Source organism: Hyalella azteca, unplaced genomic scaffold (genome assembly GCF_000764305.2).
Source record: "Hyalella azteca isolate HAZT.00-mixed unplaced genomic scaffold, Hazt_2.0.2 contig12949, whole genome shotgun sequence".
Classification (NCBI taxonomy): Eukaryota; Metazoa; Arthropoda; class Malacostraca; order Amphipoda; family Hyalellidae; genus Hyalella; species Hyalella azteca.
This window is the reverse complement of record NW_025942889.1, coordinates 88,268-160,356: the sequence shown is the minus strand read 5'-3', so window position 1 is coordinate 160,356 and position 72,089 is coordinate 88,268. Positions and strand designations below refer to the sequence as shown.

General features: G+C 39.6%; 2 protein-coding genes across 4 annotated transcripts; both read left to right on the top strand.

The window, feature by feature from the left end:
* The first annotated feature begins 13,808 nt into the window (after positions 1-13,808).
* On the top strand, positions 13,809-19,664 carry LOC108666379. 3 transcript variants are annotated; one of them, XM_018153242.2, is made up of 4 exons: positions 13,809-13,878; positions 15,154-17,527; positions 17,862-18,036; positions 18,281-19,664. In XM_018153242.2, the coding sequence occupies exons 2-4, from the start codon at positions 15,162-15,164 to the stop codon at positions 19,052-19,054; spliced, it is 3,315 nt and encodes a 1,104-aa protein (XP_018008731.1). In that variant the 5' UTR covers positions 13,809-13,878; positions 15,154-15,161; the 3' UTR covers positions 19,055-19,664. The 3 variants fall into 3 exon arrangements, with proteins under 3 accessions (XP_018008731.1, XP_018008732.1, XP_018008730.1); XM_018153243.2 differs by lacking the exon at positions 13,809-13,878 and adding an exon at positions 13,897-14,994; XM_018153241.2 differs by lacking the exon at positions 13,809-13,878 and having other exon boundaries at positions 15,003-17,527.
* Positions 19,665-28,470: 8,806 nt separating this feature from the next.
* On the top strand, positions 28,471-38,092 carry LOC108666361 (long-chain-fatty-acid--CoA ligase ACSBG2-like). Its single transcript, XM_018153218.2, has 7 exons — positions 28,471-28,550; positions 28,788-29,013; positions 32,390-32,549; positions 32,836-32,999; positions 33,457-33,610; positions 34,539-34,631; positions 37,887-38,092. The coding sequence occupies exons 1-7, from the start codon at positions 28,471-28,473 to the stop codon at positions 38,090-38,092; spliced, it is 1,083 nt and encodes a 360-aa protein (XP_018008707.2).
* The last annotated feature ends 33,997 nt before the right edge of the window (positions 38,093-72,089 follow it).

Genomic DNA, 72,089 nt, shown 5'->3' with positions numbered 1-72,089 from the left:
TACAAACAATATCAATAAACAAAACAGGTTTCATACAGAATACCTAAACATTGCTCATCTCGTATAATAAACATTACAATATGCATGATGGCTTTTAATTGCTTATAAATTTAAGAATACTAAAACTAAGAAAACTTTGTTCAAAATGTTAAACTTTCTCGTGAAGGTGACATTTCGTCCTGAAGTCAATCATAGTTACAAGAAGAATTTGGCGCGCGACACAATTAGCGTTAACTCGTACCGAGAACATTAGAACAAATCAATCACCAAAAACGCTAGACTAAACAAATGAATCCAGCCCCACCGAAAACCTTGTGCGTTAGCGGCTGCAATGGCCAATGAGAGATCCCGATTTTTGGTACTACCTATAGATTTGAAATATGTACGTACCAATGGCAACGATAAGAGTACCGTATTAGTTAGAATTTAGGTACCGTATATATTATACGGCTGATGAATCTGGAGAAAAGAATGACGTTCAGGTGCATGGGCACCAATGGTATGATTGGCAGCGGTCAGTAAAACATTCATGTGAAATAGAAGAGAAAAAAAAAACAGTTGTAACAGTTGAGCATATCAAAGAACATTGGTATAACTTGAATATAAAATGATGATTTTTCCCCATAAGCAAATGCAGCAATGCATTTTTATGGGTGTGGTCAAGATCCTAATGCTCAGCGACGACCACCTCCATAAAAATCCAGCAACAGACGAGCGTGCCATAAAAACTTGTTGCTAAGTCGCTAAATGCAGCCGTCGCCGACATCGTTCTCTAAAAAACCGGAGCGCGGAGACAGACACCACCAAAACGTTCTAGGTATCACAGTCGGATACTAATTGTTCCCTGAGGAAACTAAACATATTTTGTTAGAAGATCTTGCTCAAGTAAAATTTAGACATGCATTTTTGCTATGAACGATATACAAAGTATGCTGAACCTCGGAAACAATCCTTCAAAACTATTTCCGTATAAATGGTCTTCGCTTATGCCGTGTATTTTTAGCTTTCAGATGTGTGTATCTGAACGCGAAAACAGAATTGAAAATTGCTCAACAGTTTGCAATATACATTCTCGTAATTTTATAAAGGCCAACACTAAAAAACGTTTTTAAAAGGTGGTCGGTTGTAGTTCGACGTAATTCAAAAATTATTTTCAGTGACAGAGGTTCAAAAAACCTAAAAAAAACACGAAGAATTTTTTTAAGCTTCATAATTCGCATCACACATTTATAACCACTATGATGATGTAACGCGGACCATGCTAACAACTATGGCACTAGATATTGAACCGAGACAAATAAAAAAACATTTTAGAAAAACAGTAGGTATATGAATACAGAGTAAAAATGCTCATCGAACAGGAGAAGAAAAGCTCAGGCCTGTACACTGAGTGCACATCACGCTCTAACTCGTTTAAAATAGATGAAATGCGTACTGAATCATCAGTTTATCATCACAAAAATAATGCCTGGTCTTACGCATGCAAAGGCGGAAGTTTCGCAGGCATCCGTGCTTGGTTCATGTAAGGCAATTGGTGTTGAATTATAAATCTGAAGGTTTTCGCGACTAGGATGGATAAACACAGCCATCATTTTACGTACTTTGCTCACGTACTCCATACACAACTTCCACCTTTTCCACATTGGACGTTTTTGTAGTTTATTACACAATTATAATGATAAATTGCAATATATTCTATAAAAATATATACAATGTCAAACATGTGAATGATCACTTTAAGTAATACAAAACTATCAATTTTGATTAAAGTGCCTGTATCAGAACGAAAGCATACTTAAAGATACCAAAATAATAAATTTTTTCATCAACTGAGAAAGTTATAAAATTGAATTTGTCTCATAGCAGCTAGAGGTCGTGTAGTAAGCCAGTCCCTCGCATGTGTTGCAGCAACCTAAAGGGTCAGAGGCCGACGAACTGAACGCAAGATTGTTTTCTTTTATGAAGAAATGGTTTTATTTAATATGATATTCCAAACGTTCTGCAGCAGCTAAAAAACATCATGAGTATGAGATATTATGAATTAATTGAAGTATGAACAATAGTTCAATTGTTGAAATTATTAGATGTTGAATTTATCAATTATTTAGATGTTGGAAGAGTATGTCATTCATAGATCTCGACATCATGACCCACCCAGGAATGTTTTTTTTCTAATCTAAGCATATTTAATATCAATTTTTTCTCATTTTATTCCACATAATTGCTTTCTCATCACGAGCGAAAATCAAAATCATTCAACTCCAGACGGTGCAATGCCCTTATGAACCAAAATTGACAATTAAATACCTGTCACTATCCAATTAACTTGTGGCGAGGTTCATTCGACTCAATTAAGAACAGATTTATTAAATTTAGCCTGATATATCCAGGTTATTGTGAGGACGGTTTGGCTCAAATTTCAGAACAGTTTGAAGCTATTCAGTACGCGAAATTCACCTATAAGCTCACTTAAATAAACGTATAATCTTCTCAGCAACGCTTGCAATAAGGTAACTAAGGTAATGAGGTAACTAAGGTAATGAGGTAACTAAGGTAATGAGGTAACTAAGGTAATGAGGTAACTAAGGTAATGAGGTAACTAAGTTAATGAGGTAAGTCAGGTAACTGAGTTAATGAGGTAACTAAGGTACGGTAACGAGGTAACTAAGGTAACGAGGTAACTAAGGTAACGAGGTAACTAAGGTAACGAGGTAACTAAGGTAACGAGGTAGCTAAGGTAACGAGGTAGCTAAGGTAACGAGGTAGCTAAGGTAGTAACGAGGTAGCTAAGGTAACGAGGTAGCTAAGGTAACGAGGTAGCTAAGGTAACGAGGTAGCTAAGGAACTAAGGTATAATAGGGTAACAAGTTTAACTTCAAGATTGGAAAAATTTGTATTTTTAACAATTACAATCATCTTTGCTTGAACAGATCTGAAGAATCTATCTCTTTTTCCCACATTAATCCATAAGTGAACGTGTTATCAAATGATAACTGCTTATCGTTCCTCAGACACAAACCTTCTCGCGGAATATGTACGCTTATATATAATACATTACAAATTAAAATAAGCTACTAAATCATTTTACCCTCTCTTTGAAATAATGAAATTTCAAACAAATTTTACTAGCGAGATGAAGAACGTTTTATTAGCCTAAAGAACGTTTCTGCGTGCACATCTAGACGCTGAGCGGTAGGTTAACTACGAGTAGAAATGTGTAGATCGAGTCAGATTTCACCATTAATAATCTAATGGATGCAACAAAACGTTAACCGCAACATGAATCAGTCGTATCCCTCGGGTTCCATTTGGAATTATTACGTCATGTTCTGTAGCGCCACACATAGAGGAGTCGGATCAGATTATACCAGCTTAAAATTTCTTCCGGAGCGTCTACCTGACACGTGCACACGCGGTGCTCAAGTTACTTGCAGAACTAGAAGCTTCACTTCCTTACGGAGACAATGACGATAATTATACCGACAGCTTGGTGATGAACAGTTGCTAATAAAATAATCCTGAACAAAACACCCGCGTTCGCAATGAACTGACGACTCAACCGTCAGTATTATAAGCAATAGATGACAAGACTACCATGTTGCAGTGAATAATTGTAAACAAGAACAGAAAACGAGCACGATTCTGTTAAGTATTTTGCATTCTTCATCGTAATTAATTAAAAGAGACCATCCAACTTTTCTTTTCAAGTACCTAGGGCGAGAATATTTTCCAAATGACTTCGCACGAACCTAATAAGGACTTCTCACAGACTCACAGTCACGCGTATACTGTACAGATTCTTCGTTCCTGCTAGGTACCTAGGAACCACAACCGGTCCACAAGGACAAGGCTTAGTTATGATGAACAAAAGCAAATGTATAAAAAAATATACACTTTCTAAACTTCATTTATTACCAACAGCTTACTGGTTCCATCGAATGCGCATGAAAAGATATCGAACAAAAACACTCTGCTGTTTGTACCTATGTTTACGTGGCGTGTTGGTTTTACCGTGCACTGAAGAATTAGGGAACACAGTTGTGATTAATGTGATAAACATGACTAATTCGAGCAAGAAATTACCCATGAAACCAAAGCTTTTATAACAGTGCACAGTGGCCACAGTTATTTTCACTAAAGATAAGTCTAATTACTCACCTGTGAATTTGTGATTTGAAAATTATATATGAGAAGCTTGAACTATTTTTTCACGTTCAAATTTTGGGTTTCTAACAGGATATTTAGACGAAAAACTGGTTACGTTCTAAAATACTGAACTCAGACTGTCATTTCAAAGGAAGTGCAATTCACGTTTGTCCTTCACTGGTCAATGTCAGATGTAAGCCGACAGGTAAGCATGCACACCTCTCACCACGATGCCTAACGATACACTAACGGTCAGATGAAATAGCAACTTGGCAGGGTAGAAGGCTAGAAGCTACAGATGATCATCATGTTATGCTTGACGAACGCACGTTACTCAGTCATGCAGCCAAATATAATGTTACCGAGTCGTGATTCTGCTAGTGATTGACTGGACATCAAGGTCCTTTAAATCCCTCTAATCTAATCTAAATAGAAGCAATATTATTTGGAGTCTCCGATTGAAAGGGGCGACATAAGATGATTTACAAGCAACCGTTTTCGTCGCTAATTAATAAAAATGTCCATATATCAATTAATTGTTGTGCAGAGCGACATACTATAAATTAATAAAAACAATTTATCATTCTCAGGTGTCTACATCTATATAAATATTTACTATACTTATGATCGCTACGTATATAAATATTTTGCCCAAAGATGTGTATAGCTATTCTAGAGAGAGTGTCAAAAGTGCAAGAATTTTCTCCTGAGAATACTGTAATCATCACCCTTTATATTTTTACGGCTCCAATAGTGTAGTTAGGCATTCAATTTAATTTAAAAAACAATTGATCCTTATGAATTGATGATGCGTTTTGTCGTCAAAAATAGTCGTATCTACATCAAGAAATTGAATTATTAGATCACGGTTAGCTGACAGTGATGGCCGATCACAATCATTGTTAATTTTGTCCCGTATTTTTTCACGTTTTTAACAAAGTTAATTCCGCATCATCGGCTGTGGGCCCAGCTGTGACTGGGCTCTGTTTAAAATTTTCACCCAAGGCTTTTGACAGATGAGGTCACAAGACGAAGAAATGCATCGTCAAAGGTAACAAGAAAATGAACAGAATGGTACCAAGTTGTCTGGGCGTCAAAAGTCTACGGTCTATTTACAAGTTACGTATATTTAAGGTTGTTAGATCCTCACTCTCAACTACCGAAGTGGAACTTGAGCATGGATTGTTGTACCGTTGATAGATCTGTGGCCATCGAAACGTTCGACTGGATTGAGACAAGGACAGTCGGTTCAGGATTTTTATGGTATTATCTGTGCATGATATTTACCCATTTGCGGGTAACTGGGGTTAAAACTCGGCACTATAAGTGAAGGAACTCGAAATAAGTTCCTTTTTTTGGGAGTTTAACGGTTATTTTCTTCATCCTTCTTAGGCAGTAAACAGTCGATTTGTCCAATCTGTAATTGCGTGCGACAGACGAGCGTTTATGGCTTGCTACAAGCTTGTCCTACAGATCATGCGTTTGTTTGATGTCAACATTCATCATGCTAGCCACGTCAGGGACGTAGGTTTTGAATTCCGTAGGCATTGCCTGCCTCCTGCAAGTGTGCTGACAAATTTTGCGCCGTAATTCCTCACTTTCGAGTTTTTGATCTTTTTGCATATGAAAGTTAGGCGGTATACTGGGGACGTGTTGAATCCATTGATTACATTAATGTGGGAAATTACCCAGTGTTCAAACGTTAGTGTTTGAAGCAGTCTATTTTTCTAAGACATTATTGAAAAATTTCATCAGAAAAAAGGTTAACATAATGAGAATTGCAGAGTAAAATTATGGTCAAAGTTTTAAAAAATTTTCTCCATGCAAGGAAGTAAAAAAAATTTTTATTCAATGTCAATGGAAATTTTTGAACGAATATTTTGTGGAAGAGAAATGGCTTGGCACGAATGCAATATTCTCTATAAGATAAATACTGACGAGGTCATCAAATTTCTTTATGTGCAAAATGATTTTTGTCATAACACTTTATATGTAGTAGGATCCTTTAGTAGTTTTACGTGACAAGAACCTTAAACGTTTTGAATTATTTGTATCCTAAATCTAAATGATTTGAGGTTACTCGTACTCTGAATGATTTAAAGTGATGCACAGACATACTCTTGCATATAAATTATTTCGAAAGATCTTATCCTTGAGTGCTGGAAGTAATATTCTTTAAGGTTCGTATATGTAATTCTTAAGAGTATCTTTCTTCCTAATTCTTATTCATAAGGGTTTCACTTGCTATGGTTCCTATATGATTTTAAGTGATAATTATCATAAATGCTTCAAGTGATGTTATCTTTAATTGATTTTTAGCGATAGCTCTTCGAAATGTTTACTTGGTGATAGGATTCCTTAATGGTTTGAAGTTATGAATCCTCACAAAGTCTTTTTATTTTCGGGCCTGCAGAATTATTATGTAGAAACCGTAGAGCGGGTATAATATTTGAACGTGAATTATTGATGAAATAAACCTGAAGGAAGACGTCGAGAGTCTGCATGGCGCTAATGGCACATCAGTCAGGTAATTTTCCTCCCTGGACCTTACCTTTGTTGTTTCTGGGTCGAGCTTTGCTGGCCTGAATAGACCTAAGCGGCCTCGGATGACCGCAGTCAACTAGGTTAACCTCCTTATCTTCGGGTCTTAAAATCCTCGCTTGAGTTCAACTGTCCTTGATTCACTGCAATCTAATTGTGATGTGTTGATAGAGGAACTCAGCCAGTGCTTAAACACGAAACTATATTGCGTACAGTAGGTAGAGACCCGTTATTAGCGCATTTTCTCATTTATGGAAAAATGCCCTTTTGTGCTCGTCATGTCCTTCCGTCCGTCTGTCTGTCTGTCCGTGACTTCACGTTTTCGTCGAAAATGCGCTCTCTGTCACTCACTGAAGTGAGTACTGAGTTATATTTATATATTATATGCCCAAACGAACGAAAACAGCATGCATGCCTAACTGTTAAATTTCATTGCGCAGCTACTGGCTTTATTGAAATTTGGACACCAGCACGATTATGTCCAACACTTTTACTCAAATCGGCAATTTTGTGTACAACTAACTACGGATACCAGCAATTGAAATTTGGTTTTGAATTATGTGACAGAGATTTTAAATAATTCTTCAGATTATTTTTTAGAAAGTTCTTCATATTAGTTTCATGTGTTAACGTTGATATGCATGAGCATTCGTTTTAGCTCACGCATATTTCTAAAAAAAGTAAATAAAGATCTTTCATAACCATGTGAAATGAGCCTTGCATGCTACGTAATGCAACTAATATACGTGTTCATGAAACTAACGCAATAATCGAATATTTATCGCATTCATAACATCTTTCAATGAGGCGTAGAGTGGGCGTTTATGGTACGAACGGTGACTTAATTGAACGACTTATTCTTCTTATAATACTCAATGTGCGTGTGACTGTATGACCAGCGTGTGTCTGTATGACCAGCGTGTGACTGTATGACCAGCGTGTGTCTGCATGACCAGCGTGTGTCTGCATGACCAGCGTGTGTCTGCATGACCAGCGTGTGTCTGCATGACCAGCGTGTGTCTGCATGACCAGCGTGTGCCTGCATGACCAGCGTGTGCCAGCATGACCAGCGTGTGCCAGCATGACCAGCGTGTGTCTGCATGACCAGCGTGTGCCTGCATGACCAGCGTGTGTCTGCATGACCAGCGTGTGAAAGCATGAGCAGCGTTACCAGCGTTGAATAAAACGCAAGTAATTTTGACTTTAGTTTATTGTTCAATATTAAACATAGCTTTGGCAAAGTTTTCAGGAAAGGCCGAGCGATGTTAAGTAAAAATAATCAGGATGTTATTTGACCGCAAAGTTGGGCTATAAAACCGTGAGAGCGAGTTTGTTTATAGTTTGAAATTTCCGAGGATATTGTACCAGAAGCACGTTTATGCACCTCCAGACTTATTGTATTTTGTACCTGAACCTGAGGACGGGATTCGTTGACTAAGTGCGTGAGGGATAAGTAAGACACTGTTTGTCTAAAGAACTTATTTTGATACGGGGTGTTAATACATGTGAGTTATATTTGTGGTATAAGGCTAAGATGTCGATCGTGAGGTCGGAGTAACTCTAACGCGAGTTACATTGCGGCGTGCTTGTCAGCTACTGGGAGCCTTACTAAGGTTCCCAGCCCTTTTATAGAATCACGGTTTTCGCCCACTACTGATGGCTTGATCGCGTGATCCGTCGCGTGATGTTGTCCATGCTGACTCAGGTCTAGTACTTTTCCATCAATCTCTACCACGTCTAGCGAATATTACGTCTCAATGATAATGAATAAAATGAGGCGCCTGATTGACACCGGAAAGTATCAAAGAGCTGACCCTTGTGGAACTCAATACTGTCGCGGCATCTCTTGGTAGGCTTATGTGTGCGCGACGTCTGCCTATATCAGGGACCAAAAATTCGCGCCAAATGTTGTTGTTTTTTTGTGGTAACCGTCACACCAGTACGTTTTGCAGCCATCTCCGCAGACTTAGCTAACGGCCCCGGCCGTCGGGTCAGAAATAACGGCCGCGTGAAACTTCGAGACATTCATACCACAGCTCCGATATAATAACCTCAGAAATGTAAGAGCAACGGCCGTATAATTTCGCTTATTCATACGGTTAACATTTATTGCTTTGGTTGTGACTTCACCGTGAGATAACGTGAGAGACAACAAGACTTTTAACGATATTAATGCCAGCAAACAGAACATTCGAGATTGAGCACTGCGTAATAATTCTCATCGGTACGGTCACGGTCCAAGTCGCGGTACGGTTGCAATCATCAGCAGCAGTACGACCACGAGAGGACAGCAACGCAACTATAGTTAGAACCGTCGCCGCTTTTCAAAGTACGGCCGTTGTCAAATCTACGATCGACCAGGTGGAACTTGAGTTGTGTATCTGTCGAGACTACGGCTACAGAACTACAACAGCGGTACGGCTATTGGGAACATCATAACGGCAGGAGACCTTCGTGATCGATACGGTCACGGCATTGCAACCGTACCACTACAGTCCAACACGCTACGGACCAACTTTTCCCCGTAAAAAGAGAAGGATGAATGGCGGCTTAGAGGCTCGTAATTTAGGACCCATATTGATCCAATTCTTTCATTAAGAAGTACGAGTAAGGTTTCCTCAGGGATAAAATGTCAACCTCAGAATCTATTTACATGTCTTTTTCAACCGTGAATTTGCTATCATAGGACGTGAATTTCTCAGTTTAATATTAAATACACCAGTATTTCAGTGCATCCTTATCTCTGTACGATTTTTGCCATAACCTGTTTCATACGAGAACTTATATACGCGAATACTCCTAGTAAAGCGTAAGACGCTACGGACGCAACCTGACCAAATTAAAGTAATTGACGATCAATAATATTATTATAACAATGAAGCAAATCATCAATCTTTTAATTTTTAAAACTTAATCGGCATGATCAGCGTGTTTACTGAAGAAATCAGTAAGAATAATGAGCGCCTATAAAACTTTTAGAAGAGAATAAATGATAAACATATTGTTTTGTTTTGAATGAAGTACAAGTTTTAATTTGTAAATATACATCATTGCCCAAGAATCGTAGAACAATCTTGTTTACACATAAGTTAGTACATCACGACAAAACTATTCAGTACTATAAATTATTGTAACACAACAGTTGACCAAACTGCTCAATTTATAAAAGCCTATTTTCTACAGCCCCTCAAACTTATCATAATTTCAAAGCATGCAATTAATGTATTTGATGAGCTGCTCGAGAAATTGGCGATTAACCTTCCTTTTATTTATGTTACTAAGATTTGGACTTTTAATATATAAGCTGGTATAGCATAACACGTTTTTATTTGTAAACTGATGATTTCGTAATAAAATTGCAAGAAATTCTGTTACCGTATGGCACATGCGCCAAATATATTCTCACTATAGCGCAGTGGTTCCCTAATTCTGTTGGATTGTGTGGTGATTGATTGGAAAAAATTAATCGTACGGATAGAATTAATTACGATAAAACTAAGTTTATGACTTATTAATCCCTTTTTTTAGAACGGCATCCAAACGACATGTCTCCATATATATAGATGTCTAGTTTCGTACAACTTTGTTAGCTGTACCTGTAAATGCAAGGCTTCATTGTTTGTAAATGCAAGGCTTCATCTACTCAAATGCTTCATTGTTTTATGATCATAAGTAATCCAAGGAGAATTTATAATATATAGAGCACAGCGCATATTCAATAATATTGACGGTACACGCACGAGTGTACCTCATTCAAGCAAGTATAGGTGGGCAAGCTCAAACGATGAAGAATTTTCAGCGAGTACATTACGACAGCAACTCCGTTTATTTTAAATTTCAATGACACTGTTAGACAATACAAAGAGTACAACAATGTATTCGTTTTGCAATTAAAATTAGAGTAGTCACAATTTACTCCGTATACAGTATGCTAATAATTTAAGCCATGCCTTTAGAGGACAAACGTTTTAAGCAGACATCAGAGTCCAAGCTGAGGCTGTGGTTTACGGAACATGCATGCAGAAATTGGCGGAATTCTCGATTGTATGGATATTCACTGACAGGATATTCAGTTATTGGTTAAAGAATTTTGTACATGATGCCACTCATTGGTTAGAGAATTTTGTGCATGACACTTCCCTGTGCCACACGGTATCTCTGCATCTGAGCAGAGGCGTCTCAATCATAACAAAAGTCTCAGCTGGTATTGCGTATTATTTTATAATTGTGGTATTTTTCAAAGCAGGAAATAGGCTTTGAGAATATGTGTTGTAAAAAATAGACCAAATGGTAGAAAAATTTGTGTGTCTTTTTTGTTTGCCAGAGATTACGAAGGATATTGTTTCGGGCAACTAACAACAACAACAAGGATATTGTTTCGTTGTTGGTTTACTGTGGCTTACTTCTGTTTTTTTTAATCGATGATGGAGCGATAGCATTGTTATCTCCACTTCATGAACGTTTTTTGAGTGATGTTTAAATTGATAAAAGGTTTTTCATTGTCATAGATGGAGGTGAATCACAAATGGATTATTGATGGTAGCTAAAAGATTTTTTAAGAATTTCTCTTCTGCAAGGTTCTTGACAGCGTTTGCGCGGAGGCCGACTATCATTTGAATACAATGCGCAGCAGCTTGTGCTTGCAGATCAGGAGAGGTGAAGCATATCAAGGAAGTCTTTAATGTGACGAGGAAGTTGCGCCTAGAAATCAGTGACTCGGTTCCAAAACACGTGTACTTATTCTATCAACAAACTCTAAACGTAGAATACTGTGCAAACGGCATAATATGACATGTTGATTACATTTATTGATACAAATGACCTGTAGATTATAGTAACATGACGCATATAATGTGCCGGTTTTACTGACATGCTGCTCTTCTATCACACTATATAAACTCGAAATTATTCGCATATCGCTGTCCTACGTGACACCGCTTCAGTTTTCAAAGCACGTTATTGGTACAAAAAAATGTACTTAAAAAATAGACGTACTGCACATCTCGGTCAATTTTACGGCCGGACTTATAACTCACAAACGAAGGCAAAATCGAAAAAAATGGCCACGAGCTAAACCAGTGGTTCCCAACCTTTTTCAGGCTGGCGCCCCCTTTGGCTCCCTAGTGAATTTCTAGCTCCCCCCCACAGACATACGCCTCTTTCTTGAAATTTAGTACGCTGCAATTTTAAAAGATCAAGGTTAAACACAAATGTGTATTTTACTAATAGAACCCCATTTAGTGAACCAATATGTTTTTCAGCAGTTCTAACTGTTTCAGCACTAGAAACCTATAGGACGTCAGGGGGCGAATTTACGGCTTGACTCATGGCCGGTCTCAGGACCATGCAATCTCCAAATTCAAGTATCAAGTAATATCTCCCAAACTAATGAACGCAGCTCGATGAAACTTGGTACACGCATTCATTATAGGATCTAACGGTGATGTTTGGGTCGTAAAGAATTTTGAATTTTACCTTCATTTGTGATTTTTGTGGCGATACGGGCCGAAACTCGCAGTGATCAAGGAATTTCTTCTAAGCTGCTGAACAGATTTGAACGAAACTTTGAATATAAATACCTAACCTCCCAACGGTGATGTTTAGCTCGAGACAACTTATAGCGCATTTTCTCATTTATAGAAAAAATTCACTATTGTGCTCGCCATGTCCGTCTGTCCGTCCGTCTGCCCGTCTGTCTGTCCGTGACTTCACGTTTTCGTCGACGAGAAAATGCGCTCTCTGTCACTCACTGCAGTGAGTACTGAGTTATATTTTTTCTGATTTTTCCTTCGCTCGCGAGTTTTTTTCCATTTCACCTTCATTCGTGATTTAAACAGCAATACGTTACGTGCTAAAATCCTCTGTATTGAAGAAATTTCTCCTAAACTGCCGAACAGATTTGAACGAAACTTGATATCTAAATACCTAACCTCCCAACGGTGATGTTTAGCTCGTGACAATTTTTAGATTTTGCCTTCGTTCGCTAGTTATACGGATACACAGAGAAACGACCGACATTTATGAGGCCGATTTTTAAACTTGCATTGACCAAGAGCCGTNCTTTACAGTTAGGAGGTTAGGTATTTATACACAAAGTTTCGTTCAAATCTGTTCTGTAGCTTAGATGAAATTTCTTGATCACTGCGAATTTAAGAACGTATTGCTGTTTAAATCATGATTGAAGGTGAAATGGAAAAAAATCTCGCGAACGAAGGCATAAATCGGGAAAATTTTCACGAGCTAAATATCACAGTTTGGAAGTTAGGAATGTATTTTCAAAATTTTGTTCAAATATGTTCAGTAGTTTAGAAGAAATTCCTTGATCACTGTGAATTTTGGTTCGTATCCTCATATAACTCAGAAATTAAAGCGAAATTCAAAAAATTGTCACGAGCTAAACATGACCGTTAGTTTCTAATGGATACGTCTACCAAGTTTCATCGATCTGCGTTCATTAGTTTGGGAGATATTCCTTGATCAGCGAATTTGGAGATTGGCCGTGAGACCGGCCGCGAGTCCGGCTGTAAATTTGTCCTCCGAGACGTAGCAACTGCTGCAATCACTTCCTTTCCTGATTTTGATGAGAAGAAAAACATTTACTAATCTTAGCAATACAAACTATTTAGTTTTTTACGGAAAATAATGCATTTTGTTGCTATGAAAATAGAAAATGCTTTGTTGCTTGTTGGCAATTTTGCGCCAAGCAATGTGTCCTGCACGTTTCGTTTGTAAAATGTAAAGAACGAATTTCAAATTGGAAACCATTTTGGTAGATGTGTCGTATTGAGTTTACATCGGAAAGCGAATCTAGCTTCCGATTCAATAAAAGTGTCGACATAAAACATAATAGTCTTCGTTCATGACAAAGCATTCAATTAAGGATTTCTGAAAAATATTTGATTATATTTCGTGAGCCATATTTTGAGATTCGGGAAACTCCTCTCCATGACTTTACTAAAAAAGCACCAAATGATTGGCGAAAGAATTTTAGTTGAAAAATTATTTGGTTTTGGTATTGAATTAGGTGGCGTAAACCTCAGTAACTAAACGACGTGTTGTTCTTACGTGAAAAAGTCTTTTGACTCTCGACCTAATAACAAGAGCAATGATGAACGAACCGGCACATACCAGGCGCCCTGCTCAGTCTGTTGAGGATAGTGGATGACGTGTGGATCTTTTTTCTTGAGTGACGTAAGCCCCCTTCTAAATGTGCCTAATTACTCTCTTTTACGTGCTAGTTGTGGGTGCCGAAAAATTTCAATTGGAATGGTTGGCCCGTAAATAAAGTGCTTGACCGTGGTTATAACACATAAAGGGAGTAAAACGCTGAAATATGAGGACGGAAATGTATTTGGACCTTAGTAAGACCTTACAAAACTGTTTCATAATTGTAATGCTCTTAGTCTTGGTGCGTGAGATTGAATTATTACGGTTCTTCATCCGACTGCTTAGATTCACCGTGGAAGAAATATTCTGATGAACTTTCCTAACAGTGGCTACTGTTTTGTTTATTGCTTAGCAGCAAAATTGTAAATGGGTCTGGCAAATGATGAAGGAAGCATGAACGGAAAAAAATGAGTGGTTCAATGTAGGAATCTTTAGGGTATTGCCTAGTACTTGCCGCTGTTGCTTCACAATGGCATTAGATTAGCGAATCTTTGTGAACTTCTGCCAGCGTTACTGTTGCCCGCTGCCGTGTATTGGAAATAGCGGATGAATAAGCTTGTATTGTTCCTATCTCTAGGTTGTTACGCTTATAATGGTAATTCCACCATGAATGTTCAATTCAACTAATGTGCTTTCAGATCTCTGTTCATGCAAATCATGTGCAGCGATATCCGTGGAGCATCTTCATGATCTTGCGTAGCGCAAGAACTTTCATGGAAGTTTCATCAAGAGGAATGTTGTGCTTTTGAGTTGTTGAAACTTTATTTGAAGAAAATTTAGTTTACGTTCAGATTATTATGTTCAGATGCAATTTATGCTAGTTGCCTTGTATATCAGGTACAACCGCGGCCCCACGGCCCACGCCATTTTAGGCCGGCATGAGGCTACGTCTGTATGAGGATGGCATTCTGAAGTTTTCTATGATAGCTCATTGTATTTGAAGGAAAACTACTCTAATCCTGTTAATGTGCAATGATCTTAGTAATTACTGTATTCTGAATGAAAGGATAGCACGTAAATTAATCAGAATAAGAAAGATTGTGAAAAAGTAAATTTTGCTTGTGAAATCGGATAAAGATTGCTCTTGCAGCTTATTCCACTTATCGCCGAGCAAGTTATAATAGCTTCGTGAGACGTGAGGTAGGTTCGTAACTTCGTGATAGTCCAACGGCACTTGGTTCAAAATTGGTCTATTTGAAGGCTCCGTTGTACTTTTTACAATAGTTATTTTCATAGTTATTAAGTTCTTGCCTAATTATGCTAAATTTATTTATAGATACTATGAATCTACGTTTCCAGGAGAACCGATGTCTCTTGCGGTAGCAGCAGCAGCCCTAGACCGCGCTCTCAAAAATAGCCCCTCTTCTATCCACCCCCCTCAGTTGCCTGCCTACCCTCCGTACAGGAATAGTTTCTCTGTTAAATGTAGGCCTATTACGTATGTTCGTAGTAGGAACCACCGCTCGGTTTCTCCCACCATATCCTACAGAAAGTATGCTGAAGATGCCAGATTTTTTTCTTCGAAGTATGGACCTAGCCGTGGGCACCACTTGCACGAATGGAACAAAAACTCTGACGGTAGAACGGTCAGAAGAACGGCTGAACAGAACGCCAGCTCACAACGAATGGTAAGTCAGGTTGACTCTCTTAAAGACCAAATATTCTTCACCAGAGGCCTCACAAAGAATTGGCCTCGTTCATCGTGCCGAGGTAGACGTGGTGAATTTCACGGCAGTATAAGCGGATCTGAGATTTTTCACTCCATCCCTCGTTTCCCCTTTCACGGTATGATCGGAACAAGATTCCACGGTGGAAGAGCAGGGTTCACAGGCGCCAGGACATCATGCGAGCCACGTTTTGCTCAAAGGAACTCCCTGGGTAGTCGTGGCCTGAATCCGTGCCGCCCTTTGACCACGTATCAGAATTCGGGAAGTTACGGAAAGTTTGAACACCCAATAATCACGTCGAGAACAAACGGCAGATTTGCCAATGACACTGAGAAAGTTAGAACTACGGAGTCTTCTTATAAGAAGAGTCATAATGGCGACATCAGGGACGCACCCAACGAACTTTCGTGCACATCAGATTTGAATTTTGAGCCAACTCTAATGAAAGGGCCCGACTCTTCGCTTTCGGGCTCAACACACTCGTCAATGGGGTCTGGACCCACTGAATATGCAAGAACAAACAGTGTGCCCGAGTGTGAAGTCATATCTGAGCACGCTCCATTTCTCGGGATTACTGACCTTCAGCCCGAACATTCTCTGGAACGGACCAAACTATGCACTGATCATGTTGTAACTTCTAAGGTCTTCGTTAACCCTGCAACGCAAGACGTTCCTCTAAATAAGCAAGACGAGATGCTCAATCCGGACAAGAAATCTTGCTCGTTCAGGACATCCTTGAAGCATAGCCCCAATATAACCTGCAGGTTCTCGGAAAATTATGACGCTGAAATCTGTAGTAATGGCACAGGTTTATCAAGTCTAGCCAGTAATGAACTAACTATGGCTATACCCTCTAGATCATCAGTAGCTCCTCGTCCGGCAAATAATATAACTTGCATTTCGCACACAGCCTCGAATGCCTGGCCGTCAAGTTCCGCTGGTTCCGGTAATTCATCACACTCGGGTGATTCTAATTTGGCTGTAGCATGTAATGAGGCTGGGCACTGGCTCACGGCCGACTCTCTTCAGATACCTGTCGACGAGGTCAATTATTCGGGTCCGCAGTTCTTTAGTAAAGAAGAATCTGTTGCTGAAATATTGGAGTTCAGGTCCATTTGTGAAGAGCGAAACGGGAGCATAGTGGTAAAACCAGATATCGCTTCTCTCATTCTACAAGGCTGTTTATCTTCGGAAAAGGTCCAAACAAAGTGTTGGAATGCGAATGAAACTAGTTCTACATCGGGAGGCATTGAAGAATGTCAACGCTCAGAGCATGAAGAGTCTGGTTTCGAAAATGATGTTGCTGTAGCGAACGTAGATTCCTGTCCAGATTTATTGTTTGACTTCATCTATCATTCCGAAAATGCAAGTTTCATGTCTTCTTCACCCAAAAAGGACCGCCAATTTTCGGAAGAAAGTGCTGCCGATATAGAAGAGGAAAGTTCACGGATGCCATCGTCGACTCAGGCTGTGCCTGGTGTGCGTAGGCGGTCAACCAGCGTCATTTCGTCGATTAAATCTAGCAAGAAGAAACTCGTGAATTCCGGGCTGGCTAAAAGCCTGAATTTCTCTGAAGAAACGGAAGTTTCTGAGCATGATAAGGTGGAATTACAATCTGGTCTTGAAAACTCAGAGAATGGGACAATTGTTTCTGGGAGCACGGCTTCAACTCCAAATGCAGTTTCAAAGTCAACATATGCACCTGCTTTATATGGATCCTCGGTTGTGAGCGAGAGCGAACTAAATGTTTTTGAGCACATTGCATGGGGTTGCAACGTTAAACCTTATAACGAACCTTACGGTGTTGCAACCCCAACCTGGAATGAACCTGAGAGTATTTCTGACCGGAGATCAAAGAGCGCCAACTCTTCCAGCGAAGTTGACCGTGCTGAATCGGAGCTGCAAAACTTGTCTTATCTTGATCAGAAGCAACCTCAAGAGTCGAAGTACAAAACGGAGCTGTGTAGGGCGTTCCAAATAAGAGGCAATTGCAGATATGGGTCTCGGTAAGTGAAGGAGGCACAGTGCAATAACGTTTATTAATCACAAGCTTTCTGTCTCGACCTTATTTTGGTTTCTTGATCTCGGACTTCAACTAATTGGCATATAGAAATCTATTCTTGTAACGAAATTCTAATGAAAGTTCGCTTCTTCTGAACTAATAATCAAATTTTGGTTTAAAAACTTTCAACATTAGAAGTTCTACCCGATTTTATTCCGGCAACTTTTTGGGCGATGGGAGGAGCTTATTATCGTTTTTGAAATATTGCAAGGTTAATGGAAAATATTATTGTTGGTATACTTCGCGTTTTTTTTACTTGTTGACTACTCGTGTTTCAGGTGCAATTACGCTCATGGCCTCGATCAATTGAAGGTGTCTTTCCATCACGGCAAGTACAAAACGCGCAACTGCCAAGCCTACCACGAGTCGGGCTACTGTCGGTATGGAGCTCGCTGCTCTTTCATCCACGATCTGGAGGAAGGAATACTTAAGTGTTCCATTGCCAACAAAGAGGTAGCGTCATATGATCGACGTAAGGTTCTCGATAATCTATTTTGTGCCAGAAGCTGCCCACCTATTTCTAAGCAATTCAATTTGTGGATATGAATTTGTGGTAAAATATTGCTGGATATACCGATCCTGATAAAGGGTGGACTACTGCAGTATTTTCAAATGAGTAAACCATACCAATGTTAAAAATGTTGAGATATCAGATTGCAAATAGGTTTTCGCCTAATGAGCAAACGTTATTTTAAAGATACTTGAAGCCCTTCATCACTGGCCTGAAGAAAATACGACTGACAGATCTGCGACAGTCACTTGGCGAGTGTTCAGTGGTTGTCGTAATGCAGACTCTAATGATACGTTGCTGGAGTTTACTGCTATCCCTTCCTTGAGGCCTGCAGACGTGGATTCCATAGAGAGCGGCTCCCATGACAACGTCTCGCGCATCTACACGCTAGATGCTGGTCGGTATACAATGCAAGCAACAGTTCGCTCCAGAGATGAGACTTCAAGAGACTGCTCACAATCTATAACTAAAACCAAAGTGTATGGATCGGATGAAACGATTTTTTCAGAAAACCTCCAACCGAATTATGTTGGATTTAGAGACCAGTTTCGCCATAGTGATCGTTTCCCGTCAAGCAGACGTCCTTCGATGATTAGAAGCAGCGTAAATGATCTGATTACTCTTCTGCGCTCTGTAGAAACAAGTTTTTCCTTTAGGAGAACTGCACCTCAAGTTAACTTCAGAGTCAACAGGAGCCGCGAAAGTGGGGGATTCGCCAAATCGACACGGAGCTGTGAGGGCTATGGTAGAAATGAAAACTTCGGGGGAAATTGTGACCGGCGCAATTTCAACTCTGAAGCATATCAAAACGGGTGGGAGGAGGATGAGGGTTGCAGGTTAAACGAGGACGGAAGAGGACGAATTGCGTCGAGTTACAAAAAGAAGAAATGTTACAGCTTCCACCAGAACGGGTTTTGCTTGTACGGTCCTTATTGTCACTTTCTGCACGACGAGGATTGAACAGTTCATCGTGTGGAAATGGGCACCTCTCTGAAGGGTTTTCTGAAAGAAAGTTGTCGTGAACCCTAGTGTGTGATGGCAGGCAAGAACTGGTCTTGGTAAGTTTTAGCGATTGATTCTGGTTTTATGTAAATCTTTCAAGTCTTGAGACTTCCAGCACACGTGGAATCGCAGAAGGAAGCTATAAATTTTTTATATAAGCTAACCTCCTCGTTATGGTTTTTTGAGAGATCGTTCATAATTTAATCTGGAAGCTTTATTTATAATTTCCCATCAATACATGGAGGTCCAGGCTCTTCATATTTCATTCTGTTCAAGCATTCCATTAACGAATTTTTAGTAGCTTTTATGGGATGCCAAGTAGATGGTGCATTTTCATAGCTAGGAATGCAGAAATGTTAGCATTTTTATATAATGCTTTTAACTGCCGTTGGACTAATCTTAATGCAGAATGTGGAGCCTTCGATTTTTTTATCAGTTAGCTCTCGTCGGTGAAATTATATCGTGCAAAGTTTTCTTCCTAAAACTAATGAGAACAAAATCAGTTACTTGAATCTGATATGATTGCTTTTTATGCTGATTATTTAATAAAATTGTTCCTTCTGTTCCAGTGCTTGATTTGAATTTCCCACGAATGAAAAGAGTAGATAGGAAGCTTCTGGCTCCTTCAGCTATAGCTTGGTACGTTTGTCTTCAAGAAATCGCAGGGTATAAACCATTTTGCTCAATGTTCCTGGCAGGGCATGCACGTCGCATATCATACATTTGTTGGAGCTGCTGCGCTCAAGACGGTACTGAGGCGCTCCCCTGCCTTCTATTTAGTGACAGTTACGTGTGCGAATGAAATGTCTGGAAAACCTCTGTGAATGAAACCTCCGAAAGTTACGTGTGCGATGGAGTTGCCTCTGAACACGTCGTTTGCTTTTCTCCAGAAGTTGCATGCGGTTCATTTTCTTTTCGGCTTGCGGGCGCCGGCATTCCGAAATCGGCTGCAAAACATGGAACGATTCTTGTCCGGCATTTGTTCAAAGTAAATAGGGAGGGAGATCTGGTTCTCGCAGTAAATACTGCTCCCAATTTGATTTAGAGGTCCTGTCTGACATGGAAATATTCATTGACGCGTTAATTGATGATACTCTGAAGATGGCTTTCTTTGATCTGTCACAGCATCTGCAATTGATGGCACAGTATGGAGGACCGTAGGCAGTTTTAGTGGATTTGTGAAGGGGTTTTCTATCTTGTTTCTCGATTGAATATTTTATATTTTTCACAGATGCTGTGAAAATACACTAATGTGGAATCTACACGCATGATACTTTTTGAGCTGGTCCGTTGGTAATTGAGTTAATTAAAAACCTCGAATTTAAATGAATCTGTTGTGGCGTTGGCTTCAAGAGTTTGGCGCAAGAGCTGTTGCATTGTAGAGGGAAATATTTCTAACGGAACTTAATTGAATAAATAGCATGCAATAACTTTAGCCGAACGGCACCATAAGGCATCCATTTAGTGGAGATTCGTTACCCAAACTTGAGCCGTGGTCCCTCGGGCGCAAGTATACTTTAATTAGTTTTCTAGTTCTCGCATATCTTTGTGTCCGGTCCATGTAAGCCTGCTAGTCACCTTTTAACCAACTCGAGATATTTCTCTATTTCCCTCCTGTTTATTCGTCGACCATTCTGGTGTTGGATTTTCCAGGAGAGACCGCTGCGCCCAAACGCCCATTGCCCAGTGGCTTGAGTGATGTTCACTTACGATTGAAGATTGCCCAGTGGCAATTAAGTGATGCGAAATTTCTTGAATGTTCCCTTACGGTTGAAGAATTTTCTTATCGTAGACACCGATTTGATTGGTAAATGGAGGCGACATTAGGTTCATTAATAAGATGTAAAACCGTAATTATTAACTATTGGTTATTTTAAACGTGCTGCACGTTGCTGGGGAGTTGGCTATGCTTTTTCACCTCCCCCCATTTAGATCTTGACAACGTTTTAGTAATTAATCATGGGATGGGTATTGTCAACTCGTGAAACTTTTTGAGACGTTGTTAAAGTTTCACCTCGAACGAAATTTTATAAATAGACAGCGCGCATGCACTGAATTGACTAATTTTATTTACTCTCCGACGTAGCACACAATAGTTTCTTCAAGCCTGGCAAGATTTTCGAATCTTGCTAACTACCCCCCCCCCCCTCCTGAGCTAGATTATCTCTGCGGCATTTGGAGGCCGCAGCCTCACTCGTCCAGCCTGTCAGTTCCTCGCTTCTCTAATTAGATGCTATCAACGTTGCCACTATTGCCGTCAAGCTGAGAATGTCGCCCCCTCGCATAGGAATTTAGAACGCGTCGGCTTTTAGTACGCCCGACATCGCTCTGACGTCATTAATGTGAAGCCGATGATGTGCGCTGCTCAAGCTTATGTTATTTGGATAGAGCCTAGAGGAATCCAGTTTTTTTTCATGCGTCACGAATGTTTAGAAGCACTGATACTAAACAAAGTTAGGCGAAGTTGTTGTCCGTGCACGAGAATTAAGAAAAGAGATCAATCCTGCTTTTATTATTTACGTTTATAGATCTCGATCTCGCAGCGATGTGCACAATACTCGAATTTAATGTTTTATTCCCACTTCAATTATACGTGGGATGGTCAAATAATCATTTCAGGTCGCGACTTTACGAATAGTCAGAAAATTCATCGTTCGATCCTTTTCATTGCGGGAGCTGTTGACAACGAGGAATAATTATGAAAAACAATAATATACTAAGTTCCTCTTTCAAAGACCGCATATCTGTAATGCTGAGTATTTATTATTCTTTGTTTTTTGATGTTATATTCTGAGCTACAATTTCGGCAGTAATGTGAACTCTTTTCTTTGCGGTGGTAATGAGCACTCGGCGATTTTTTCTTTTTGTTAAGAAATTCTTCATTGGTCGTACAGAAATATGACTGAGAGCTCGGCGCTTATGGCTTGAAGGGTTTAAGGGGAAGAATAATTTCAATTTTATAGTAACATCTGTATTAATCTTAAAGTATATCTATGAGAAGATGCCTGGCTTTCTAATAGAAAGAATGCTGATTAAACTTGTAATATTTCTTATATGAAAAATAAGCTTAGCTACAGAACCAACGTATAACCATAATTTTGGGTACATAGGAAAACAATAAGTCATAGAGGTAATTTAACAAATTTCTTATCATATCAGACAATAAAACTGTGGTGAATTCAATTCAAGTGTTTTGGACTAGGCTGTAGGTTGGCAGGCAGCAGGGGCGACCAGGCAGGCAGTGGAGGCCATATTTTTATTTATTCATTAGTCTACCAGTACTATGAAACCCTCAAAACTTTTACCTACCAGAACTCCATCCCTCTGCCTGCCGAGCTTGAAACTTTTTGAAGCATCAGCTAATTTCTGACGCATTTCACTGCTCTGGCTCTCATTTTGTCCTTCATTCTCAATACATTTTTCATGTAAACTTACATGTGGTAAATCGTTAGTTCTTTCTATAATTCATTCACATAACTGGACTGAATTTATGATACAGTTTACGGTTCATTTTTTTTCTTCAAGTTCTGACATAAGAAGCTGAATATTCAGCTAATATTCCGCCATCCAAGTGATAACTTCTTACAAATATAATCGAATTCCTTAATATAGTCATTGCTCATATCATGTTATGTTGATCATGCATTGTATGATTTTCCTTAAGCTCTTAATAGGAGAACATGCTTGGGGCCTTATTCTAGATAACTTTCAGTTAAACTCTCACTGCCTTTGAAGCCACAGCTCCTTTCGTGACTGAATTTTTTTGCACTAATTAGGATCCATTCTTTTATAAGGCTAATTAAATTTTCTTCTTCAATAATTTTATGGTAATGGTTATCTGGATTTAAAATTATTATGTCTTCCAACATGTTCCTGTGACTGAATGAAAATTTTCTCACGTGTTCACAGTTAGCATTTTATTTATCTTTTGAATACTCGTTTTGTTTATGACTTAACAGAACCTACCGAATAGAATAGAAGTGTCGGCATTGAAGAAACAGGCCCATGGCCTGTGGCCGATTCTTGAACTTTTCGTGACTTGATTCACAAGGGATCCGGCCTTTGTAACCCGATCTTTCCATAACTGACGATTGATTGAGATAGCCGCTTGACTTATTGCTTGGTCCGTAATTTGCTAGGCATTTTAAGACTGAACATATGCTCCTTCATAGCTTCTTCTAGTCTGTTTTTGAAGGTGTTCATACTCGGAGCGTCAACGATGCTATCAGGGAGGCTGTTCCACATGTTGGTGACTCGAAGCGAGAAAAATGAAATTTCACGCCTGACGACCGCGTGTGTCAAGCTAAAACTGCGGCGGGATTTCCCGCGACAGTTTAGCTTGCAATATGGTATTCTAAGTAATCTTTCACACTGGGCGGTTTTTCACGCCGCTGCCGAGTGTGGTACAGACAGTGGGTCTAGCAGAGGTAAGGATAATCAAACTATTTCTTATTGTTGCATGCTGTTCTGGGATTTGCCTTGCACACAAGACAATAATTCATCAAAACTTTCGGTAGACATTCGGAAATAATTGAAGAATTTTGCTTCATCTTCTCTTAATTTTCCGAATAGTGTGGCAAATTCACCTTCTTTTGGCCTTAATTTTACTATATTGTGAATCCAGCACCTCCTCTTCTTTCTTTAATTGCTGTCTTATGCAGCAAATATAAAAGGAGAGCCTTCTTTTCTTTGCGATGAGCAGCCATTTATAGATATAATTCACAAAAACTGACGACCACTTACGAAGAACAGCACTGCAAATCTGATAGATTCCAGCGTGAAAAACCGCCTCGTGTAAATGATAGCGCGGGAAATCCCGCGGCGGTTTTTTTCACGCCGGCGATATTTCCCGCCCTGTGTGAAAGGGGCTTTGGTCGAACATCACGCCAGGAATGTTTTGCAGCGGGTGTAGGTACACACCAATGTTGTCTACTTCTTGCATCGTAGGCATGCTATTGCTATTTTATTTCAGCTTTTCTATATGGTAATAATGCTGTGTGGGTGTCGTCGGTCAATATATGCATAATTTATTTTTGCTTCTGTGTTATTTAATGCATTGCTAAGCATTTCTAGAATATTTATTGATTTATTATTTTGATTTTGTTTCATTTTCTTTTTATTAAGCACACTATGATTTGAATTATGAAGGGTAGGTAGCTCTCACTCAGCCCTATACATTATGACTAATATTCAGTAAATTAGTGAGGAACGGAGCAGTGCAGTTTACGAAGGGCGCTGGCGGAGTTAGTTTATGAATGGCATCTTGAGGCTACCGGTGGCAAACCACAACGTAGTTTCATGTGAATGGTTTGGAGATTTTGGATGACAGTTCAAGAGGCGACAGGATACCAGATGGGAACAACCGAGAAAAGCTCCGTCAATCTTGCCTCTGCCATGTCAAGGCTCGGGAAGGAGACGAAGATGGTAATGCTGTCGGCGTATGGGCGATGATGGAGCAGGGGGCCGCTCCAGAATTAACACGTTGGCAGAAGAGTGAAATTAGGAGGCAGACTGAGCCCCGGTCCTTGAATTCTACGGACTTGACGACGATGATTTAATAAGTTCTTTCAAATATTGGGACAAGTACTCAGGATTATTAAATAACTGAATTGTTTCGTTTCATAACGTTGAATATGCAGCTTATCACTAAAAAAAACTGCGGTGCAACTTATCCACGCGACAACATTTCTTCTCGCTTCGAGTCACCGACATGTGGAACAGCCTCCCTGAAGATATTGTTGACGCTCCGAGTATGAACGCGTTCAAGAACAGACTAGGCAAGGCCATGCAGGAGCATATGTTTAGTATTAAAATGCCTCGGACCCTACGGAGCAACTGAAATCTAGAAGCGATTTTAAATCTACCGTCCGTTGAAAAGATTTGATCAAAAGGCCAGTCTAGCCAAGAAAAGTACAAGAATCGGCGACAGGCCTATCCAGGCCTATTCTTCAATGCCGAAGATACTATACTATACTATCAGTTGTTTTTAGTTCTAGGGCTTGCGAATTTTCATTCGTAATTATAAACGAATTTCGCATCGTTTATTTCGATCTGAACACCAATTCCACAGTCTTCGTTTGCACCAACTTCCGACATCGCACGTTTTGTTATGCGAATCCGTGCAGTACTATATAGTCAGTTGGAATCACTTCAGTTAATTATTTGTGAATATTTTCTGCAGTTGATATACTGATCCCACTGAAATATTTTTCGCATCTGATCTACTTAATTGTTCCATCTTGGTGAAACCCAATTTTAACTTACATTTTCAAACTTACTGTTAAATGTAAGGTAAATTCAATTAATCTGTAGTGAACCAGTTGCGTTCGCACCAATCTTGCGTACGCCGCAGTTGTATTCGTGATACGCACTGCCACTTATGTTAGCGCTTGCTGGTAATTGCATAGATTTTTGAACAAAATTAGTTAATCGAGATTTAAGCGGTGTAAAAAAACAGTCGATATGAAATTTGCAGTTAGGATTTTAGTGAAGCTTGTTCTTTTTTTATTGATCGTGGAAGTGGAACGATAAGCGTGCGAGTGTAAATCCCAGAGAACGATGAACCTTCACCGAGAAGCCATGATGGAAATTTAACCTGTACGCAGGCCCGATCAAGATTTATTTCAAGAAATCGACTGGATTAAAACTTTGCCAGGACAAGTTAAGAACGTGACCGTTTGTGGGGACGTAATCCGCTTTGCTGTGATGACGCAGCGCGACGCCGCGTTGCATTTCGAGTATCCGCAGAGAATGCACGTCTTGTTAGACGAGGGCGATCACAGGTCTATGCTGACTGTTCAACACGCTCGCTTGTACTTCCCGAGTTACCCTTCTTTGCCTATCCAAGCTGTAGCACAGACTGATGACCTGCTCAACTTCAGTGAAATGCGTGTCCTGGAGATGAGGATGCAGGCTGGCTAGTATAAGATCGTCGATAACGCGTCAGGAACTGTCATTTTAGAGCTGCCAATCGCTCCAAGACTTAACTTCGATCCTCTATAGACACACGTTCTGAAGTTTACTGCTTTGCGAAAAGCGTTGTGGAAGTTCCAGAAAATGGAATGCTTGGGATTGGCAGAGCTTCAAAGGTACTACAACCAGTAACTGTGAATTGATACCAGTGACATGAATGTGGACAGAGGTTAAGACTGTGTGACGATATATCGTGACTTGTGTTGTTTGTGTGATGCCACACCGTGACTTGTGTTACTTGTGTTACCTCGGCTTCAAGGTCTGCTCTGTCATCGCTAATTACGTTAAGTCAACTCGGCTGCAACACCGTAGACCGTCGCTTAGAAAAGCGTTCTTTTTTGGCAACGAAAAAACCGATAGTCTATTAACATAAATTAGTAATTTGACAAATGAAACATCCGTGTTTTATGAAGTTTAGAAATACGTTTCCAGAGACCTAACACCAGAAAATATACCCGAGTTAACAATAGTGCGTTCGTTTATTTCGCTATTTCGTATCATCACGCAAAAGGTTCAATCTCAAGGAGGATGGACTAGTTTGCGGCGAACTTACCAACGAGTCAGTCTCAAAGAAGAGTTGGGGCTGCGCTTCCCACCCCAACTTGACTGCCTTTGGCCGCGCACTGTGCATGCGTGAACGGTCGCATACGTTAGCTGTTTCTCTCATTTTCTTCAAAGGGAATCTCCTTCGATATTTTTCTGCTAAAAACTTTAACAATTCACAAGAAGACTTCGTTTCGGCCAATAATGTGAATAATGATTTCAACATTGGCCTCTACCTTGACATCAGCAACACGAAGCTATAGGTGCCACTTGGACCAGGGTGGCTAGGTAACATGTGGTGCAAATTGTGGGGTTCCAGGAAAGGTTGTGCAATGGTTCAACAGCTGGACGTGTTAGGACGAGAATAATTGCGAAGGATCTTTCGGATATGATTTGATGTGAAGTGATTTTTTAGATCCTTTTTTAATTTGAAATGAAAAAAATCAAGAAGACAGACTGACTCCTCGACAGCTACAATCCTCAGACTTTATCTAGGCTCTCGTGGTGATCCAAATCTCTGCTCTGACAGTCTATAATCTATATAGCGTTATCTGACGAACTGCTTATGTTCAGTTCCACTTTATTATACAATAAGAATAAAATTGAGTTTTTAATGTCCCGTGTGCCTACGATTTAGATAAACGAGGCGGAAATTTTCAGATTAAATCAGTTTTAGGAGACGAAGTTGACAAGGCCTGAATCGAGATAATTTGTTGAGCTTCTGAAACTTGCGAGAGGTAACGGCCACAAAAAATGAAGTGCCGTAACTCAATCATAGAACTGTTAATTATATCTGGCTTATTAATATTTAGGCTTGTGGATTGTGTCAAGGTTGTTTCAATAAAAGCATAGTACTTGACTTGAAATATAAACAAAGGAATAAGGATATGTAAATAGAAAATTATTTCTGCTTTTTCCAAGCCGAACTTGTATTTATTGTTCAGTTGTATCCGAGCTCTGAAAATTTATTTATTTAATTCACTTGTATTGTTAATCCGAGCTCAGAAAATTTCTGGAAATGCATTAATTATCTGAAATCGAGAATATCTTGAAGATTATTTATTACCTAGTATGATGATGCATGCATAGCAGCAACTTGACCAACCTGAAACGCTGTCTGTATTCGAGGTGTAAGCCACCTTCAAGATTTGTCGTAATGTTACATCAATTTTCCAAGTAAAGTAGACCTGCAAATTGCAGAGTAAACAATTGAAAACTAATTCCAACAAATCTGGATTAAGAAATGCCTCCAGCACGACATGAGGCTCCGACGGTGTCGCATGACTCCGACCACTCGGCAGTAGCTGCTGTAGCCTGCCTGGTGGTCGGTCCCTAATCTCAATTCTCAATTTTTCTCAGTTCTCACTACTTCTCAGTGCGTTGCTGACCTCCGTGTAGTGAGGAGGCGCATAGGCGAGTCTGACAAGACTTTGTTATTTGATTTGTAAGTTATGGATAATATTCCATTTTTTGTAATCTTCTAAGAAAATTTATTCATCATTATCAAATATTGTACCTTTCACTCAAGTCTTAACTCGTAAAACACAACCTTAAAAATTGTTACGATTAAAAGTTAAATAAAGTCGTAATCCACGTTACCGACGAATATTCTTATTATTAATTGTTAATTATTGTTGGGTCATTCTTTTTCGTGCATTTCAAGCATTCGTTTATAGTGGAAAACCTCTTGATCAGCGAGTCGGCAGACGCGAACTACAGATCCGTTCATTGAGCTAGCGTAGGGTAAAATGATAATAAGTGACTTCGTTATCGTCGACTGATAATAAATATATCGGGCAGGAACTTGGACGAAAAAGTGGTAGTTTACGTGTAATCCTGTCAGCCATCGGACGACAAACATGAGCGTCGCGAGAAGTTTGTTGCTCGTCCAGGAACTTGACAGTCATCTCGTCAAGAGATTTCTTCACCATGTTACTAGGTGAGTCCAGATGTGAACTAAAATTTAGCTATCATATTTCTAGCTCAAGTTTCTCATTTCGATGCTAGCTTATTAAAGAAATAAGAATATCTATTGCATTTGGTTTAATTCACACTTAAGAAAATGATATTAAGCACCGTGCGTGGGCTTGATTGCAGGAATACCAGCTACTTATAAACTAGGTATGCAAATGTCCCCCATGTTACAGCTTCATTATTTATTTTCCGATGTTCCCAGAAATGCGGCCCCGAGAAGGCGCCTCGTGAGTTCCGTGCGGGGCGCTGGGCTGCGGTCGCTGCACTGCGGGGCCCCGGCGCTGCAGGGCCTCGGCGCGGGGTCGACGCCCCCCAACGCTGAGACCATAACCTCCTTCAGGTCCCCAGCCTCCTACAGGAGAGTGCACGCCGCTCGTGCTACTCCTCAGGAGGAGGAACTCTTTGAATCATCCCGCGGTCCGGACCAGGTCGGTTACAAATTATATTTGCATAATATAGTAACCTAGAGCTTCACCAGTGGAGAACATTTTATTGTTGCGGTTATAACAACATGCGGTGACATGATCAGTTTCAGTTTACATTTTCTTCCATTTTTGCCGCTACCAGGCGAACAGGTATGACATAATAGTCTTAATGGAGTGCCGCGATCTTCAATATCCGCCAAAGTTGACTACGCAAGCTCTGATATTACTGTTGAAAGCGCAAGGCCATCGATCATGCTTCATCAGTCACTGTTGACTATTGATAACAGGCGTGGATAACGAGCTTGCAGGCGCTGCGCGATAACGAGCTTAAGACGACTGTATCTGGGAATAGTTGCAAGGTTTCGGTCGTGGCTGCTTTTCCCTGCGCCTAAAATAAAGACATCGATGACTTAAATAATAACTGTGAAAAGCTTTTATTCGTATTAGATCGTAGTTTCATGCGATGGTTGAAGGCTTCGATCACATGTGAACGAGTCACACATATGGACGAATTATGTTATTTTTAGCAAGACCTACGTACGTCATCGTCACAGCATGTTGATATCCTATTATACTTTGAATTAAATCTATTTGGTATTCGAGTAATTGGATATTTATACTTGCTTGAACTTTTGCACCTGGATTTTCTGCCGTATTCTTAAATTTAGAGAGCAAAAAACACACTGCTGCGGGCGAAACCTTTGTCGTCTCTCTTGGAGGCAATAGCAACGATTCATCCAGGCCTTAGGGGCTTCGCAGTTAAATTCACCGCTCAGTGCGTTGTCTTTTTGATCAAATTTTTCTCGCCATAATTTCCTACCTTGTACAATTCCTTGACGATACAAACTAAAATGCACAGGACTAAGGCGCCGGTCGTTATTTTGGTCAGCCTCTTTGGGACCGATAATCTTATTATTGCCTCAGTATGTGTATTCTCTCAAGGATTCGTTTGATATCTTGGACCAATCAAAACCGTTATCTTTGTACGCTATTATGTTGTTACCGTGCCAGCGGCTGGGACAAACCCGTTGTCCACTTCAGAGTTAATTAAACAGTGGAAGCTATTAATTAATGTTGTTTAAATGAAAGAGTTTTCTATTAAAATTATATTTAGGGAAAGTACAGCAAAACAAATTGAGAAGAGTGTGGCATTGAATGATAAGTGGCTTTAGATGGCAGTCCCACTAATGAGGGTTAAGAATACTGTTGGCTGTTCTAGGTCAAAACCTTATAGTGTATGTCCTGTATAGGGAGCACAGGGTAGGACTAAAGTGACTTGAGTGACACTGCAAGAAAAATAAATGGGACATAAATGACCCTAGTGCTAAATAAAGAATTCACAAGTAAAATAATTCAATCTCTTAACCAATGCCAGAATTTAATCTAAAATATTTATTATGACTAAAAATGCATTAAAAACTGTGACTATTAAACAAGAAATAATCAATTAATTCAAACAAGAAAATTACTTCAATAATCAAGATAGGCTTGGATAGGCGTGGTCAGGGACTGAGTATAAAGCCCTCGGAGTTCTGCGTGCCTTATCAAATGAATTGCTTTTCCTTCATTAAAAACGCTTTTTTACGCATTGTCTTTATCACAACTATCATTGTCTTTATCACAACTATCAAGCATTTTAGTAATCTGGGGTGGTGTACCTTTCAATACAAAAAAACTGGTCATCACATTACTTAATAAATCGTTGCGTTCTATGCTTAGGGTTAGGTATGACGATAATAATATTCTTTTGATATGCACTAACGAATTATATAGGCAGTCGAAAATTTTGAAACTTGACGATATGTTCAGATTTCAACTTTTAAAGTTCATGAATAGAGCACTTTACCATGATGAGCGTCTTTTTAAATCTGCTTTCGCCCCTCTTGTTCCCCAACATTCTCACAACACCAGGGGCGTTCGATTTAACCTACCACCGGTTCGTTTAGACATAGAAAAAAGCGGTACCGTTTTTAATTGTGTCAAATATTTTAACAAATTGCCCGATGAGTTCAAACAAGATTGCTCTAAAATGTTTTTAAAAATAAAATTCCGTGATTTTATCCTTAACCAGTATTAATTTGACTTCGATTATTAAGCAAGTTTTAGGTATTTTGACAGATGTTTATAGTTGTACTTTGTTTTACTAAGTGTGATGTTGACATTGCCTCTTTTATGCTGATTTTTCTACTATGACTTACGGTTATCAGTTTAAGTATTTTGACAATGGTTTTGATTATTTTAGAAATTTGTTACTTATTTGTTTTAATCGTCGACTTGTTATCATTGGAATTGAGTTTTGTACCTATTGTTTTGCCTGCGAAGCTTTTTTAGCTTGTATGGGCATTCACCTGGAAGCCTTGCTATTTTATTTAACGTCTCTTTTTATTTTTCATTGTAACGTGTGCTCCTGCGTGAATAAATGTATAAATAAAATCAAATCAAACTAACGCATGAATAAGCAAATGATCGTTAACTGCAGTAAAGTGCATAATGAACAAGGAAGGTACCACTTGTGAAAGAATTACAATTGATCTGACAAAATGGCTAACGAAGTACACAAAATGTCCCGATTTCGGAGAGCAGACTTATTCAGGTTTGCAATTCCAGACTAACACAATACACGGAATGCCAGTGGCTGCTAGTTACTAAATGGCGGAACTGAATTGAACGCGACTGTCGTTAGTTGTGCAAAAATGGAAAATAATTAAATTGAGTCAGATGTTACTGAAAAATAATTAATTAAAACACAGACTGGTTGAGTGATAAAAGGTCAGATGGGTTCCGGCAACAATGTTACCATGTTTCATTTTTTTGGTCAATGATTTGGGCAGACATCTCGAGGACATCATATGTTAACACGGCACCGTATCATCATCAAGTGGCTTGAAGATGAAATTCTTTAGCTTTACAAGTAAACAAATTAGTCAGATAAGCAACTGATAAAGACATTCAATTTGGTTACTAATATTTTATTTTCCATATTTTGTAAGCCAACTGATAGACGTCAGGTGATCCGCAAAATATATTACAAGAGTTTCGTTTTTTCACGGTACGAGTTCTTTATCAGTAGGTAATCTGGTGTGCAGTATACGTAATACGTTGCTTGTCATTATTGCCTAGTGCATATCAATGTGTGTGATTTAATAATATTTAAGTATCTTAACATCGTATTATTTATCATAAATGCATTCATGAATTATCTTAACTCAAATATTGTCACATAACCTCGATTACTTAAATACTCTTATTTCTGAACTCTAATTGCAATGAAATTAATAATGGATGTATTGGACGACTCAACGTTTTCTATTGTCATTGCACATGTTAAATTGATACATTTACGCGCGTTTACGTCTCTGAATTAATGGACTGATGCCAGGTGCTGCCTGCGAGGTCACACAAATGTTGGCATCCTGACGGTGCCGTGACCATCACAATGGACGAAGAAGGCCCAGGGGCTAGAGCGCCCATGTCTGTCCACAGCCTCCTGCAAACAGCAGTTCTCACCCACCCCCAACAGCGTGCCCTCGCCGTCCACCGTGATAATGCTTGGAAGTGAGCTCGATAACAAAGCTACTATCTCTACACTAAACTTCGTCCAACTTGTTCTATGATATCGAGTTTATCATGCGTTTCGCAAAAGTTTCAACTCTGATACATCGAAAACGTGCCGGTGTATACAGTCTGTGGTCAAGATCGAAATTTTTCAACGACTGCTAGCGATCGGGTGGAAAGTGACGATAAAAATAAGAGTTGACTCCGCTTGCCAGGTACTGGAACTATGCGGAGTACTACGCAGCCAGCTATTTTTTTGGTGGTGTTCAGGGGCCATCATGGCGGGGGGGCTGTCAACGGGGCTGTACCACAACAACTCTGCGGAGGCGAGTTGCGGCATCGCAAACGACTGCCGTGCGCAGGTGCTGGTCTTGGACGACCACCACACCGTCAGCAACATCATGACCGTCCGACACAAGCTGCCGCACGTCAAGGTAAGCACACGCTTCACCCATGATTTTCCGGCTAACTTATCTGCTTAATTAATGTATATAATAATAATAATAATATAGCGGTTGCAGCGTTTATTAGGCCGGAGGTCCGTCGCCGATTCTTAACATTGCAGAACATTGCACAGTTTGTTGCGGGCTTGAACTCGCAACTCACTGCTTCAATTTTGCTTTGCTTAACCGCTCGGCCTCCTTGCCGATTCTGACCAGAAACTGACGCACATCGAACCCGCACCTCTCTGCTCCAATCTTGGTACTCTGAACTTCAACCACTGGGCCACCCTGCTAATTGCTGCTTAACTATATCTACTTGAAGTAAATCGTTAAATGGATCATTGTATGCATACCTGGCTCAAAATCAGGATACTTGCATACAAAAATGTATACCAGTTAATGCCCATTCATTGTGTTTACATGCTGACACTCTTGACTATTTGTGCAGGCGATCGTGCAGTGGCTTGGGCAGCCCAGGGAGCGCGGCGTGATGTCTTGGGCGGAGTTCATGCACCTCGGCGCCTCGACGCCCGACGACGAACTGCAGCAACGACTCAGCCTGCAGGCGGTCAACCAGTGCTGCACGCTGATCTACACCTCAGGTCAGGTCGCGCCCTTTGCATGATCTTAACTTTCATTCGTTTCATAATTCAATTTGTTAGATGTTCACTGTTCGGCGGCATGGTAGTATCACGATTGTGGAGCTGAATGGAAGCTTTTGTCTTTTTCCGCTGAAGGTTCACTATTACACCGTAAGAGTGGCTGGAATTTGCTCAAGCCAAAGACAAGAAACTAGAGTACGACGGGAGAAGCGGGTGCTTCCTCTTAAGGGAACTAACGTTAGGAATATAAAAGTTACGGTAGAAACCGATAACTCTCAGTAAGAAGTACAAATAAATGATATGTTATGTGACAAGCATGTGCCATCCTGTCTTGTGTTAACATTTCTTTTCAAACACGATCGAGTTTTCCCGTTTTAAAGGAATACATGAGACCTTACCTTATATAATTCTTTACCAAAAAACTAAATTCTTACTTAGAATTTAATTTTCATCAGTAGCAAGTTTTTTCTAATCTAAGTATAATTGTTTGCGTTGAAATGGCGCTACTTGAATAGAACATTATAGCTCCCAAAGTATCTTGGAAGTCCGATTAATTTTTCAAAATTGTTATTCATGCAATATCGATGCGCAAACCGAAACGGACGCATGAATTTTACATTCTTATCAATCGTTCCGTTAAATGAATTTTCACATGCTCTGTGACGTGATCCCGTCTAAACATAAGGCGAGGGAGCTGAATAAGATAGCTGCGTCTACGGAACTCCCCACACAATAAGTACTCAACTTTGTTTAAAATGAATTGAAATTTGTGTTTTCACCTTGAAATATTTTCATATCAAATAATGTACGGTAATGAGTTCTATATCTAATAATGTACGGTAATACTAATATATCTAATATTGTACGGTAATACTTCATTATCTAATAAATTTAAAAATCTGTGCTTAGCAATCGTTCATAAAAACAGGCACGACCGGTCCTCCTAAAGGAGTGATGTGTTCCCAGGACAACATCACCTGGAGCGCCCGCGCCATCGTTGACTTCTTCAGCCTCAAGCACGGTGAGTGCAGGTTTGGACTTAACTATGTAGCCTTCCATTGTAGAATAGAATAGAAGTGTCGGCATTGAAGAAATAGGCCCATGGCCTGTTGCCGATTTACGGACCCATTAATACTGACACGTTGTCGCCTCCCTACTAGAAAATCTCTGATCCATTTGAGTACATTACTCTCAATTCCCAAACACTTCAATTTACGCAACAGCCGTTCATGTGGGACACTGTCAAACGCCTTGGCAAAATCGAGGTACACTGTATCTACTGGCTCCCTTTCGTCCAGCAGGCGGATCCATTCGTTAAGGGTTCTCTTCTTGTATTTCACCTCTTCTTCTTGTATTGTATTTCAAAACTTGTTAATTTAGATCCGACTGGGCGCTCCTCAATAGCTGGAATACTGTTCATGTCCTCTTCAGTGAATACGCTACTGAAAAAATGATTAAGTACGTTAGCTTTGCCCTCATCAGAGGATATCTTTCATTGATTTACTTTCAAATCAGAAATACCGTCCTTCATCTTGCACTTAATTCGAGCTAGCGTACAAAAAAGAAGGCTTTCGGGCAATACTTTTTTCGAGGGTTTTTTCTACGGTACGACAGCTTTCTTTAGCTTGATTTCGAGCTCTTGCGTATCGGTTATAGCCAGCATCGCTACGAGTCTGTAAATAACGCTGGTATGCTTCCTTCTTTGTTTTCAGCTTAGCTAAAACTGTACTGTTCATCCACCGAGTTTTTTTGGCTCCGCCAAGCTTAATTTTAGGTACACACGCATCAACTGCAGACATAACCATGTCCTTGAGAAATGACCATGACTCAGTCACATTCATGTCCTTAATACAGTTCGAAATATTCACTGTATTCACTGCTTCACGGAGTTTATCATAGTCGCCTTTCGCAAAATTCAAACGCTCACATTTCCGAAGCGTCTTTTCTGTACAGCACTTAAGTCTGAAAAACAATGATTGGTGATGGCCTTTGCCCAACGGAGCCTCGTGACGAAGCTCATCTAACATTGATTCATCACTAGTGAACACCAGGTCTGTTATATTGGGAGTCTGTTTACTTCTATAATGAGGAGTCTGTTTACTTCTATAATGGGTTGGTTTGGTAACGTGCTGGACTGGAAGGAGTCTCTTACTGACTCCATGAACAAGGATGCTGGGTGATTCTCTTCCCTTGGAGAGGATCCATCTGTCCAGTCTAGCTCTGGATGATTAAAATTACCAACGATCAACGTGTGTGACCTATGGAAAGTCATGCTTGGTAAAAGACTGTTTAGTACTTTATCGTTATCAGAAGAACTGTTTGGTGATCTATACACGACGCCTATGAGGAGGCTATCTTAGCCTTTGAGAGAAAGTTCGCACCACACTGATTCTCTAGCTGATTGATGTTCTGCAGATAACTTGATTTGCTGAGCGCCATAAGAAGTTCTAACCCACAAAGCTACACCTCAACTGCACTGCTCTTCATTCAAGTTATGAAAACACTCAAAACCTGGCAACTGAAATTCAACAGGGACAATTTTCCTCCCGTGAATTTTAGGGAGTGTTTCTGTAATACAAATAATGTCTATGCGCTCGTTTTCAATCACAGTTAATAGTTCACTTCTTTTGTTCAAAACGGAATCCGAGTTCGTGTTAAAACATTTTAAAGCTTATTGTGCACTTTCACTTTGATGTATGCGTTTACTTCTTACATTATTTACAGGCCTGTTCTATGGACATGACTTCTTACATGTCTTCCAGCTCCGCTGACTGACCGTGTGCGGTCGGTGTTGTCTTGACATCGTGAAAGTGGTTGATCTGAGTCTCCATACTTTTCCGCCTGAGTCTCTCATGCCATTTCTTGCGAAACATTTCTCTCTCTAAAGGGGTAGCATCCTTTTTAACAAAGACTGAATTAAACTCTGTGAATTCACTTAGTATTCTCGCAGCCTTAAGCACATGTCCGACCTGAGCTGTATCCTGCACTGTTACAAGCAGCGGTTTACAGGTGGTAGCGTCTATCGATCGCAGCCTCTTGCATGCCGTTATATTCACAAGGACGTTAAGTGCCTTGGCACAGCAATCAGTAATAAATTCAGCATCCGAAGCATTGCTTTCGGGAACGTTAAACCAAACAAGGTTAAGTCTTCTTCTCTCTCTGTCCAGCAGTTCACGAGTGCTCTCGCTGGCGAGATCAGAGATGGCATCTTTGCGGCCTTTACCTTCTGTGTTATCGCTATTTTCAGTTTTGTGAAGATGAGCTTTCATTTCCACTAGCTCGTTTCGTAACGAGTGCAATTCGCTACGCAACAAGCTCAATTATTTCTTGTGGTTCTCCTCCATTTCGGCACACTTTCTCAACTCTTGCTTGTTGGTATCTTACATTTCCGCTTTCAGACAGAAAACATAGAAGAGCACTTCTCTTCTACCATTTTTCGCTTTTTACAGCGCTAAGTGCTGGTTGTTGGCAGTCCTGGCAGTACCAATGTACTGACTTGTTTATGCGAATAACCGAGCAGTCTGTCTTGCTCAACTTTGCACAATTGTTGCAGATGATATCCCCGCAACGATCACAGGCCACTGTAGCGTCATTGACGTTAAGCGATCTCAGCTTGCAAAATTTACAAATTTCTCCTCGCTCATTTTACAATTTGATCTTCGAATTCGGTTTAACAGGACTGGAGGCCTTCTCAATTAATCTTTTTCCTCTCTGACCAGCCATCATTAAATGCAAGAGCTAAAAAAACACAAGTTAAAACTGAATCAAGTTGAATAAAAATTGTAAAGTTTCCAAAGTGCCGTAAAAACTCGGTTACAGACTTGAGAATAAGCGGCTTCCAGAAAGTGGTGATGTCAGCGGCTGTAAAGGTGTTCAGGGTAGAGGAGGTAAGCTTGGGCATAAAACAAGGGCTCTATTCTTCCACGCTGGCGGAGCAGTGCACGTTGCCTTCGCTTGCTTGGCGACCCTCGCTGACTCTAAATCGCGTTATTTCAGATGAAACACTTTTACTTTAGGTTTGTTTTTTTTCTATTTGCACTCTCTTTTACTGACTTCACTGAAAATTCAGTCATTCACTGACACGGATCATAAAAAGAATGCAAAAAAAGTTCCGAAAACGGCACAGTAAAAGTTAAAAGTTGAAATGTGGCACCGCAAAACACGAGCGTCCGCTCTCGACCATGGCTGAAACTTGACTTGATAATATCTATAACGACACTATTGGTCTATCAGCTAAAAATTTTCAGTTTCATTTATGAACTTTGGTTGTCCACAGACGACTCGATCGTGTCCTACTTACCGCTGAACCACATTGCGGCGCAGATGGTGGACTTGTACTTGGCCATGACAGCTGCCGGCACCGTCTACTTTGCCAAGCCGGACGCGCTCAAAGGCTCACTCTTCGACACAATCAAAGACGTGAGACTTGGATCAAGAATTGATGATGGCGTCCACTTGCACCGCTTTTTTATGTATGACTGAATTTCCATTTTTTTCGAACTATTTTGCTCAGGACTTGAAGCACAAATAACTTATTTTTACAAAAAGTTGACCAAGAATAGACAGAATGGATGACGCTCTGAACAGGGCAAGTGTGTTCGACTACAATCAAATAACGTGTTATGGGACGATCTCGCATGTCGCGGGGAGAACATTGTGCTTTAATGGTTTACCATCGCAAAAAGTCTCTCACGGCTTAATATTGATTTCATCTCGGATGAATGAAGTGTGTAAAGGCTCGTCGATAACCCCAAGGCCGAATAATCACGCCTTACCTTACCAAAAAAATAACTAATGAGAAGTGCATGTGATCTAGTAAAAATGATTCAATTCAATCGTTATTAACTTCGCTGCCATGGCTATAAAACAGCGGATAGCGGACAATTGAAATCCTTGGTCATCTAAAAGACGCACCCAACTTGATTATAATCGCACGGTAATCGAGAACAAGTGAAACCTGCGTGTCAGTAATGTTGTTGTTGTTGTTGTAATAGCCCATCCTGGCAGTAGCGACTAGGGAGGGGGGGTGATAGGTCAGTTTTTCCGGGCACTTGGTGCCACTGGTAGTTCTACGACCATCACTGGCTCGCTGACCCGCCAGAACCATTTTATTGCATTGACCTTATCAAGGACGTCTACTCCAGATAACGCTCCTCGGACACACTAATGACCTCATCGAGGACGTCTACACCAGATCACCCACCTCGGACACACTCGTACACCAGATTTTGTTACAGAGTTCTTTTTGCGAGGCAGCGGCTTCAAACACAACTTGTGAAGACACGGGCAGTACAACAATCACGGATGCAGTGGTGATTTGTTCTTTTGTTAACTTAGGTTATTAAAAAAATTGGATGAAGTTACCATCAGGTGGATGACATTTGCTTCTTGGCGTGTAGCTGTTGCTGTAACGTGTTACTAAAAGAGCATTTGCATAATTGTGTTGAGGTAAGCATGTATATTATTTTAGTCGTTAACTATCTGTGTAAAGAATTTTACTGAACATACTTCTCCCGTATACTTAAGGTTGGGACCTTTTAGGCAAGACCAGAGTTAATGAGCTCAGACAAAATTCATTTTGAACCAAACTTGACCGAGATTGTTCAGCAATTTGGTACGTTATCATTTACTTATGTTATGATCATTTTATTGCTTGTTAACCTTGGCTATTTTCTCTATATTACTTATAATCTCGAATAACCTCAATTTGTGTTCAAATTGTTCATTCTTTGTTTTCAGAAACCGTTACAATCTACAACGCGTTTTCATTCTGAACAATCCCCCGAACAAAGAGCCATTATTCTTTATAATCTGTCCGACAGAGAGTATGAGATTTATTGTGCAAACTTATTAGTTCATTACCTTCATGTCAATGACTATATGCCGTAAATGCCTGGTTAACTTTATGATGGATACTCAATTTAATTAATGTAAGAATCTGACCTTCCCAGAAGAACAGGTGTATTTTTGTGGTATTTTTCCTTTTATATATTGCTGATTTTAACGACTGGCCTGACTTGATGGCAGGTTTATATAGTGAAATAGTTAGGTTAATTCTCTTAATTTTAATGATTCAACGGCCATGAATGCCAGGTTTTCTGTGATGTTATCATAAGAACTAATTAAACACAAGCCTGACTCGGTGTAAGGTGGCATACGAATAGCCAAATTTATTCACATCCTTTCTATATTTTTGCAGTAAATATACGCTTCGTTAATTTAAATAAATTATATCGCGCAGTGCATTTTGCCAATGAAAATTACATTAAGTTCTATAAATCATTCACACTAAAGTATGCGTATTTTCGCCAACCAACTACTTAGTACCGAACTTGTTAAACATCGAAAATTATCTTAATGTAATGTAGTCTTGTTCATATTCAAGTAGGGCTTTAATATTCCCCATTTTCAATTATTCAATTATATTTCAGCTCACCGTAAAAGCATAGCCATGCGCTGGACGGGAGCGCAGCCGTGGGTAACAAAATTGACTCGTAAACAGGTCCTGGGCCCAACGCCAACCATCAGCATGCAATATCTACACATAGCCTCAGATCAATGAGCTGTGTGTAAGTGACTCGTATCACCACACCAACTTTAAATAACACAGTCACTGCTTCACAGCGCCGGAGCACAACTGGCCGGAGCGCAGCAGGCCCTACCTACAACGCCTTACCCCGGCCCTACTCCTAACCTAACCTAGGGCCTAACGTATGGCCCTAACCTAAAGTTGCACTAATCATCATAAATGGCTTATTCGTATAAACTCGGCAATGTCACAACCCTTTTAATTCACAGTCCGTTGGTCTCTGCTCGAATCCATTAAAATCTATTCGTTCTCTTAGTCCTACGGCTCGTACTCATTGCCTATGAGTTGGACAGTGGATAGCTTTGGGAGGTCGTTACTTGTAGTAGAATTTGACACAGGCAGCTTAGAATGTTAGAGGTTGAGGCTTCACTTATCCTTGATGTTGCATCACTGGTGTATCTCATGTTGCGAGAAAGCTTAAAGCGTTGCCAAGCCAGCTAAATCTAAATAAATATGGGGGTTCATTAATAAAACCTTGCTACGTGAATTGCATCATTTACCGAATACAACCCTCAAATTTCCGTCGACATGAATCAAAGTATGATTTCTCACTTTGTCAGAATGACGATGAGCGGAAGGTGTCGCATTTTAATCTGGATATGGTAAGTACTGGTAGGTAAAATACTGGTTTTAAGAGACCTTCATTTTGTTTTTGCTCATAATTTTATCAGAATAATTACGCATGGACACGGCATTCGATAAAAACATTACAACATTACCTGTTCAAATTATTTCTCATCATTCACAAAGTCTGTAGATCACAGTTTCCGTTTTCAATTAACCTCCAATATATATTTGTAATGTTTTATTGTATGGATGGCCTTTAACTATTATCTCTTATCAGTACACCAATCAGAATGAATACCAACAGACACGACTGACGGAAAAAAACACCTAATCAGTGTTCAATTTATAAAGGAATTAAAATGTCCGATGGTTTTCCTAATCACCGCAATATAAAAGAATGAATGCAGGCTTCCTAACTTGATAATAATTGCTCGAATATAGATAAATAGGCAAGACGCTATTGATAAATCCTGAAACGACATAGAAGTAGTGTAGCTGCTACGCCCCACAGCAACCGTAAAATAGGGAGTCGTTTGAGGCACAGAACACAGCTCCCCACCAACAGAAGCTTAGCACTCGCACAAGCATCAGACGTGACAATCCATTCTTCATTTCTCTCGTAGCTTGCCGATACTATTCTCGCCTTGGCTGCAACTCATCCATTTCTATAACTGCGCATCAGAAGATGTTAACAATTATTTCTTCGCTTTTGTTGCTGCGAACTAAGCCATTCCGGCAATAATTACAATGAATGGTTACGCTCATGGTTGAACTATGAACTATATCTACTAGTTCAACCATGGGTTAGGTACGCTCCCTCTGGGCGCGTGTCCAGGCAGGCAATGGAGGCCGCCAAATGATGCAGTGAGATTAAAGGCGAGCTGCGGCAAGCCTCTCCTGCCAGCGCTGACTGCAGCGATAACCTTACCTTCAGCCATCAGCAGCAGCGGCAACAGCGCCCTGCATCTATCAGCAATAACAGCGCCCTCCAGTCGTCATCATCAGCAATAACAGTGTCCTGCATCAGCGATAACCTTACCTTCAGCCATCAGCAGCAGCAATAACAGCGCCCTGCATCTATCAGCAACAGCAGCGCAACTATAATCGTTATCAGCGATAACAGCGCCCTTCAGTCGTCGTCATCAGCAGCGATAACAGCGCCCTACACCGGATGTGTTGAATTTGAAGAACAACGAGCCAAAAATTGGTTCATGCATCTGAAATCGTTTAATGGAACAACATATTGCGCGTATAAAGCGAATGTACAAAATTACTAGGTAACAAAGTTAATGCTAAATTCAATTTTTTTACTTATTGAGATTATAAATTAATCAGGGGACGAGGTCATCTCAGCTGTAGCTAAAAATGGATCCGCTAAACTAAAACCGCTTGTGAGTGCAGAGCGATTGTGTGGCGTGAATGCATGAGACGAAGCAACATCGGAGCCTGCAAATGCGCCGACAGAAATGAAATGATCCAATCTGTGCATATCGACTGACGCCTGGCACTTAGTTTCATTTACCTGACAACTGACTGTTGAAACATGACTATCTTGTGTTTTGCACCGTGCCGGGCAGTTTGGTGTGAACCTGCCTTATATTAAGCGTATCAACTACTATTCACTAGTGCATGCGCTGCAAGGAATAAAATCAAAGACTATTCTTGCCAGCAACGCGTGTCTTCGCCAGACGCGTCGTCGAGCAGCCGGAGCCGTTCGAGTAAATATGTAAATTTTCATGCATTTATTACCGTCTGTTTCTCTAATGAAATTCCAGTCTTTTTCTCACTCTTCCAAAAAAACTCAGGACGTTGATCGCAAAAAATGTCATCATTTGCAATTCCGCTACGTGAATTTTTTTGTTTTCTCATGATACTCGGTCTTCTCGCAGCGATATGAACCGCTCTGATTTGGATTATCGATATTATTGTTGCTTCCGATGTGATAGAATGAAATATTTTATTGAAATTTTTTTGAAGAGTCTCAAATAATTGTCATTTTACAAGAGTTTTTTTCTTTTTTCTGAAAATTAAAAAGTTTTCCTTTTTTCGATAACTTGTAAATTTCATAGAATAACTTCCCTAATATCGTAGTGTAGTGACTCCTGTAACTTCACTGGCCGAGCTACAACTTCGGAAAGGATTTCGTTATGGGAGCTCCTGCATCAAGACGAGATGCTTTATCCTGCGTTCATTACTGAGACCAACATTTCTGTATTTATCATTAATAATGTGCGGAGCTTTAACTCGGCCTAGAGATCTTACTATATAGAGCAAGTAGTGTTCACTTCTGGCATCAGAAGTCAGTTAGTGAGATACTCGTATCCAGGGATCTAGAGCGATATATGAGCTCACGGTGATTGCTGTTAAGTTTTGTATTCACCGATAATCGCCAAATATTCTTCGAACACGTCAGTGAAACTGGCAAAAAATTTGTTGGGCTATCTAACTTATGAATTTTCATGTAAAAAGGGAAAGCAAAATTAAACAGAAGCTTATTACTGATCTTATGAATGTCCACTTTTTGAACGACTAGCAACCGGATATGTAAATGGATAAGTCTATATTGCATGATGACTCACATTCCTCATCCAGAAACGTCCATTAATAGTTTATTATTTATGATGTCTATGTGCTGCTGTGCGAAAATTGACACCAAGATCCCAACTAACGAATTGGCGTCAGGAATAATCCGGAATTTGATAATCGCACTTGCGTCCGGAATTGGATTATCGCATTAGTACCAGCACCGATGGTACTGTAGCGATTATTGCTGCACCAAGTTCTCTATAATCGACTCATTACAACTTAGCCCCGAATCAGATTAGAACGTCCAACTCCTCATCCAAGTTCCGAAGGAAGGAGGAATTGAGCGGGGCGAAATTTAAAAAACTTGGACTCATGCTTGAGTTCATGAGTTACGAAAAAGAAGTTTATAATTTGGACCAGATTTTATCCTAGCTTACGTACTCTGCTGCGAAGTGCAGTTAAAGTTATAGAGCTAAAGGCACCAGCCTCGCTGGGATCTTGCTAAGGAGACGTAAAGATGAGCACCGTTGTTTAGGACATCGCTGCTGAACGTTCCAGCAACACCGTATTTTTGTAGAACTCTTTTAAAACAAATTCATTTTTGCCATGATAAGTAAAGTCTAAATTCAGTGTTGCAATTTTTAATCGAAAAACTTTAATCAGACAAAAGTGTCCCTAAGCTCCCAGGGTATGACATGAGATGGTGCGTGAAAAGAAGCTGTTCACAAATTGTTGGCAAGCTAAGGAGATTCTGGCAGGTATCGTTTGTTGCTGCTGACACTGCACGTCGCTGCTCGAAATAAATGCTTGAAGTCATAATGAAAAATGCGCGCCATAATCGAGAAGTTATTCGTCAGGGGCGGCGGGTGTAAGCAGATTTCTGAACAGCTTCTTCCTGAAAATTTCCCTGGTAAAGTTCGAGGGCTGAAGAATACAGTATTAATTTTCAGCTTACAACCACGTAAATTCTAAATTCATCTCGAATAAATGCACCAATATTTCTGGTTTCATCAATTTATTCATCCCGAATTTTTTCACACATTGTTGCTCGAAATAATCTGGGGACCTTGTTGAAAATTAGCACCACAGACGTTACTGAGGTGTGTATTCTTAACAAGATTAATTGAATGAATAATACAAACAAATTAGGTCTATTTAATTTTTTTCAGAATTACAATTCAATGTAAAAAAATACATTGCAAAACATTAAATCCCAAATGATAAGTTAAACATCTCAGTCAAAGCATTGAGCTGATGTACTTATTCTTAACAATATTCTAATCTGGTATTCGATAATATTTATTTTGCCTTATCAATGAAGGGCGTTCTTATAAGTAACTCGAAAGGCTAAGTTCAGTAACTTAAGCTCTAATATATTATTCATTGCCAGTCAATAACTGCGATAAAACTTATTCAATATTCTTGGACTTTTTATATTACCGTATGAAACCTCGATGAGAATTTAGCTTATCAGTGGTGAACAGACATCGCAGTTTTCTGTTCCAAATTTCCCGCGCTGGGCTCTTTCCTTCGTTTTAACGAAAACGCCATCAAACGATCATGTCAGCCTGGGACATAGCATCATTTCGGTGCACGGAAAGATCTTGTCGTAAACACGTCAGTGCAAGATACCATCGTGCAGGCCTTGGCATCATGCTTACTGGCTGCCTGTATAGAAAGGAGGGACTTTATAGATCTTTTACTGTCACCAAGACGCACAGCCACTTTGCCCAGTCCTATACAGGCAGCGGCCGTAATTTTAGCTTATAAAAGAACGTGGCGTCAGTTCCTTTTTCAGGATCTGGAATTCGCCATGGCAGGCGGAGGGAACTGATTGAAACGCAGCCACTGTGGCACTGTCAGTCGCAGGAACCGCGTATCTGTGCGGGTCTGAAATCCTCTCATCCATAATGAAAGTATCTGTGTATGACTATATTTATACATTTTAATCCTTTCTCCTACTGGTATAATAACAATTCTAAACTATCTCTACAACGAACAAAAACGGCTATGACATAGAATATTTTAGATTTTGTTTAGCCACGATAATAGGCCACATTTTTTCCTTATATAATGATGAATTAACTCTATTAAAGGCTTTAATATGATTTAATATCAGTAGTTAAAAAAATCTAATTGACATTTAAGACATGTGATCTCATCGAGCGTATCTTGACTATTTTTTTCGGCTTCACTACATGCAATCCATTCGTTCTTTTTATTCTCTTGGGCAGGATTTTTCCTCTCTGATTTATGCGACTGCAATCGGCCCACAAAGGATGAGGCGCACTGATATCTTGAAAAAATCTTCCTCAATTGCCTGAAGAAAAAATTTCGCGAAGAAACTCTATTCCTTTCCCCTTCTTCTGTGAGAGCTGAACAAGAATTTCCCTTCCAAGCCCAATTAAAATGTCTGGAATTTCCTGCAATTAAATTTTCAACCACAGGGCTCGCTCGTACTCACGGCTTCATAGCGCTGTATTTGAACCGAGGATAACGGCTTCATAGCGCTGTATTTGAACCAAGGATTACGGCTTCATAGCGCTGTATTTGAACCAAGGATTACGGCTTCATAGTGCTGTATTTGAACCGAGGATTACGGTTTCATAGCGCTGTATTTGAACCGAAGATTACGGCTTCATAGCGCTGTATTTGAACCGAGGATTACGGTTTCATAGCGCTGTATTTGAACCGAGGATTACGGCTTCATAGCGCTGTATTTGAACCAAGGATTACGGCTTCATAGAGCTGTATTTGAACCGAGGATTACGGCTTCAGAGCGCTGTATTTGAACCAAGGATTACGGCTTCATAGCGCTGTATTTAAATCGAGGATTACGGCTTCATAGCGCTGTATTTAAATCGAGGATTGCGGCTTCATAGCGCTGTATTTGAATCAAGGATTACGGCTTCATAGCGCTGTATTTGAAACCAGGATTCTCTGGCATTGTAAGCTACGGTGGCTTTTTGTTCATGCAAACAAAACTTTTATTCTATGAATTAGCTACATATGAATGCATTACGTGGTGGCTATATTATATAAGAGTGCAACTCTCTAATATTCTTATAGGTCGCTATAACTGCTCACTGCTCAGTGCTACTTTACGACACCTTACAGTGTTTGAACGCGCGCCCGAGACCGCTGTCTTCCATGATTATCGCCTGAACTTGATTATCGCCCTTAACATAACTTGGTATGCACGTAGTTCTCGCGGTAAGATTAATCAGTTGCAGGTGTAAGGCTTGTAGCCTGTGACTGACATTTAGAGTCCTCACTGATCGTGCGATGAAGCTTGCAATTCCTCATGTAAGTGCGCTTATATAAAAAAATAAGAATAATTCGAACACTCACTGTAAAATGGGGAATTCATAAACACGATGGAGGAAAAACAGTAACAGTAGATGGAGGAAAAACAGTATAAACAGACTTTTTAAAAATACATTTATTTGACTATTAAATCAATGAATACTATACTTTCATCGGTACCAACTAATAGGACAAGAAACACATGCGATCCACGTTTAAATTAAATATATGTACTAAACTGACTGGATTCAGGTGTCTAGAAAAAGAGTAAAAATCATCAAGATTCGAGTAGTGAACCACTGACTCGAGTAAATTGAGGTTAGTGTCATTACATTACAGTGTTCAATACAGTGATCATGGTTGCTGCGTGGTTGAGAAGCTAGCGTTGTGGGTTCGCAACACATCGTTATAAAATGTGAGAATATATATTCTTTAGTCTTCAATTTAATTTGTATGAGAGAACCAAATTCTGGTGTCTTCTGTATATTTTTCTTTAAAACTTATTTATACCTATATTATGTATTTGCGCGACGGGACATTTGATTTTAGCACTGACTGAATGCCTGGGTTTGAGCACCCAATGCCCCATGCCTGTAAAATGCTTCCTCGTCGGCAGTTCTGCTCGGTGAAATGCGGCAGAAGCATTCTTAATTATAACGTTGCTCATTTCAGCAAAAACGTAAATGGAAGTGCTACGAGCGCATTTTGTTTGCTATTTTAATGATTCACCCGATGAGTTTATCAAAAGAAAAAGTGTCACAATTATTTTTGTGCTTGTAATTTATAGAAATCTAGTTTTAACTAAACTAACTTTAACTAAAAATTATAAGTTATGATGTATGAGCAATCGTTTATATTTTTTTATTAGAGTGGAATGTGCAACGATTACTCAGCAATACAAGCGTTTGATTTAATTTTGTTTTAATACCTTCTCACGGGCGCGGGGCAATAGAACGAATATGAAGAAATATTCGTATCGCTTTGCTAAACCTACTGGAAAACTCGCTGCCGCTTGTCATCCTCAGGAGACTAGCGCCCCAAAGGGAGCGAGCATAAAGCAAATCTGTGCGAGCTTCTCAGGGGGAAATGTAGGAAATACCTTCCTAGCTGTCGCACGAACGTCTCAAACGTGATGCACAACCTAAAAAACTTTTTTATATGTTTGCTTCATTTCATGACATCTGTGCAGGCAGGCTGTCCAAATACATTTTGATTTTAGTTTCAAGAATTTTGTCATTGCATTAAATAATCATGGTATTACATATTTTTCTGGATTTACTTCGGTTAAATTCCATACGCGTCTTCGCCAGAAGATTTTCATTTATCTCTCACAGGTTTTGGCAAGGATCATCATTAGATTTCCATTACTGTTTTAATAATTTCTGAAACAATCTTGTAGTAGAAGAATAATTTGCATAAGTGACACTCTCACGTTGCAGTCTCTTGCAGAGAAGAAGCGACCTCCGAAGTATAGCTGTGAAGCGCCGCGAGGCCGCTCAGGCAGACGATAATTGACGCTTTCATCATGACGAGATCGAGTCTCCATCAGGGATTTTTGGATGAGGAGATCCTACGAAGTTGCTGCAGTAGACACATTATGGACGGCCTGTGATGGCCGTGACCTGCTCTTGCTTACGTCAGCATTCCTGTCTTGAACGTGACGCTGAGAACGAGAAAGCGAGGCAGCGGGGCCTGGATCTGCAGGGCGAAACACATGACAATCGATTCTTGTGGCATGAGAAATAAAATTGTCTTAAATTAAGTTGAAATTAAGTTGAGGACGATACGTTTAAGTATACGAAGCTGCAATCTATTCTGTAATTTAGCTATTAATTGTTAGTTCAGTATTAATTATCGCTCGGGATCAGACCACATTTGTATTTCAGTACGGAGGGTAAATTTTTACTGTGCGGATACATAGAAAGGTCCTTCACCTAACGCGGGTATTACGCACGATTCATATCAAGCCATGACAGGGAATTTAGCGACCGAAAGACCTTACTTTAGGTACTTATGTGGTATCTATTTGCATGATAAGTTTTCACTGTTTCAAAGCTTTTTAAAATTACTTAAATTATAGGTTTTCAAATAATTATATTTTCGTTAAATTTAATATTTAAAAAGACTGCAAATCAACTTGCTCAAAAACCCTCGAACAAGCGAATAATTTTTGTCGTTAATATTTCAATGAATTGATGCCCAGTAGATGAAGCGTGAAATAATGAGGGATTACTGCAGGTCGTTACAGCGCACGACTTCGATTACCGCGCACGAATTCGATTACAGTGCGCGACTTTGGTTACAGCGCACGACTTCGATTACAGCGCACGACTTCGATTACTCATGGTTTCAAAAAATATTACGTTGACGATTCTTGACCTATACAACACAAATTTCTTGAGTATAAACACAGACTCTCATAGCTGATGTCGGGGGAATGGTTACTGTCATTATAAACGTGGCATCGCGTGTGTTGTTCGCGCTCCATGAATTTTGTGCATCAACAAGAAGACTCCTGAAGTCTAAGGGCGCATGATTATCTAAATTAGAACGCATGATTATCTATGTAAGGGCGCGTGATTATTTAAATAAGGGCGCATGATTATCTATGTAAGAACGCATGATTATCTATGTAAGGGCGCATGATTATCTATGTAAGAACGCATGATTATCTATGTGAGGGCGCATGATTATCTATGTAAGAACGCATGATTATCTATGTAAGGGCGCATGATTATCTATGTAAGAACGCATGATTATCTATGTATGGGCGCATGATTTTCTATGTAGGGGCGCATGGTTAGCTTAATAAGGGCGCATGATTATCTATGTAAGGGCGCATGATTATTTAAATAAGGACGCATGATTATCTATGTAAGGGCGCATGATTATCTATGTAAGGGTGCATGATTATCTAACGACAAACAATTGCACAATACGTGCACTTATTATTAACATGGGATGCTTTGACATCTAGAGTGATGTAAAATAAACTTTATCATATTTCTTTAAATCATTTCACGATATTGGAATNCAGTCAAAATGTTTCAATTCGACGTAAATCATTTGGATTTAATTTTGTTTAGTTAATAGTAGCATTATCCAATCCGAAGAAATAAGGGACTGCTTAATTAGAATTCGTTGTTATTAATATTCAAAATTTTGAAAATATTTAGTTGGAAATACCTCGTGGCTTCTTTGCTATTTTTAAATTTCAAAAGATTCGATGTGTGAGCAGATGTCCGATCACGGTCAATCTTGTACGGCTGCCGTGAAATATTTACGCTGGGATCGCTATCTGTCACGGCAAGAAATCTTGATACAAATCAAGACGTTCAGGACAGAGAGCCGGTGGGGGCTGAAGGCCATCCTCATACCCTGATGCTGAAATCCATAGCTATAAATTTTCAATTTAGAAATCGATTGAAAATATTTCTATCCCAACTTCACTCTATTGCGCTTTGTGATTGAAATCAGTCTCGCTGCGATCGTGGTTGTGTATATATATATACTGTATATATATATATATGTTCACGTAATCTGCGGCTGTGGCGGGCCATTTGTACCAAATATATAAATAAGCACGGGGAGGTTTCTCATGTTTATTGTTATTACTGTGTTTGATCGTATATACTTATTACAGTTATAATTATTATTCAATAGTTAGGCCATTTATAGACAAGTGCACTGTTTTAAATTTTCGAAGATCAGATTTTTAAATTCTCAATTTTTTAGACTTAATTTTAGGAGATTGAAATGTTTTTACTATATATCCTGTTCTAATAGATTTACTATCATTTTTTATTTTTTAAGTAAAATGATTATCATTCCCTTACAACGAGTATTTATCCAAGCACAAAGTTTACATCAAACAGTTGCCTTTTTATGGTATTTCTCAAATCGTCCCTTTTCAATCGCTCCATTGATTTTTCAACTATATTTTCTGTTCTCTTATTGGTTTATGAAATAACTTGCGATGTCAATGTTATTGTTATACAACCTATAATAGTAATATTGTTATTACAGCCTATAATTATTTATCTCTAACGAAATTCTGGTTTAGTTCAGTAGAAATCGTTTTTAAATGGAAGTTCACTTTGAGACCATAGAATGCTTTTATTGTCAGTTACATTTTTTATAATTTCTTTCAACGAGTCAAATTATGCTTTTCGCTGCCGTTGTTGGATCATAAAGCAGGTTTCTATTAATCCATTATATACATTAAACATGGTTTTAATTACCATTATTTATTAGCAATGAAATCAAGGTTATGTTATTATCAAAATTTATATATTGAAACATATAGCTAGGGTATTGTGGATCCAACTTCAAACCAATAGCTCAAAATTACTCTGAAAATAATTTTAAAATCCAAAGGCATGTAAATCGATAGCTGGAGGCTCATCCTAGAGGTCCTCAGCTAACGCCAGACTTGGCAGCGCAAGACGATGCTGTCATAAGCCTATTGAAATAAGGAGGAATATATAACAAGACTACTAACATTAACATGCTCGGTCTTTCAATGATGACAAAGTGCACTATCACTTCCCCACCCACCTGAGACTGAACCTGAAACTTATTTTCAATGAATCTTTTCTTTAGACTCTCCAATACTAATTTGGGAAAGACTCTCGATCTTCTTTCCTGGAATTGAAATGAATTTTCGCCCCCAACAATTCACTTACTTAACGTATAATTTGCGTTTGTATTCTAATTTACTGTGCCCGTCTGAAAATACGAAGGATTTCTACAAAATACCTCCACTAATCCGGCTCAAATAAATAGCTAACGCCAGACTTGGCAGCGCAAGACGATGCTGTCATAAGCCTATTGAAATAAGGAGGCATATATAACAAGACTACTAACATTCACACGCTCGGTCTTTTCAATGATGACTAAGTGCACTATCACTCCCCCACCGGACTGAGACGGAGCCTGAAACTTCTTTTCAATGAATCATTCATTTCGACTCTCCAATACTAATATGGGAAAGTCCCTCGATCTTTCTTCTAGGTATTAAAATGAATTTTAGCCCCAACAATTCACTTCCTTTACGTATAATTTGCGTTTGTATTCTAATTTACTGTGCCCGTCTGAAAATACGAAGGATTTCTACAAAATACCTCCACTAATCCGGCTCAAATAAACACATTTTCACACACAAAAAAAAACTTTTGCTTGCCCTTTGAAATGTAAATAATATACAATCAGAGACACTAATTTTTTTATATTGTTTGATTGCTCAGAAATTAGTTCAGGTTCCCCAAAGCTAAACAGTGCACATCCGTTTCCTCAACACTTTTCCGGTGAAACAAATTTTCTGATAACTACCTCCCTTATCTGTTAGACATTAACTCGAATTTGCCACTCATCAACTTAAGGGCACATAAGTTCCCTGAGCGACCGTGCTGGCGGTTACAAGCCAACTTTAGTGTCGATTGTTTTATTAACTCTGAAATCGGCTGAAGGTAAAATATTTAGCGAAAATGGCCATATTATGTAAATGAGCTTTGATTCATTAGACAGAAAAAAAGTTTATTGGAACCCTTATTTGCAACGTCACACCGATGGATAAATTAAAAACTACCAAGCAAGGATATTTTAAGATGAATATACGTAACCCAGGTATCACAATCATTTATTTCCCAACTCATCTTTTGACGTAGCCAATCATCTTGTTCGTTGTCTGATTATCACTTCAGACGAGAACAAGCGTTCAGCGGTAGACGTGCGTAGATGCGACACGTACACGTACACCTCCAGCGCGGCAGCTCACCGCAAGTCGCAACACGAGGCTTGATTTACATGCGAGCAACGTACGTACGATCCTCGTCGCTGCTGAGCCTGCCCTCGGTCTTACCTCTAAATAAATGTTTCAGCGTCCGCTTCTTGTTTATGCCGAGCCGCAATGCGTGCAGACGCTCCGACTTTTGCCACTCAGTATTTCTGTATTCCTGCAAGATTTTCGGAATTCCCAATTTCAATTTATTCCCCAAAGCTTATCAGGAAATCGATGTTTGTTGCTATTGTTTCTTTATCATGAATTTCTTATTATAATTCTCATATTTCAACTATGCTTTTTTTCGAGCTTCAGTATTGTCGGAATCTTGCTTCGAAATTTATTAATGTAATGGAAGATAGAAAAATTCTAACAAGTTCGCAAATACTTTCCCTCCTGATAGTTTTCATATTTTTAACATCATTAGCATAGTTAAGAAAGGCTCGCAAAAATCAATTATGCCGCAAATTAAATCATGTAGTATTTAGTTTCTAAAATTTGACGTGAAATTTTCAGAAGAAATAGTCTCCAATTGACTCATGAAAAGCCTTTACTATTTCTCCACAATCTTCCTCTACTTCACCAACTTGTATCCCATTATGTCTCATTAATTCACCCAGAGCTTCTCCCCTCTCCCATAAATCCCCCCAGGCTGTCTGGCACCATCCCTTCAAAAAGTCGTTTTTCGCCGAAATATAAAAAAACCTACACACAAAATTTTTCCCCCGGCCGCAGTTATGGTAAAAGCTTCCATTTGTACGAGCCCTTGCCTACGGCCACGGTTCCGGTGATTTAACATCAATGATCAAAAATAGGCGACTGCGACAATTCCTTGCGCTCAGTTGTGCTCCCTCCAGAACTTCTGCTGGAGCCTGTCAAGCTATTCCCATGTTTTTATTTTGCTTTACGATGAACGCTCTAGGCTCCTGAACGCATTTCAATTGAATAAGTGCCAATAAAGAAGCTGGTCAGTTTCGAGTAGTTCTCTACGCGTATTGATGGGAATTGATATTTCACTATTGAATTCATTTAACTGTCAATTTCTTGTGCCCGTAATATTGTCTATATATTTATATGCATTTATTGTTGAAAGTTTAACAATGTTACATTGCCAATTCAGAAGTATCCCATTCTTCATACTTCAGAAATACAGAGGCAAAATTTTACTCTTCCTTAAGAAGAGTAATTCCGGCTTACTTATAATTCCGGCCTCACTTCCAGATTTCGTCTAGATTACAATTTATAATTGACTGGAATCGGATAGTGTTAACCGTTTTCTTCTTTTCTTCAAAACCTATTACTCTGTTTGCAAATTTGCATTATTTGCAAAAGCAGCCAGTCCATCTTTCGGAATGCACCTACAACTGTTTTGATAATATTATCATTCAGGTCGATATTTTCAGTATCGTTCTGCCAATTCACCAACGTTCTGCCAATGCTTCAACTTGCAGCAACAGGGCATGCAGCTGCCGAGATATTCATGCCGGATGCTGCTACTTCAATCGTTAATACGATCGCCGCTGCAGTTGCTGGGAAATTCTTTACTATGGATGAATTTCTCGTGCTCTGTTGCAGCGGCTAAGACACGGCAGTCAACGAGCCAGATGGCCGATAATCTCGTTAGTCGTCACTGCCGAGACGAAGATGAGGCATGACGACGCGAGGGACGTGCTAATGGTCGAAGCAAATCTCGATGCTCACTCTGTTACATGTTGGTATTGCGACCTGCATCGTCCGTATGCATGAGTTCAAACCCTACCTGTCTGTCGTGTTCCTGCACAATATACGTACATGTGATGATGGAGTTAGCGAATGAGAAATAAAATTACTCTAAAGGTCAAATCGTGTGATAGTCTAATAAAATGATATACGATGCAGTTCTTTGCGGATTAGAAAGTCCCAACTCAAAATTCAATGAAATTTCCCGGATGTGTAGATTTACATTTGAATTGAAGAGTAAAATAGGAATTTATTTATACACCAGTGTCAAGATGGTGCGAGTAAGCAGCACCACGAGTGCCGTGGAGACGCTCCGCTTTAGTCCGACAAACGTGGAGAGGAAAACAGCCAAGTTGGAGGCATCTTGTGCTAACCCAACATCGCTCACGGCAGAGTGGAGACAATGAGGAACAACTGCCAAGATGTTGACCCTACATCGCTCACGGCAGAGTGGAGACAATGAGGAACAACTGCCAAGATGTTGACCCTACATCGCTCACGGCAAAGTGGAGACAATGAGGAACAACTGCCAAGATGTTCCTACATCGCTCACGGCAACGTGGAGACAATGAGGAACAACTGCCAAGATGTTGACCCTACATCGCTCACGGCAACGTGGAGACAATGAGGAACGACTGCCAAGATGTTGGTCCTACATCGCTCACGGCAAAGTGGAGACAATGAGGAACAACTGCCAAGATGTCGACCCTACATCGCTCACGGCAATATAGACAAAACGACCGCGCAAGAGCCGAGGGAACAATCAATTAGAAAAATTTGAATGAATTTCTCATTTTCCAATTCCTTTATTATTTAACATCGCTGTGTGAATACATTTATGAACAATTTGAGAAGTTTTTCCAGAAAACAATGCTAAATGTATCAAAATTTAACTTACCGAATTAAGAAAGACAAATCCAGACTGTGTGAACTAAATGAGTGGACAAAGGTAAAATTATAAGCAATGAAAACTATTGACTTTTTCAGCGGAACTATTCCTAGGAAATGCTAAAATGTTTGACGCTAGAGCAATAAACTCTTAAAAGTTTTTGACAGACTAGTTTCAGTACCAATAAAAACAATAACATAACAATATTAACGAACAATTGTTGATACGCAGCAGTCATCGGCGATGCGTTTTATGATGACACAAATTCATCCAGGCCGACCAAAAACGAGGCACAATTCCTGCGCGGTTGTGCATCATAAAGAAGCTATAACAACTCGATCATCAACGCTTATTGAGCGCTTTAATTCGATTGGCAATTATCAATTCCGGTAAAAAAATTACAAATTTTTTGTTGTTTTTTATTCTTCCTAACATGAGGCGACGTATTGTCGAACGTGAAACCAATATCCGATTCGATGAATTTAAGAGATGCCGCTCTCGCATTTCAACGACATTAGCTATTGTAGAACAAACATCATTTTCACTACGATGCCGAGATGCGGCTGAATGCGCTGCAAATGATCGTGCGCTTACTATGAATGTTACGATGAAAACTTACATATCATTTTTCGGGTAATTTGGGGGTATCTATTATATTTTTTCTAATTTTTGGGTATTTCGGTAAAAATATCATTTTGGGGTAATTTTTCGGGTAATGTGCAGAGTCAGTTTGTGAACAATTTAATTAAGTGTGAAATAAATTATTGTATATCTGAGGTGTTGTAAAAACTTTTGTTTCCCGGAAAGGCCCGGCAAGTTCCACGTTAACGCAAAGATCATTTGCGCCAAACGCATTCCTCCTTCCGCAAAAACTGCTTTTGCATGGAATAAAATAATTAGGTCACATTTCTTCATTAAACCACAGGACGCTAATGGAGGACATAAAAGAATAATAATCATAAACCTGAGCTTCCTGCCGCTGCTGAGGAAGTCTGCAATCACTTAAAGCTTATTAAAATGCCGGAGTTTAGCCGTGAAATTCTATTCATGGAACAAAGCTTTGGCCTGAGGAAGTGTTCACGTCACGCTCAAAATGTAAACTGGTTTGGTGTTATCCACGATTCATTTCGTTCATAAACAAAAGAAACTCACGGACGCATTATTCGTCTTCAACGCACGAGACCAGCTTAAAAAAAAACTTTAAAATAATTCAAGGGGAACTTACGCATTTCCTGAGCGCTGAGATTCAAAACAGTGGCGCAGCGTGAACGCTTACTAAATCCGCCTCTTCTCGTGTAATTATCGGTGCAAATTATACAGGGATTAGGAGGGACTGTGTCCAGCAGGCCCCAGTGCAAACAATTACTTAATGCGCTCCTCAATATGAGAAAAAACCTGTTATGATTACATAATAAGACTAGGCTTCCATCCGATAGGAAAAATGTTATTGTATGAATTTCAAACATGATGCAAAGCGCTCATTTTGTCCAGGCGTTGCCTTGTGATGAGCAGACTATATTGAAAACATTCTGCAACTTTTAAGTTAACTAAAATATTTTATTCAATGAAAGCTATTCATATCATGAAAAATGCACAAGCGCAATGAATATGCATAGACTTTTAGCAGTTTTTATAATGCTAGTCATCTTAACCTTATTATGTGAGATCGTAAAAATAAGTAATTCAATTCCAAGAGATCTCTTGAGCTGCTCGATGTTCATAGTGAGCAAACTGCTTGAGGACTTTCTTGTTTGCTCGCCCGATGAGCAGCGATGCTCACCGCCGCCATTTAATTAGCAAAATCGCCCTAGAACTACATAATTTGCGAGCCTCGGATTAGAGCTGCTGGTGCTAATCACGTCGCAATCAGTGTAACAAGTCGTGTGGGGCGTGATGAGGTGCGGCAGACTTACGTGGAGAGTCCGAGGCTGAAGAGAAGCTTTGCAAGTCGTCGGGTGACGGGCGACTACCGGGAACTGAAACAACTGGAGTGAGAGTTGTCAAAGAGCTATTGGGGGCTGTGAGGTCTGAGTCCTCAGGCTGTAAAAATCATTAGGAGCAGGAATAAAGGGTGGATGAGCAGTGAGAGCAGGATCGGGTGTTGAGGAAAAATTGATAGGCAGAAACAATTGAAAATGAAATTACGAGCAAGTTCGTGTGTTGGATCTTGTACGAAATTACGAGCAGGATCGTGTGTTGAGGAAAATCATTAGTAGTTGGTGGGAAAAGGAATTAGAAATTGCTTGGCTGCTATCGAGAGCTTCAAAAGTAAGATTAGCATTTGCACAAGCAGCATCAGAAATGAGAGAGATCAGTTGATGAGATGGCTGGATCTGGGGACGAGGCTTCGAAGTTGTATAAACTAGAAAATCTGAAGTCATCACCTTCGCTATGAAGTTCGCTCGCCCGAACTTCAAGCCAATAAATACACTGTCTCACGCTTGAATCAAATTCGAGCTTTGTTGTATGGACGTTCTTGTCTGGTGTTTGCCGCTGGCCTATAAAAACACTTGATTAAAGCTCTGATTTCTCAAGGGAACGGCAACTCTCGCCTCGGGACTGCAGGCTGAAGCTTCAGAGTACTGAGGGAAAGTGCCATTTTAAATTCCGGCTGTTCGAGCAGTTCGTCCATTGAACAAGTTTGTACAGTCGAACTTGAGATATTCTAAGCCGGGTAACATTTCAAGTTCAGGTTAGAGTGAAAGTTGTATTGATTTATTCAATCTTGGTTCGAATGTTTGAGGTCAGATATTTTGATGACGGTTAAATCAGTCTACGGTAGTTGCAACGAATATCTTATTTATTACTCCACTAAGAAACAATCAGAGGTAGTAGCGCGAATAATAACACCCTTTATTTCACGCAACTTACTGAGTCTGAGCAGAAGCATTTATTTAGATTTTCAATTTTTAAACAATTTAAAGTTTTAAACAATTAATTTTGAAACAGAGTTGTTAGTATCTTTTTAATTTAGAGTTATTAGATGCAGGGACGACATTTTTCCTGAATATAAAACGGAAACCCATAATATATGCCGCTTGTGGTACATCTCTGCCTGAAGATAAATGAAGCGTGGAAATAAAGAAGCGAAATGAGTCGCGACAAGTCGGCGCAGGGCTCAATGCTAGTGTTTATTGGCGGAAGTTTTCCCATTTACACGTCATTTTCTCTAGTCCCCTGACATCAATAAACTTCTTCTCAGAAAATTTTCTCTCCGTTGGAAACTTCATACGTTTCACGAGGACTTCTGATTGAGATCATTACTGTCCTCAAACTTGGCTAACTCAGAACATCTAACTACTTGCCTGCTACTGGAATTGCACACTGACGCTCCCTTCCTAACACGCTTGTTGTCTTGCATTCTTGCAAATCTTTCCTTCTTTCTAATTCAAGAGCTCCCCACTTCAAAGCTCTCAAAACATTTTCCTCATCTAAGTTTTTTAAACCAAAAACTATTACTTTTCGCTCATTTTTCTAAACTTAAGCCACCATTTCCTGTTAGTTTTAAAACTCGCAAAGCTAATTTCCGTCCGGTTCAAGAACTCAAACTGTAAATACAGTTTATTAAATTTATAAAATGTTTACTCATTTAGAGTTCACAAATAGATCTTGAATTATGGTAATATCTTTTATTTCATTCATGAGCCATTCAATAATCAGCTTCTGATGTCTCATTTCGTAGATCTAATTTTTCAGGAACACATATTTTCCATGAGTCAAAATTACGAATAGCCAATTATTCCAGTATTATTTTAATTATTTAAAATTGTACATGTAGTCAATGATGTTGTACCATTTGCGGTCACTTACCCGCTAAAGGGTTTAATTAAGTATTAGATCAGTCCCGCAATTCTGAACTGCGACTAGTAAATTTAGGAAACTCGTGCTTCCGCAAAGCTGAAGGTTCTGAACATGTTTCGACTATGGCTGCAACAATGCTTTCTATAAACTGCTACTAAGATTTTTACAAAATTATTTCTTCAAATGAAACAAAATAATTTTGTGCAATCATTTCACATACTAACGCTGCATTTTGTTTGATAAATTCTTCAAACGCAAACTCTGCCACAGCACCGAGTGCTTTCTTCGTGCCATGTTGCCAGCAATCTTAAAACTTCCATTGGACATCCAGCACAACAACACCGCACGGCGATCTGCAGCAGTACGCATGAGTGCCCACAATAGGAAACTTAGGTTGTAAATCACTGCAGAGTACCGCACTTGCCCTGCATTGGAGCTTAATTCAATACGAGTCGTGTTTATGGTTTGCTCCAAGCTGTTGGGGTCAGTACAGAGTTTGCCAATCTAGATGACTAGCCTCGGGCTACGGCTTGGTCTTTGGATGCTCAGCACAGGCTCGTATATAGTGAAGCGTGGTCGTGGTTGCTAACTGCCAGTGCGGTCACATTGCCTGCGGTTATACTTCGATGACTAAAATCTCTGTATGTTCCAGACCAGGCAATCAATGGAACACAGACGGACTAATTATTCGTCGGTGCGGGTACACTGTCACATGAGACCGCGTCTCTGAAGTTCACGATCAAAGTGAGGTGTGGAAAGCTTTGTTTGATGAACCGCACGACAACAGAGACGGACAAACCAAGCTTTGATTGCTGGTTCAGGCAGGCACAGCAAGACGGAAAAGAATTTATTAGGTTGATCAATGTCACTATTTATGCCTTACAACTGTGTAAGGGAGGCAGTGACTTATTAAATATTAGAATAGTTACTATTTTCTCGTTCGAGTTGTGTTGATTCGGAAAGCTATGTACTTGCCAAGCGTTCCGTCGCAGAGTGAAGTGGTTTTCACTAAACGTGTTGTCTAGTAATTATATTCATATCGAATATGTGACTCTTATTAAATTATCGATTGTAAAAAAATCAAATTTATTTCAGGTGTCTTAATTTTTCATTGTGCTCAAGTTTTAATTGAATTTACTAGTCTTAAATTTGTGCTGGGATGTAAATGTCCGAGATTAGTTTATGAATACAAACCCTCATGTGTTTACCAGCAGCCCTAGTTACAGTAGCTATCACTGCTACGGTGCACTCGGTAACAGAAGATATGCTTTCTCGCGTGTGGGACGAGTTTGGCTACCGTTTAGATGTTGGCCGTGCAGCACAAGGGGGACATATTGAACATTTCTAAATATGTACAAAATAACATTAAATCTTTCTCTTTCCATTGGTGTATAAATTATTCATTTTCAATCTATACTGTACTAAACACGAATTTACTAAATTGGGTCCATCGTGTAGGATAACCCTGCTTACTATACAGACAAATATATCGATCAATGACCAAGATGAACTTTTAAACATTTAAATATAATAACATGAAATGCTTGAGATTCGTCATAGCCTGATTTGTCTAAATATATTTATAGTGACAGAATTTGCCGTCAAAGAATAGATAAATAGCTTCTCTCGAGCCTCAAAAGTTGGGTTTCGCAAAATACCAACCGAAAGCTTTCATGTTTTTCGGAAGTACAAAGTCGTTAACTTTCTAGCGTCTTTCCCAACCTGAGGAAAGTTCGCGTTCATTTAAGTCACATTGATCTCTCTCAGTAGACACGGGCGCTCACTAACCTTTTCATCCTCCCACCGCGTTCTCTGAAGTGGCGACGAAGCATTCTTTCGAAACTAAATGTAACTAATCAAAGTATACCTAGGATTTCCTGAAACTTGAAGTAAGCGGCTCCAGAATCAGCAACTTTGCCTCACGTTTCTGCCGGCGCAAAACCTGTCAAAAGAGACTGGACGCGGCTGAAAAAGCGCTTGTCTTTTGGTATGCCAAGTAGAGTTCTACTTGTACGCTTGTTAGGTAATCCCTTTTATAACGAGAGTTGGGCCCAAGTTCATTCTTCAAACAGGAGCTCAAAGCACGGACGACAGACCCCAGCATAGAACTAATCATAAATTCAACAACAAAATTGTCGTTCGAGACATCAAAGTTCGACGTCGGCGGCCTCGATTATTCAATATTTACCAGAACTCTCGAGAGTCTGCGGAGACATGCCATCTCCTTGACACATCGCCAGTCGTCGGCACCGAAGGCACTATAACAGTGGACGCTAAATGAGAGAGAAGCATCCTCAATAGTGAGAGGAAAGAGGCCAACAATGTGCGGAAATACCGAGGCTTTACCATAACGATTGAGTCGAGAAAGATTTGATTCCACTTGCGACTTCACTTAATGCGATTAGAGTTCCCAAGATGCTTATCAAGTCTTGACGCCGAGGTTCTTCTCATCGCCTCAACATTTTATTGCAGGAAGTTATGAGTGAATTATATTCGACGAGGTCCAATTTATGCCTCGCGCATATTTCAGCCAAATTGAATTATGGATTGCGATGGGCATCTTCCTTTGGAACGCAATGGGAAATTGATTCCATAGTTTTGCATAAGACTAAAGTGAAATTTCGCCGTGCAAAAAATAAAATGCACAATGCAAATGACTATTTTAAGCTAAACGCGTCCATTTGGAATATTAAAATTTTATTCAATTCCTAATCTATATTAATACTTCTCATTTTTACGCTCAAATAAAAAAAAAACGTTGACAGGAAGTTTTCTTTATAGTAGCAATAAGTCGTCGCTGCTGCGTGTCCATTGAAAAATTTGATTTTTAATGGACAAAAAAACTGCGTCAACTTGTCCATTAAAAAACTTTACCTCCAGTATCGTAGTTGACTACCATGCAGCTTTCTTTGTTCACGGCATCCCGTAAGATATTAAGATGAAACCAAATGTGGCAGTTGGTAAACTTAATTTATTTGTCGAGTCGGGACTTCCATGTCGTGCAATGCACGAAGAGAAGCAAACAAACTGAAGCTCTGACCTGCGGAGCTGTGCCGCGAGGAGCGCAATGCGGCAGAACGATGTCCCCGAACGCAGCAAAAACGTACGTAATGACGCAAACAAAACAACAAACAATATGAAACTGGATTTTAGTTCAAGCAAATAGTGCATATTATTTCTGACCGTTATTGTACAGAATATCAAAATTCACTCATGCGCGTGTGAACGATAGTATAGGCAGTAAACAATGAAAATCGAATAAAACTTTTTTTTTCACTGAGTCATAAAGAAATTCCAGTAGCAATAGTTTTAAGTACTTTTTATTAAAAAATTACAAAGGCTGATGTTAAAGTATGCGTGTCATTATCCTTATATAACCCTGTTTCAAAATCACTTTTCCTATTGATTTCTAGAAAGTTGCAATATTCACTTTCTCTAGACGCTCGCGTTCACTTTCAACGTAATTATAGACACATTTTAAAAGAACCCACAGCTCCCAACGTTACCTTTGCTTCACGTACGTGCTAGCTTCCTGCTTACCGCATCCGTGATTCTGCGGTGCGTGATTCTCGCTCAGTTCAGCCCCTCCTCTTCTCGAGCCGTAGTCAACTTGAGCAAAAAAGCCCTCCTGCCGCCGTCTAATTAACAGACGGCTCTTCTCTAGCGGAAATTAAAAACTGCTCCGGATTTTTCCACCGCGGCGGCCAGAGTCGGACACGCTCAGACCTCGCTGCGTGGGGCGAAGTGGATAGTGTGAGGAGTTGCGTGTAGGAAAAGCATGGGGAAATCAGTGGATGGGGAAGAGGGGGAATTTCCAGGAAGGTCTTGGGAAGAGTTGTTGTGGTGAGATCATAATCACCCATCTTATTGGGGAGGAATTATTATTGCGAGCAAATGGAGGGATAGTGGCAGATGTTTAAGATATAAAATTATAAATGAAAAAACTATGATTATTTAATAAGAAGAGTGCAAGCAGAGTAGATATGGTGAGGGTAGAGTACAGGCTGGGTAGATATGGTAAGGGTAGAGTACAGGCTGGGTAGATATGGTAAGGGTAGAGTACAGGCTGGGTAGATATGGTAAGGGTAGAGTACAGGCTGGGTAGATATGGTGAGGGTAGAGTACAGGCTGGGTAGATATGGTGAGAAATTGATCTGTGACTGCGGATTGGAAAAAATATCAAATACCAATTGTAACTATAAATAAATCCTATTTAAGAGTTTTAATCAAATTTAAATTGAATATTAGGGATAGTCTTTGAGTTGAAATAAATCGATTGATCCGTGCTAGTCTGAAATAGTTTATTATAATTATAAAAATTTAGCAGAGAAAATTAATCATTACCTTCCATGATATGTTGAGCGAAGTAGGGTTGCAAGCAAAATACTTCACTGTATTGTTGTACGTTTTTGAGCACTCGCGTTCCTGCGAACAATAATACGTGAATATTGTACAGTTTGGCGCGAATCAATACAGGTCTGATGAGTTTTTGTACCTCGATATTGAATTGCCGTAATATAAGGCAATTGAGACGCGATTTAAACCAAGCCCGATATTCGTAAGTGATTTCCTTCCCTCGTGCAGTTCTGGAGCTATTGTGGCGTCTGGAGTTATGGCGTAGCTGGGGCAGCGCCTGACTCCATGGAGGAATTCTGCACATCTGGTGCATGGATAACAACTTAACGGTAAAAGTGCTGTTCAAGGGAAAGTTTGGAAATAGAAATGAATATAAATACCAAAATTTGGTAATTAAATTATGCTCAGGGCAATTTTTTTCATTAAATTGTGTTCAGAGCACGTACATTGCTCACCGCGGATTCACCCCGGCACCAAGCAGCTTAGTTAACTTTTGAGCCTAAGCCATACATCAGTTCCTATAACTGTTGATATTGTGATCGTAAGGTTACGTGCAATTCATTCCTATTTGTAATGATTTCCTCTGAATACTCCCTCTACCATTTCAACTAGAACTTGAAAAGAACATTTCCCTGCTCTTGTTTTAATCTGGTCACGAATATCCGATCCATTCGAGCGTTAGGAGATCCTAAATGGTGGTGAGAGGTCCATGTCAGCCACCAGTCCCCCACCGTCCCAGCCACCAGTCCCCCACCGTCGTCGTCAGGTCGCACGTCGCCGCGCTAACCAAGCCAATCTCGGCACACGAAGATGGCATGGCGCATCGTGTGGCACACGAAGATGGCATGGCGCATCGTGTGGCACACGAAGATGGCATGGCGCATCGTGTGGCACACGAAGATGGCATGGCGCAGTGCATGAAACATGAAATATTGCCAGGGAATATGAATTATTTCTCATTCCAAACATGGAATAAGAGGCAGCATAGCCAGGTGAGTGCAGGATGCTGGGAACATTGTTGCAGTGCTGGGAGTAGTCAATCCAATTGAAGCATAATCCTTGTTATCAAAATGGCAGTGCATTGTGTAAGTGCGCGGGACTGAGCAGTGAAGACGAAATGTTCGTGTAGAAAAAAATTAGTTTGCGTGTAACAAGGCAGTTAAGTATAGGTCCGAATGTGCAGTAACAACGCAGTTAAGTATAGGACCGTATGATGTGCTAGGTGGAAGGTCATATCAGTTTGTAAGATTGAGAGAAAGATTGCGAGATGTTTGTAATTAGAACATTAGTGAGAAAATGATACTTCCAAAACCCGTAATAATACATGATAATGTTTTCTCAGTGTGATTTCTTCAGTCGTCTTATCCATTATTATGCTTCACATAAGATCTAAGTGCGGTTAGTATAATTCTTTCGCCAGTAAATCACGTCCTGGACAAATTTACGACCGGACTCACGGCCAATCTCCTAATTCAGTGAACAAGGAATATCTCCCAAACTAATGAACGTAGCTTGATGAAACTCGGTACAAGTATTCATTAGGACCTAACGGTGATGTTTAGCTAGCAAAAAATTTAAATTTCGCCTTCACTAGTGAGTTATATGGCGATACGTGCCGAATTTCGCAGTGAACAAGATATTTCTTCCAAACTACTTAACAGATTTGAACGAAATTTTGAATATATATATTCCTAACTATCCAACGGTGAAGTTTAGATCGTGAAAATTTTTTAGATTTTGCCTACATTTGCGAGTTTTTTCCATTCAATTCTCATTCGTGAACTAAATAGCAAAACGTGCTTGAATGAGCAGTGAACATGAAATTTATCCCAAAATACCCAACAGATTTGAACGAAACTTTGTTTATGAATACCTAACCTACCAACAGTGATGTTTAGCTCGTAACAATTTTTTTCGATTTTGCCTTCGTTTGCGAGTTATACGGCTCTATGTATACGGCTCTGGTCAATGCAAATTAAAAAATCGGCCTGAGAAAAACCGGTTGTTTCACCGTATATCCGTATAACGCTACTGAACAGCTCATAAGTTCCTCAATTCTGAACGGACCTCTTCGTTACTTCATTTTTGATTGAAAAAAAAAAAAACACTGAAAAGCTCTAAGTTCCGAAATTCCAAACGGATCTGCATAAAATTCAAAACATAATTTTTTAATATTTAGACAATACAGTAGGAATCGCTACAGAAAATTAAAGCAAACTTCAATAAAAAATATACAAGTTAAATTAATTACTGTACTATAGGTTATGATTTTTTTATGATTGTTTGTTATCAGTTGTGCCATGAGGCCTGTTTTGGAGATAGTGGGCTCCCCTAAAATATACCGAAGCCTGCCTAAATAATTTTGTCTGCATTTATTTAATTATTATTATTCATTCAAAAATGCCTATAAATTCGGTGATATGCGGCCCGAACATATTGTTAATGTTATAAACATACAGTAATAACTGTGTTCATTTTTTGTGCTGTACAAAAGATGCTAGCTGTTGTGAAATTGAACCTTCATTCTCCTGTACAAGACTGAGGCCCACCCTTGTCCACAAAAAGCCCCCCCTTTTCCTTGCTTTTTGTTGCGCTATTAGTTATCAACACATAATTATTTAGCCTATATTATCTTAACCTAAGTTAGCTAAACTCAACTTACTTTTTTGGGAAGTTTTATTTCAATCAGAAACAAAGCAACGTGCAAATTAGCAACGATTCCAACCGCGCGCGCGTCTTGCTATTTTAATTATTTATTTACCGTTTAGTTTTGCTTAATTCATTCCCACAAAATTTCGTCGTTGAATGAATATTGATGATACATTTACGACGCATGGAATTCAAAACATTTGTTTTTTTCACTTCAAAATTCACCAGAAAAGAGACCACGTAAAGGCCTAAATTCCACGGTTCTACAGAAACGTTTCAGTTAATCCCTACTTGGCAACTACGGCTTGCATCTTCTGCTGAACTCGATACTCGTTAGCTCTGCTAAAATAATGACTCAGTGGCGCACCGAACTTCGCCCGGGGTGGTTGTGTGCTCTGTTTGTTCATTCTAGTTGCTTGTGAATGTACCTCCTGCTAGACCGGCCTATCATATTATTTTCATGCAAATGGTGTATCTGTGTGCTAGTATGTAACGTAGACTTCAGTTATACTCAACTATATTTGTGTATGTCTGTTAAATGGTGAAAGGAAACCGAAGTGAACTCTTTACGTGCTATAGAGGCAGGATTAGTTCCGTACGCACAGTTGCATCTTCATTGTCAACCGTGAGTGTCTGCAAGGCGTTCACCTTGATTGTTTATTGCGCTTACCAAGTGATCGCTGTTTACCGTTAATTAATACCGCCCTCAGCGATTAAATCATGTTGTGTGTCAGCTCCATCTCTTCTGATCCGTTCATCCGAAAAATCCTTTCACTTTATTATAAGTAAATTGTATACAATAGGTACTAAGGATGCCAATAGTTTACACTTTACCGTGACGATCAAGACCGTGTGTCGGAATTTTTACAATGTCATTCTTCATTCGTTTACACCTAAAGGCTAAAGTGCTGTCTGACGTATGATGGTCGAGCTCCTTCTCTGCTCCGATTGTTGATGAGCTGAGGGTGTTGTGGTGGTGTGGTTGCTGCTGTGGTGGTGTCGTGGTTGCTGCTGTGGTGGTGTGGTTGCTGCTGTGGTGGTGTCGTGGTTGCTGCTGTGGTGGTGTGGTTGCTGCTGTGGTGGTGTCGTGGTTGCTGCTGTGGCGGTGTCGTGGTTGCTGCTGTGGTGGTGTCGTGGTTGCTGCTGTGGTGGTGTCGTGGTTGCTGCTGTAGTGGTGTCGTGGTTGCTGCTGTGGTGGTGGTGTGGTTGCTGCTGTGGTGGTGGAGTAATGGCTGCAGTGTTGGCCGATAGAAACTTTTTTTTAACAAAATTTTTCAGTTTTCACAAAGAAAGTAGTGAATGAACATAGACTTTGCGCACCATCATTCGACGTGCATTTGGTTGCAACGCAATCATTTGTTCTTCACCCCCACCCCCTTATATAGGTACTTACTACTTACTAGTCAGCGTCCTGCGTCTGTAACGCCGTGATTCCCGCTGCACGACTGGCACATGACGACGCCATACACGAGGGCTGTGGCTCTGATGAACCGCAGAGATGAGAATATTTAGTGCGTTTCATAATTGTTACTTGTCGTTCAACAGTATTAAACAATTTATAAAGAATGAAAACATCTATTAATGCTTTCAAGTTTCTATTGAATCAGGTAATAGATATTTATGCGGATTGGGCATATTGTAATAATTTTATATAATATTTTTTATATGAGTTATACTAAACTACCCATTACCGAGCGTCTTCCAGCAAATAACTATTTAATAATACTGTGTTAATCGGTTTTGTGGAGGTGATAATCCTCAAGTGACCACAGATTAAAATCCAGGCAACCATACTAAATTGTTTGTATAAATTAAAAATTCCCTTATGGGTTTGTAACTAGAATTTCAAAAGAAATGTGGCGCTGATCAACGGTATAAGATGAGGTGTATATAGTAGTTCTCCAAGAACTACGGTATCGTCAGTATATTTAGTGCAAGTTACCACCGCTTGACTAGACTACGATTCTGTTTGTTGATATCTATTTTTTTCTGCTCGAGATTTACGGGAGCCTCTGAAGACTAGTCCAATGCAGCCCCACGACAGGGTTGTGAGTTATAGTTGCCACAGAATCTTTTCAATTGGCACTTTATGTGCTTTACAGTTTCTCTCAATCGATACACCCACTTTCCTAAACAGGGTTTGACTAGTGCCTAAAAGTCATTTGTGATTTGAGAATCGTGTTGATGTCTAATATATCTCTGTGTACACCCATCGATCGAGCTTACTAACTTCTGGCAGAACAATTCCGATGCATGAAAACTTTTTATGTTTTTGCGTTAACCAATACACACGGGTGTCCGTCGCTCTAACTTGCTTCCATTGTTATTAGATTGTTGCGAGTGAAAATCTATTGGATCAAGTGATCACTGCAGTGTGCTGATTCCAACTCAAATGTGTAATGAGATTGTCGTTCATATTATGGAGGTATAAATTCTTTCTGCAGTGCGTCGGCCACACTAACTTCACATCCTATACCTGGTGTCTGGAGAAAATTTAACTCAATCCATTTTATCGGCATCCTAACCCAAATTCTAAGCTTAATAACTGTGCGAAAAGAATGAAATATATATTTTACCGATATACGTCAGGAGATTATGAACCATCATTGTTGAGAGAAAATTTATTAGGATAATAAAAAAATATTCGTTTAAAAATTACTTTTTAAAGACAACACTTCTAAAGAATACAGTGTCTTCAATGTTAAAGATGTACAATGAATATCTCATTTTATTTTCGAATATTAAAAAAAACAATTTCTCTAATTTTTTTAATATATAAACTTTTTTTCTTAAATTATTTATTCTGTCAATTGATTCATGCATTGCCTCTGACTTCACACAAGTGTACAAAATTTCAGATCAATTGGACAGGTAAAAGTGTGTCAAATATCAGTTATAAGATTTGTAGGTAGCCGACAAAATTTTTTTTTCAATATTTTTAATATTGAAAAAAAAATTAATTTTCAAAATTATTTATTTTGTCATTCGATTCATGCATTGTCTCCAACTTTACCCAAGTGTGCAAAATTTTCAGATCGCTGGGATAAGTAGAAGTGTGATAAATTTCGATTAGAAGATATGTAGCAGACAGACAAACAGACAAGAAGTGAAGTTAAAGAGAAGTGTTGTAATAACATCATCATTTCTTTGCCACCTGCACCTCCATCGGCAATGAACGTAGGTATCCACGATACGGTAGAGGACGTACGTATCCGCGAACTGAGATAGGAAAATGTAGAAGCAAGCAAATTTATGGACAGCGTTTTGTTGTCTATGAATAAACAGGATGTCCTGCCGATGAGCGATCCGAGTTGTTTGCCCGGTTATGCGTTTTAGTTTGTTATGTTAGTGTAGTTTGAGGATCAGGATCACTAACTGTGTTCAGCTTTAGCTTATATGTTTTAAGTTATTCAATTTAGCACGCGACGATCTCACTTTTTTTCTTGCAAACTCGCCAAAGTTTTGCTTCAACTTCTCCGCTGAGAGGAATGTTTGCGTAGAGTTCAATTACATGCATATACCTATGTACCTATATAAAATTAAAAAATATGAAGTTATTATTAAGCGAATGAACAATAATTTTTTCTAATTACCTAATACGCCTTTCACGTGATAATGGGATTGAGAGTATAAAAGTTTTGCTAATAAATTCCCAATAAATATGGGCATCCTTAATTAACCACGTGTTTTATTATAATTGCAGGTCTCCTTATGAAATTCTCTGATGTTCATTAAACAACCTTTGTGTGGCCCTTCCACAATCCCCACTGAGCAGTAAAGCATGATGCAATTGACTTCTTGTCCCTAGGTTATAAGAAGTTAAAAGTGTTTAAATCCGTTTATTATGATGCGCTCAAAACGTTTACTGCGCCTGTGCTGAGTGTCGTAGAGGAGATAAAGTCTAGAATGCGGTGGGCAAAGTCTTTGTCCCAGTGAACCAGTGCAGCATTGACGATTTAGGCCTTCTTAGATGGTGATTGCTGATTGAATAACATTCATGTATCATTGTCGGGTCCCGGTATTATGAAAAAACATATATTGTACGAGAGCAGATCGTGTTGAAGACCCGATTTATTATTTGTATTGTTTTAGTAACTCGTAAATTCCACGGCCAAATTGACGAATGAAAACTGAAGACTTGAGACGCAGCTCGCTTGCAAATGCGAGTTTGTTTTGTTTGTTTTAACCTCGGCACAAAAGGTAAGTTACTGTTGCTTGTTACTAACTCTGCCAGTTTTCTTTGCATCCAAAATGTTAAAAACCTTTGTCAGATGAATAAAATGTCTTGCTCATTTTCACTTGCATTTAACGAGAAAAGATGGAAGTTTGTTTTATGATAGTGTATTTTTGTCCAAACTCTCAACTTATGAATATAAATTATGAACTGTAAACGCGTATCGCAAGAGATTTCCCTGAAATGTAGTTGGTGTTCCATTTTTGCCCCATTAAATCACAGCTGACCGTGTCTCTCAATTACCAGCTTTTACTCCTAATTCCGAACTTATCGAAAGTTTATTAGACTGAAGGAAGTGCAAAGTCCTTCTAGGTTGTGATGGGACCTACACCCTCGTGTTGGTATAGATTATCTGGCTACTGATTAAATATTTGGCATCGTGACAGGGCGTCGAGGAAGGAGGAAGAATTGGCTTATTTGTTCAGAGAAAGCATTAGTTAACTGCTTGTCCGCTGATAAGATAGTCTTAGGCTTACACGGAACACGTGAACTTCCTTGATGGTTTGGCTCTTTCCCATGTCCTGACATCCTACGCGCTCACAAGTTTATCACTTTTTAGACGGTGGCCCTGACCTTGGTTGAAGAAGCAATGGTGATTTTCACGCATCAAATTTATTTTTGCGTCTCTTCCCATGTATATACCCGTTGTATTACTTTCGTATTGAGCGAAAGAACCTAGAATCAGTCAATGGAAATCATGCTTTAAAACGTACAGCTTTCACCGACATTTTTCTTTAGCTTCAGGATGTATTAAAGATTTGATTTTTCTTTTGGAATGAATGGATTAAGTTCGTAACATAAAAGTGCAAGCTGAGTAGCCGCAGCCTCAACTGGGATTGCCGACTGATCGTGATCATGTTTCAAGTATCGAACAGTCTATTGCATCATCGCCCCCATGACGACAGCTTTGAAATCACGAAGGAAAACTCGTCTCAGGCCACAAGATTTCTCACCTAGACTCCTGGCGCTATACATAGGGCCACTGTAAACAAAAGCATTTCTCAATTTGTGCCCAGTGTGTTTGATGCGCATTCCTGTGAACCGAGGAACCTCGAAAAAGCGCGAAGAAGAGCCTGCAAATATATGTGCGTCAGGCAGCCTCGCGCGGAATTCAAATTTCTTATTTCAGTCCAATAGTTACAAGAACTTTTATTATAGTAAATATATAGTTCTGTAATCAGACCAGATTGATTTGTGGTCATAATTCTAATATAAATGCTGCCGCGTCTCTTGATTTTCACTTTCTTTCTGTTGAGCCTGGCGATTTCTTGAGTGTTAGATGAGGAGAAAGTTTGTGCTTCTTACGAAATGGACTAGTTAATATTAATAATAATTCTTATCACCATCTCCACAGCTTTCGTACTTTGATTTTCAGTCTAATTTTTATCCAAATTCTAATTGTGTACTGCTCTAACGAAGTCACGACGTTTATTCGTGATTTAGTCTCATGCATGCAGAAACAAATAAGTTCAAGATGTGAGAGACGGGCTCCGTATAAATGCAGCGCGATATTAGCCTCGTGGAGCTGTACGTGTTGCAGTGTAAGCACGGCGCGTTTGTCTTCAACATGAAACGAGCCCTTCTTCAGCTGATGGTTATTTTATGGATGTCAAACAACTAGAGCAGCGCATGGCGCTTTGCTGTGAGCACATTTGCATAATAACCGCGCAATTGTTGTGCTCCTGAAAGGCATGCTTATCCGCCTGCTATATTCTCGCTGCATTGAAGGCATACGCTGCGGGTTCTGCGAACTGGCGCTCTCGAGTCGTGTTCTTACTCGCGCTCTTGTAAATTCTAATTACCTTACTGCCATCATTTAGTTTTTTTCTGTGTTTTCGTTGCAAGGTTAACTCCACTTACGGCTATACATTGCCGTTTTTTGAGTGATGACACGAGTGACGGAATATCCTGCACGTTTATAGCAAAGTGTAAAATTATTGCGACACAGGCCAAATTTGTGGAATTGGAGTCCCGTTCGCTGTTAATCTTGAGCTTCGTGCCCTTTAAGCGTCCACCGAATGGTCCCCAGCAACCCTATGTTGATTTTCATGGCTTTATGACCCC

Excerpts from the sequence above, each read along its gene's own strand:
- LOC108666379 (XM_018153242.2), top strand. The coding sequence starts at position 15,162 with ATGTCTCTTGCGGTAGCAGCAGCAGCCCTAGACCGCGCTCTCAAAAAT. Across the intron at positions 17,528-17,861 it reads AATTGCAGATATGGGTCTCG|GTGCAATTACGCTCATGGCC; the intron begins GTAAGTGAAGGA and ends CTCGTGTTTCAG. Across the intron at positions 18,037-18,280 it reads GTTCCATTGCCAACAAAGAG|ATACTTGAAGCCCTTCATCA; the intron begins GTAGCGTCATAT and ends GTTATTTTAAAG.
- LOC108666361 (XM_018153218.2), top strand. The coding sequence starts at position 28,471 with ATGAGCGTCGCGAGAAGTTTGTTGCTCGTCCAGGAACTTGACAGTCAT. Across the intron at positions 29,014-32,389 it reads CATCCCGCGGTCCGGACCAG|GTGCTGCCTGCGAGGTCACA; the intron begins GTCGGTTACAAA and ends GACTGATGCCAG. Across the intron at positions 33,611-34,538 it reads CACGCTGATCTACACCTCAG|GCACGACCGGTCCTCCTAAA; the intron begins GTCAGGTCGCGC and ends TCATAAAAACAG.